The 71,732-nt window shown below is 47.1% G+C and overlaps 3 protein-coding genes across 5 annotated transcripts in view; all 3 read right to left on the bottom strand.

The window, feature by feature from the left end:
- Window positions 1-32,412: 32,412 nt before the first annotated feature.
- LOC123103444 (chlorophyll a-b binding protein 7, chloroplastic) lies at window positions 32,413-35,806 on the bottom strand. Its single transcript, XM_044525035.1, has 5 exons — window positions 35,453-35,806; window positions 35,170-35,316; window positions 33,651-33,783; window positions 33,119-33,211; window positions 32,413-32,767 (listed from the first exon to the last, which is right to left on the bottom strand). Exons 1-5 carry the CDS (start codon window positions 35,713-35,715, stop codon window positions 32,471-32,473), a joined length of 933 nt encoding a protein of 310 aa, XP_044380970.1. The 5' UTR covers window positions 35,716-35,806; the 3' UTR covers window positions 32,413-32,470.
- A 1,603-nt stretch (window positions 35,807-37,409) lies between these two features.
- LOC123103443 (uncharacterized) lies at window positions 37,410-39,320 on the bottom strand. The gene has a single exon (XM_044525034.1). The coding sequence runs from the start codon at window positions 39,166-39,168 to the stop codon at window positions 37,690-37,692; it is 1,479 nt and encodes a 492-aa protein (XP_044380969.1). The 5' UTR covers window positions 39,169-39,320; the 3' UTR covers window positions 37,410-37,689.
- A 28,151-nt stretch (window positions 39,321-67,471) lies between these two features.
- LOC123103442 (uncharacterized) overlaps window positions 67,472-71,732 on the bottom strand; it is a 6,151-nt gene continuing 1,890 nt past the window's right edge. Inside the window, exons 6-13 of one of the 3 annotated variants that reach the window (XR_006449841.1) lie at window positions 71,268-71,325; window positions 70,849-71,061; window positions 70,571-70,636; window positions 70,196-70,275; window positions 70,004-70,122; window positions 69,801-69,926; window positions 68,682-68,835; window positions 67,472-67,930 (exon numbers count right to left, since the gene is read on the bottom strand). Coding sequence is in view for 1 of the 3 variants with exons in the window: in XM_044525033.1 (XP_044380968.1) it covers window positions 70,008-70,122; window positions 70,196-70,275; window positions 70,571-70,636; window positions 70,849-71,061; window positions 71,268-71,325 (532 nt within the window). In the remaining 2 variants the exon portion in view is untranslated. The remainder of the gene's footprint in view (window positions 67,931-68,681; window positions 68,836-69,800; window positions 69,927-70,003; window positions 70,123-70,195; window positions 70,276-70,570; window positions 70,637-70,848; window positions 71,062-71,267; window positions 71,326-71,732) is intronic. The other 2 variants (XR_006449840.1, XM_044525033.1) reach the window with 2 other exon arrangements.

Below are 71,732 nucleotides of genomic sequence, written 5' to 3'. Positions count from 1 at the left end.
GATGGACGGCCCAGTCCTCCCGGTTTTCCCCACACCGACGGAGGTGCGGGTGGAGGCGACCCGTCGCGTCCCCATGAGGAATATCTCCCCGAGCCTCTCACGTCGCTGCAGAGAGAAGAACTTCATCGCCGGAACATGGATGCACTGCACACTCCTATCGTCGGAGAAACCCCCGAGGCTCGTGCCTTGGAGGACGCGCGCCTAGCAAACTTGGCCGAGCGCACTCGACTGGAGAACCTCCAGCGAGCACTCGACGAGCGTGCGCGACAACGGGTTCCCGAATCCAGTCGATGTCAGCTCTTTCCGCCCCCGCAGGTATATCGAACTCCGATTCAGAATTTAGCAGCTGCAGCCCGTATAGCAGAGTCGATTCAGCCTTCCCAGTCGGAGGCTGGCAGAGGCTTGCTGCAGATCAGAGCGTTACTCCGGGCAGCAGGAGACCAGAATTCCGCTGTTTCTCAGTCGCGGAACAGGATTCACAGCAGATCCGTTGCTGCAGACACAGTCCAGTCGGCTCATAGCCCAAGATCGCCCCCGAGGCGTGAGGGACGTGGGGACCGGCGTAATCAGTACGGGAACCGTGAGCAATATGATCACCGATTCGATCGTGATGATCGACGTCGAGTGCCCACCCCTCCCCCGAGGAGCGGGTCGTATGCGCCTCGACAGCAGGATGACAGGCGCCCTCGTAGTGTTGGGCGAAGGATTCCAGTCGACTCCAGGGAGCCAGGCTTTGATGCGAGATCCATTCTCGTTCAAGGTTTGGTCGACAGGAACAGAGCTCACCGAGAAGGTCACGACAGAGATGCACCTACCAGCAGCAGAGCACATGTTTCGGGGCCAGAGTGCTTTAGTAGAGCCATCAGGGCCGCTGTGATTCCTCCCAACTTCAGGTTGGCGACTGGAGTCAGCAAGTTCACTGGTGAGTCCAAGCCCGATACTTGGCTTGAAGACTACCGAGTGGCCGTCCAGATTGGCGGCGGCAATGATGAAGTGGCCATGAAGCACCTGCCTCTCATGTTGGAGGGCTCGGCCAGAGCGTGGCTGAACCAGTTAGCACCCAGCAGCATTTACACTTGGGAAGATCTCGCCCGAGTGTTTGTCACCACATTTGAAGGAACATGCAAGCGACCGGCAGGGCTGACGGAACTGCGGTCTTGCGTGCAGAAGCCGAATGAAACTTTGAGGGATTACATCCAGAGATGGATCACGTTACATCACACGGTAGAGAATGTGCCTGACCACCAAGCAGTCTGTGCCTTCAAAGAAGGCGTCAAGTACAGAGAACTGAATCTGAAATTCGGTCGGACCGGAGATATGTCTCTGAATCGGATGATGGAGATTGCCACCAAGTACGCTAATGGTGAAGATGAGGATCGACTCAGGAGTGGCAAGCTCAAGTCAGTCGCTCAAGAAACCGGAGGAAATTCCAATCGGAAACAGAAGCGGAAAGCCGAGCCAGCTGCTCCTGGGGAAGCCTTGGCTGTAACCCAAGGAAAGTTTAAAGGGAAACCCAAAGGACCTTGGAACCCCAAGAAAGTTAAAGACCAGGACGGAAATGATGTGTTGGATTTGCCATGTCTCGTCCACACCAAGAAAGATGAAGAGGGTAATTTCATTTACCCGAAACATACCACTCGACAGTGTCGACTCTTGATCCAGCAGTTCCAGGGCAAGCAGCCCAAAGATAAGGAAAAGGAGTCGGACAAAGTTGAGGACAAGGAAGATAGTGACGATGGATACCCCCAGGTCAATTCCACCCTGATGATTTTTGCTGATGTTGAAAGCAAAAGTCGACTGAAAGTTATCAACCGAGAGGTGAATATGGTTGCTCCGGCGACACCCAGTTATCTGAAGTGGTCTCAGACTGCCATAACATTCGACCGGTCCGATCACCCAACGCACATCGCCACCCCTGGGAGGCAAGCTTTGGTGGTCGACCCAGTTGTTGAAGGCACTCGACTGACCAAAGTCTTGATGGATGGTGGCAGTGGTTTGAACATATTATATGCTGAGACGTTGAAAGGGATGGGCATTCCGATGTCCAGACTCAGTACCAGCAACATGAGTTTCCATGGAGTCATTCCTGGGAAGAAGGCTGAATCACTCGGCCAGATTGCTCTTGATGTGGTTTTCGGTGATTCCAAGAATTACCGCAAAGAAAAGTTGACGTTTGAAGTTGTAGACTTCCAGAGTGCCTATCACGCTATTTTGGGCAGGCCGGCTTATGCACGCTTCATGGCCCGACCATGTTATGTGTATCTCAAATTGAAGATGCCTGGCCCCAAAGGTGTGATCACTATTACGGGCAATCGGAAGAAAGCGGAAGAATGTTTTCAGAAAGGTTCAAAGATCGCTGATGCTCAGATGGCAGTGGTGGAGCTGCAGGAATACCAGAAGACTGCAGACCCGAGTGATTTGTTGCGAGCCAAGAAGCCCGCTACAGAATCAGCTTTTCAGTCGTCTGGCGAAACGAAGACAGCTCACATCCACCCGACCGATCCCAGCGCTGCTCCAACTCATATCTCAACAACACTCGACTCCAAATAGGAAGAAGCGCTCATCCAGTTCCTCCGTGAGAACTGGGACATTTTCGCATGGAAGCCTTCTGACATGCCGGGTGTTCCCAGGGAGCTGGCTGAGCACCGCCTAAGAGTCGACTCAAAAGTAAAACCTGTCAAGGAACATCTCCGACGGTCCGCCGTCCAGAAGAGAAAGGCTATTGGCGAGGAGGTGGCTCGGCTCTTAGCAGCGGAGTTCATCCGAGAAATCTACCACTCCGAGTGGCTCGCCAACGTTGTCATGGTCCCCAAGAAGGACAAGTCACTTCGCATGTGCATTGACTTTAAACATATCAATCGGGCCTGCCCGAAAGATCATTTTCCTCTCCCCCGCATCGATCAGATAGTCGACTCGACTGCGGGATGTGAGCGACTGTCTTTTTTAGACGCCTATTCCGGGTACCATCAGATCCGTCTGTATGGACCTGACGAGATCAAAACAGCTTTCATCACTCCATTCGGGTGCTTCTGTTATGTTACCATGCCGTTCGGCCTCAAGAATGCCGGAGCCACATTCATGAGGATGATTCAGAAGTGTTTGCTCACTCAAATCAGTCGGAATGTGGAAGCATACATGGATGACATTGTGGTCAAGTCACGGAAGGGTTCCGACCTGCTGGCTGACCTTGCTGAAACCTTTGCCAACCTCAGGAGGTATGATATCAAGCTTAATCCATCAAAGTGCACATTCGGAGTTCCTGGCGGAAAATTACTCGGTTTTCTCGTTTCCGAACGGGGAATCGACGCCAATCCAGAAAAAGTCGGTACTATACTCCGAATGAAAAGTCCTGTGCGAGTGCACGACGTCCAGAAGCTTACTGGTTGCTTGGCCGCTTTAAGTCGATTCATATCTCGTCTCGGTGAAAAGGCATTGCCTCTTTACCGATTGATGAAGAAGTCCGACAAGTTCGAGTGGACTCCCGAAGCTGATGCAGCGTTTGCAGAGCTCAAAGCTCTGCTCTCCACCCAGCCGGTGCTTGCTGCCCCAATCAGCAAGGAGCCTTTGCTGCTTTACATCGCAGCCACGGGACAAGTCGTCAGTACGGTACTTACGGTCGAGCGGGAAGAAGAAGGAAAAGCCTTCAAAGTTCAGCGCCCAGTATATTATATTTCTGAAGTTTTGACCCCGTCGAAGCAAAGATATCCTCATTATCAGAAGCTTGTATATGGGATTTATATGACCACAAAGAAAGTTGCTCACTACTTCTCTGATCATTCCATTACAGTCGTCAGCGACGCTCCATTGTCAGAGATCCTGCATAACAGAGATGCAACTGGTCGAGTGGCAAAATGGGCGATTGAACTCCTTCCTCTAGATATCAAGTTCGAGGCAAAGAAAGCTATCAAGTCCCAGGCAATAGCAGATTTCGTCGCCGAGTGGATTGAACAGCAACTGCCGACTCAGGTTCACTCGGAGCATTGGACCATGTTCTTCGACGGTTCCAAAATGCTGAATGGTTCCGGTGCCGGGGTGGTGTTGGTCTCCCCCCGAGGAGATAAGCTCAGATATGTTCTTCAAATCCACTTTGATTCCTCCAATAACGAGGCGGAATATGAAGCACTTTTATATGGGTTGCGCATGGCCATTTCACTCGGCGTCCGTCGCCTCATGGTCTATGGCGACTCAGATTTGGTGGTTAATCAGGTGATGAAGGAATGGGACGTCAGAAGTCCAGCCATGACTGGTTATTGCAATGCAGTGAGAAAGCTGGAGAAGAAATTCGAGGGGTTAGAGCTTCATCACATACCCCGACTGAAAAATCAAGCAGCTGATGATTTGGCAAAAATAGGTTCCAAAAGAGAAGCCATTCCCAGCAATGTGTTTTTGGAACACATCCACACACCATCAGTTCAGGAGGATCCCTTCACTGAAGAGGCCCCGCAGCCAAAAAGTGCCACGGATCCGACTGAAGTTGAAGTTCCAGCTGTGGTCGACCTGATCATGGAAGTCTTGGTCATCACTCCCGACTGGACAGTACCGTACATCGCGTACATCCTAAGGAAAGAACTCCCAGAGGACGAAGAAGAGGCTCGACAGATCGTCCGTCGATCCAAGGCCTTTACAGTCATAAAGGGACAGTTGTATAGAGAAAGCGCGACTGGAGTCAGTCAGAAGTGTATAACACCAGAAGAAGGTCAGATGATCCTTGACGATATCCACTCGGGGACCTGTGGTCATCATGCGTCCTCTCGGACCATTGTGGCTAAAGCATACCGAGCGGGATTTTACTGGCCAAGGGCCAATGAAATGGCAAAAGAGATAGTCGACAAATGTGAAGGATGTCAGTATTACTCCAATATGTCGCACAAGCCCGCGTCAGCTCTGAAAACCATTCCACTCGTCTGGCCCTTCGCTGTTTGGGGGCTGGACATGGTTGGACCACTGAAAACGGGCAGGAGCGGCTTCACTCATGTGCTAGTAGCAGTCGACAAGTTCACCAAATGGATTGAAGCTAAGCCTATCAAGAATCTTGATGCTTGCACTGCTATCAGTTTCATCAGAGAGTTGATATTCAGATATGGAGTTCCGCACAGCATCATCACTGACAATGGGTCAAACTTCGATTCCGACAAATTCAGGGCCTTTTGCGCCTCTCAGGGCACACGAGTCGACTATGCTTCGGTCGCTCACCCTCAGTCGAATGGACAGGCGGAAAGAGCAAACGGCCTAATTCTCAAAGGACTGAAACCTCGATTGATGCGCGATCTCAAGCACGCAGCAGGTGCATGGGTCGACGAGCTTCCATCAGTTCTTTGGGGATTGAGGACGACCCCGAACCGATCGACCGGAAGAACCCCATTCTTTCTGGTCTACGGAGCCGAAGCAGTCTTGCCGAGTGACATGCTTCACAACGCCCCTCGAGTCGAGCTCTACTCTGAAGAAGAAGCAGAACAAGCCCGGCAGGACGCAGTCGACCTCCTGGAAGAAGAAAGAGAAATGGCCATGATCCGATCGACCATCTATCAGCAAGACTTGCGTCGATTCCATGCCAGAAATGTGAAGAGTCGAGCCTTCCAAGAAGGAGACTTACTCCTCCGAGTGGATCAGCAGAAACCACACAAACTCGCTCCTACTTGGGAAGGCCCCTTCATAGTCACCAGAGTCCTCCACAATGGAGCGTATCACCTCTATAATGTCGATCGCCAGATTGATGAGCCACGAGCCTGGAATGCAGAGCTTCTCCGCCCCTTTTATACTTGAATTCTCACTCGGATGAGATGTAATAAGAAAAACTCCTGTAGTTTATTTATCAAAGACAAGAGCGTTATAATTTTCTCAGCGATTGTTATTGTTTTTGTTTGCGTAAGAAATACCCCAGTGGGTGGCTTAGCTGCGAATCCGCTTTGCCTAAGTTTGTAAAAATAATTTCCTACCGAGTGGTGAGCCAGCCTCCCACTCGGGGGCTTAGCTGCGAACCCGTTTCGCCTAAGTATTTAAAAATCCTACCGAGTGGAGAGCAATCCTCCCACTCGGAGGCTTAGCTGCAGTCCAGTACTCGCCTAAGTCTTCTCACTCGGAGACTTAGCTGCAGTCCGGCACTCGCCTAAGTTTGAAAAAATCCTACCGAGTGGAGAGCAATCCTCCCACTCGGGGGCTTAGCTGCAGTCCAGTACTCGCCTAAGTTTTCTCACTCGGAGACTTAGCTGCAGTCCGGCACTCGCCTAAGTTTGAAAAAAATCCTACCGAGTGGAGAGCAATCCTCCCACTCGGGGGCTTAGCTGCAGTCCAGTACTCGCCTAAGTTTTCTCACTCGGAGACTTAGCTGCAGTCCGGCACTCGCCTAAGTTTGAAAAAATCCTGTCGAGTGGAGAGCAATCCTCCCACTCGGGGGCTTAGCTGCAGTCCAGTACTCGCCTAAGTTTTCTCACTCGGAGACTTAGCTGCAGTCCGGCACTCGCCTAAGTTTGAAAAAATCCTACCGAGTGGAGAGCAATCCTCCCACTCGGGGGCTTAGCTGCAGTCCAGTACTCGCCTAAGTTTTCTCACTCGGAGACTTAGCTGCAGTCCGGCACTCGCCTAAGTTTGAAAAAAATCCTACCGAGTGGAGAGCAACCCTCCCACTCGGGGGCTTAGCTGCAGTCCAGTACTCGCCTAAGTTTTCTCACTCGGAGACTTAGCTGCAGTCCGGCGCTCGCCTAAGTTTGAAAAAATCCTGTCGAGTGGAGAGCAATCCTCCCACTCGGGGGCTTAGCTGCAGTCCAGTACTCGCCTAAGTTTTCTCACTCGGAGACTTAGCTGCAGTCCGGCGCTCGCCTAAGTTTGAAAAAATCCTGTCGAGTGGAGAGCAATCCTCCCACTCGGGGGCTTAGCTGCAGTCCAGTACTCGCCTAAGTCTTCTCACTCGGAGACTTAGCTGCAGTCCGGCACTCGCCTAAGTTTGAAAAATCCTACCGAGTGGAGAGCAAATCCTCCCACTCGGGGGCTTAGCTGCAGTCCAGTACTCGCCTAAGTATGAAATACATCTCAACCCTCAAGGACGACGAGGTGCAGGTCGACTGCCACCTTCTCCTGGAGAGCTTCGCCACAAATACAATGTGCGCTCCATCCCGCTCTGCAGTAACGAGGTGCGGGTCGACTGCCACCTTCTCCTGGAGAGCTTTGCCACAAATACAATATGCGCTCCGTCCCGCTCTGCAGTAACGAGGTGCGGGTCGACTGCCACCTTCTCTTGAGGAGCTTCGCCACAAATACAATGCGCACTCCATCGCCGACCCGCAAGGGCAACAAGGCGCGGGTCGACTGCTTCCTTCTCCTTCGGAGCTGCGCTACAAATACAAAAGTTGTCTCGTATAAAGAACGGGTTCACTCGGCAGGGGATTCATGAAGATATTCAACAATAAACCAAGTTCAGATAAATCCTAAAGGTTCCGGACCACGGATCGAAGTGCTCAGGCATTCAGCCCGAAAGAGTTTAACGGTTACAAAAACCACTCGGCATTCCGAGGCAAATTTAAGGTGAGGCATAAAAGTTTGTTCACTCCGCGGGAGGAGGACTAGCAGGCTCGACGAACTCGTCTAAGTCGACGCCGTCGGCGATCCGAGTGGCTGCAGCGATGAAAGTCTCCATAAAAGATCGGAAGTCATGCTTCTGGGTGTTGGCGACCTTGATTGCTGCCAGCTTATCTTGTCGCACCTCCTTGCAATGGACGCGAACCAAAGACAGAGCCACATCAGCGCCACACCGGGCAGAAGACTTCTTCCACTCCTGCACTCGGTCAGGGATTTCGTTAAGTCGAGTCATCAGGGACTCAAGATCATTTTGGAGTGTGGCCTCTAGCCAAAGTGCCGGGTCGATCCGTGACATGGCGACCTTCAGTCGAGCCAAGTAGTCCACGACACCGTCGATGCGGGATTCCAGTCGGAGCAGATTCATGGCAGTTTCATCTTTCACGGGAGAATTGATTGGATCCAAACCTGGTTCGATCCGCCCAGTCTCCTCCTCGAAGTTCTGGCAAAACTCTGCATTCACGATCCAAGAATAAGTCAATTTTCATACGCTGAGTCGACACAAAAAAAATCAGTCGGAACAAAATGTGCACCTTCAAGCTTGATGAACAACTTCTTGGCAAGGCTCCTCAGATAGCTCTCCAGATCGTCCCTCCTGCGAGCGATGCCTTCCATCTTCTCGCCCAGGTTGAGGTTCTCCTTCTTCCAGCGCGAGCACTCCTTGTTGGCTTCGTTCAGAGCAGATTTCAGCTTGGTATTCTCTTCTTCCAACTGGCCGACCGAAGCCAGTTTCTGTTCAGCCAGAGCGGTCCTGTCGTCAGCCTCCTTTCGAGCAGCAGCCAAATCCTGATCCTTCTTCGCCAGAGCTTCTCTCAGTTTTTCTGCAAAGAAATGATGATTGATTCAGAAATAGCAGAAGGGTACTCAAGCCTAAGACAGACCAGTCGACAAACTCGTCTTACCAGTGGCGCCGTCCTTGACCTTTTGCAGCTCTGTCTTGGCCAGCTCCAAGTCAAGGTTCAGTTGAATCTGCTGTTTCTCCAAGTCAGCAAAGCGAGCTCCAAGATCACAAGATTTCTGAAATCAAAGGGGAGAAGTTATTTTACAGCGAAAAACGACAAAGACAATAAGTACTAAGACTACGGTCGACTGCCCGCAGTCCACCATAGTCTCGGGGACTACACCCAGTGGGTGCACTTTGCGTGCCCCCACCGGTTCTGATCCCACTCGACCGGCCCGCCGGAGTCGAGTGCAGGGAGTAAAAAAAGGGGAGAGAAAGTAGAACTCAGACCACAGTCGACTGCCAGCAGTCGACCGCGGTCTCGGGGACTACACCCAGTGGGTGCACTTGGCGTGCCCCCACCGGTTCTGATCCCACTCGACCAGATCGAGTGGAAGAGACAAACTACCAGTTCGGTTTACACTCGACAAAATGCAAAGACTACAGTCGACTGCCAGCAGTCCACCGTAGTCTCGGGGACTACACCCAGTGGGTGCACTCAGCGTGCCCCCACTAGTTCAAAAATTCAATCGACGCACCCAGTGGGTGTACAGATGCAAAGATTTTCGGAAAGAGTCTTCAGATAGCATATCCTAACAGAACAAGCGGCGACCAACTAACCTGAACGTTGCTCTGGAGAGCCGAGCTGGCATCGTAGGCGGCTTGGCTGGCGTCCCGCACCGTCTTCATCTTCTCCATCATAATGCCCGCCTGGCGTATGGCTTCCCTGGCAGCATTCACCTCGTCCTCTGGGACATGATGGGTCGCAAAAACTGAAGGCGGGTCGACAGGGGCCTGAGCAGTCGACGAGGAAGGCAAGGCACTCGACAATGGCACGGCGAAGGTAACAGAACCCCGATTGGCATCGCCAGCGTCCTGAACGACTGGCTCCGCCCTCGGCGTCGATTGTGGCACCTCGCTCGCAGGAGCTTGCCTATTTTTCCTCGTCAAAGGCCTCTCGGGCTCTTCATCATCATCATCAGGGAGGTCAATAATGTTAGGGGCTGTTCAAAGTTCAATCGACAAAATCACATCACCCAATGGTACACATTGCAGTTGAATCGACCAAAATAAAGACAGTATGGCAGAAATCATACCCAGATTAGAAGTGACCGCATCCTCCATCACCTCATCATCGTCCCTGTAAGCTGAGGTCCCGGAAGTAGCAGCGCTGACAGTTCCAAAGTTCGTCCGGTTAAAACAAGAAAAACAAACAGCACAGAGCGTCGAGTAAATATGAAGGGGACACTCACGCGGAAGCGATGGGGATGTCAATCTTAATCTTCGGTAACGCCTTCCGAAGCTTCGGTTCTGCGACTTTGGGATGCTTTGACGCTTTTTCAGTCGGAGTTGGCGAAGAGGTCCGAGGACGCTTTGAAGACTGGCCAGCTTGAGCAATCACCTTTTCACGGGCGCTCGATCATTCCTGGTCAAGTTTGGACCGCCTCTCCCTGCGAGGAGGCGACTCGGCTTCTTCTTCGTCACTTGGATCGTCGCTTTCTTCGTCTCCTATACCGTCAGACTCCCATTCGCCACTGTCGTCGCCGCTCGCTTCTCCTTCTGGGTCCTGCTCTTGCTCTCCGTTGGGCATTGAATACATTTCAATAATGGCCTGAAAGAAGGCAGGAAGGACAAAGTCAGTCGACTCAGTGTAGGCAGCTGCGCGAGTGAATTCAGATTACAAACAAAACTCAGAATTGGACCTTCTTTGGTACATGAGACTAGTCGAGTGGAGGAACTCTCTTGGCTCCCCTGGGGTTGTCCTTGTTTCCGGTCATGCCCGACAGCCACTTCTCCAGTGTGTCATCATCAACCTCCTCCGGATGAATCCGAGTGGAGTCTTCAAGACCCGAATACATCCACATCGGGTGGTCTCGGGCTTGAAGAGGCTGGATGCGCCGCTGAAGGAAGACCTCCAAGAGATCCATACCAGTGACCCCATCACGGATAAGCTGGACCACTCGCTCTACCAGCACCCTCACCTGCGCCTTCTCCTCCGGGAGCACCTTCAAAGGGGAGGGTTTCCTCACTCGGTCCATGGTGAAAGGAGGGAGGCCAGTCGACTGCCCTGGCGTCGACTGGTCTTTGCAGTAAAACCAGGTCGACTGCCATCCGCGAACTGAGTCGGGAAGAATCATGGCCGGAAAGGAGCTTTTCCCTCTCATCTGGACACCAAGACCCCCACACATCTGAATCACCGGAGTCCTCTCGTCACTCGGATTAGCTTTTTTCACTGTCTGAGAGCGACAAGTGAAAATGTGCTTGAAAAGGCCCCAGTGAGGCCGACAACCCAAGAAATTCTCACACAAAGAAACAAAAGCGGCGAGATAAACGATTGTGTTGGGAGTGAAGTGGTGGAGTTGTGCCCCAAAGAAGTTCAAAAATCCCCGAAAGAAAGGGTGAGGAGGCAAGGAAAATCCATGGTCGACGTGGGTGACAAGGAGAACGCGCTCACCCTCCCGAGGTTGCGGCTCGGATTCCTTCCCCGGGTGCCGCGCCGATTCATAGGGGATCAGCCCTCCTTCGGCTAGGTCGTCGAGGTCTTCTTGGGTGATCGTTGAGCGGATCCAGTCGCCCTGGATCCAGCCCTTCGGCAGGCCGGTTCGCTAGGAGGATCCGCCCCGACTGGTCGCCTTCCCCTTCGACTTGGCCGTCGCCTTCTTCGCCCGCTCTAGAGTCGTCGTCTTCTCCTTCCCCATCGTCGCCGGCGAAACGCGTACGGAACGGTGGCGCTGGGGCGAGAGCGAGCGTGGCGAGGGAGCGTGAAGAGGAGAAGAGATAATGGGGACGCACTATTCGAAGAGACCCCGGTCCTATGCCTTATATGAGGCTGCTCCCGAGTGACTGAGTGGTAGGCCCGGGCAGCCCTGTCAAATCCCATAACGACCGCGCGCGTGATACGTGGCGAAAAAGGTGGCGCGGGGATCGAGGCGGCTCCGCTCTATCCCATCCGATTACTGCGGCTTCCCCCGTCCCGCGCGCTTCCCAAAATTCGGATCCCACGAAATCTGCAGGCAGCAGAACAACTTGTTAGACCGAAGATCTCCTCCGCACTGTCACTCGGAGCCTTTTAAGTAAAGAAACTCACTCGACAAAAAGCTAAGAATGGATCAAGGTGACTGAAAAGGAAGTTGCTGTCATCACTCAGGATTCATTGATCCGAAACCAGATATGCTCATGGCATGAAAAATGAGTCGGGAAAATTCTCAACTCCTTCCCCACTCAAACCTCGATCCATTCGGGGGATAATGACGAAGCTATGTACCTAGGGTAGGGTCATGGATCTGTCCAAACTGCCCTACCCAAGGACATCTCTAGAATAAATCACCTTTCAATCGACTTGGAGGTGTTCCACTCGATAGACTCGAAGACACTCGACCAAGAAGCGATCACTCGACCAAGACCAAACCACTCAACGGCCAGGAGACCTAAAGGCACTCCGCATGCTAACGGTCGGTTATTAAGTAGCCTTTATGGTCATCATAGCACTTTATTAGGGGCGTTACCAGTAACGCCCGACCTTAATGTATTTAAAACCCTGCATAACTGAGGGCCGGAGGGGTCCGGCGAACTCTATATAAGCCACCCCCCTCCTCAGTGTAAAGGGTTCACACCCCTGTAAACCATACACGCATAATCCAGTCGACCACCTCCGGGCTCCAAGACGTAGTGCTATTACTTCCTCCGAGAAGGGCCTGAACTCGTAAACCTCGTGTGCTTACAACTTCTCCATAGCTAAGATCTTGCCTCTCCATATTTACCCCCCTACATTACTATCAGACTTAGAACCACGACAGTCAGGCATTGAGTCTTACCCAATTTCACACCTTGTAACACAGGCAAGAACCCTTTCTTTGCTTGATCCATTTTGAACTTCTTCAAAACTTTGTCAAGGTATGTGCTTTGGGAAAGTCCAATTAAGCGTCTTGATCTATCTCTATAGATCTTGATGCCCAATATGTAAGCAGCTTCACCGAGGTCTTTCATTGGAAAACTCTTATTCAAGTATTCCTTTATGCTATCCAGAAATTCTATATCATTTCCAATCAACAATATGTCATCCACATATAATATTAGAAATGCTACAGAGCTCCCACTCACTTTCTTGTAAATACAGGCTTCTCCAAAAGTCTGTATAAAACCAAATGCTTTGATCACACTATCAAAGCATTTATTCCAACTCCGAGAGGCTTGCACCAGTCCATAAATGCATCGCTGGAGCTTGCACACTTTGTTAGCTCCCTTTGGATCGACAAAACTTTCTGGTTGCATCATATACAACTCTTCTTCCAGAAATCCATTCAGGAATGCAATTTTGACATCCATTTGCCAAATTTCATAATCATAAAATGTGGCAATTGCTAACATGATTCGGACAGACTTAAGCATCGCTACGGGTGAGAAGGTCTCATCGTAATCAATCCCTTGAACTTGTCGAAAACCTTCTGCAACAACTCGAGCTTTATAGACAGTAACATTACCGTCAACGTCAGTCTTCTTCTTGAAGATCCATTTATTCTCAATTGCTTGCCGATCAACGGGCAAGTCAACCAAAGTCCACACTTTGTTCTCATACATGGATCCCATCTCATATTTCATGGCTTCAAGCCATTTTGCGGAATCTGGGCTCACCATCGCTTCTTCATAGTTCGTAGGTTCGTCATGGTCTAGTAACATAACTTCCAGAACAGGATTACCATACCACTCTGGCGCGGATCTTACTCTGGTTGATCTACGAGGTTTAATAACAACTTGATCTAAAGTTTCATGATCATCATCATTAACTTCCTCACTAATTGGTGTAGGTGTTGCAGAAACCAGTTTCTGTGATGAACTACTTTCCAATAAGGGAGCAGGTACAATTACCTCATCAAGTTCTACTTTCCTCCCACTCACTTCTTTCGAGACAAACTCCTTCTCTAGAAAAACTCCGAATTTAGCAACAGAAGTCTTGCCTTCGGATCTGTGATAGAAGGTGTACCCAACAGTCTCCTTTGGGTATCCTATGAAGACACATTTCTCCGATTTGGGTTCGAGCTTATCAGGTTGAAGCTTTTTCACATAAGCATCGCAGCCCCAAACTTTTAAAAACGACAAATTTGGTTTCTTACCAAACCACAGTTCATAAGGCGTCGTCTCAACGGATTTCGATGGTGCCCTATTTAAGGTGAATGCAGCCGTCTCTAAAGCATAACCCCAAAACGATAGCGGTAAATCAGTAAGAGACATCATAGATCGCACCATATCTAGTAAAGTACGATTACGACGTTCAGACACACCATTATGCTGTGGTGTTCCGGGTGGCGTGAGTTGCGAAACTATTCCGCATTGTTTAAAATGAAGACCAAACTCATAACTCAAATATTCTCCTCCACGATCAGATCATAGAAACTTTATTTTCTTGTTACGATGATTTTCAACTTCACTCTGAAATTATTTGAACTTTTCAAATGTTTCAGACTTATGTTTCATTAAGTAGATATACCCATATCTGCTTAAATCATCTATGAAGGTGAGAAAATAACGATATCCGCCACGAGCCTCAACATTCATCGGACCGCATACATCTGTATGTATGATCTCTAACAAATCTGTTGCTCTCTCCATAATTCTGAGAACGGCATTTTAGTCATCTTGCCCATGAGGCACGGTTCGCAAGTACCAAGTGATTCATAATCAAGTGGTTCCAAAAGTCCATCAGTATGGAGTTTCTTCATGCGCTTTACTCCGATATGACCTAAACGGCAGTGCCACAAATAAGTTGCACTATCATTATCAACTCTGCATCTTTTGGTTTCAATATTATGAATATGTGTATCACCACTATCGAGATTTAGCAAAAATAGACCACTCTTCAAGGGTGCATGACCATAAAAGATATTACACATATAAATAGAACAACCATTATTCTCTGATTTAAATGAATAACCGTCTCGCATCAAACAAGATCCAGATATAATGTTCATGCTCAATGCTGGCACCAAATAACAATTATTTAGGTCTAATACTAATCCCGAAGGTAGATGTAGAGGTAGCGTGCCGACCGTGATCACATCGACTTTGGAACCATTTCCCACGCGCATCGTCACCTCGTCCTTAGCCAATCTTCGCTTAATTCGTAGCCCCTGTTTCGAGTTGCAAATATTAGCAACAGAATCAGTATCAAATACCCAGGTGCTACTGCGAGCATTAGTAAGATACACATCAAGAACATGTATATCACATATACCTTTGTTCACCTTGCCATCCTTCTTATCCGCCAAATACTTGGGGCAGTTCCGCTTCCAGTGACCAGTCTGCTTATAGTAGAAGCACTCAGTCTCAGGCTTAGGTCCAGACTTGGGTTTCTTCTCTTAAGCAGCAACTTGCTTGCTGTTCTTCTTGAAGTTCCCCTTCTTCTTCCCTTTGCCCTTTTTTCTTGAAACTGGTGGTCTTATTGACCATCAACACTTGATGCTCCTTCTTGATTTCTACCTCCGCTGCCTTTAGCATTGCGAAGAGCTCGGGAATTGTCTTATCCATCCCTTGCATATTATAGTTCATCACGAAGCTCTGGTAGCTTGGTGGCAGTGATTGGAGAATTTTGTCAATGACGCTATCATCCGGAAGATTAACTCCCAGTTGAATCAAGTGATTGCAGTACCCAGACATCTTGAGTATATTCTCACTGACAGAACTATTCTCCTCCATCTTGCAGCTGTAGAACTTATTGGAGACTTCATATCTTTCAATCCGGGCATTCTTTTGAAATATTGAGCGTGAGGACATCTGGAAAATGAGAGTCCCACCTCTCCTCCCACCGGCGCCCTAGGTTCTCCGGCAATCTCCCTCTCCAGCTAGTAAATCTTGGTCCTTCTCCATGCATCATCTCCGGCGTCCTCTAATCTCTCTCCCTATACCCATTTTCCATGGGTCATCATGGGGGATCAACTCTGGATCTGGATTTTTCTAAAGGAATGGCTTTTGCGGAGGAAGTCTTTAGATCTTGTGGGAAATGCATTCATCCCGTGGATGACACAGGCCATTTTATTATGGTCGTGTCTTTTAGCAGGCACAATTTTCGTCTTAATGATGATTTAGTGGCGGCGGCTTTGGAATCTGCAATTGGAGGATCCGCAATTGATTTGTCGGTTCAGCTTATTAAAGACAAGGTATTCTCATTTATTGTCTCTTACAAACGTGTTGGCCTTCTTATTCTTCAATTGAGATCTTTTGCGTGCCCGCAATTCAAATGTTTCTTCCATCTTTGGGGCAATGGTGGCCCTAATTGGAAACGTGAGTTTCTTATTTGGAAGAAAGAATGTGATGCTGAGTGGATCTTAATCAGTCCCTCTAAGAGGCGTGCTTCTCGCGGTTTGATCGCGATGCACAAACCACCTTCTAAGTCTGCTTTGCGTTCGGGTTCTGGATCTTCAAAGAATATTTCGTTTGCAATGTTTCAACAATACAATGTGTGCAAGGGGTATAGTTATCCCGCCTCGCCTGGTATGGTTGATGATGTCGTTCATGCTGGATATTCTGTTCTTCCTCATGAACGAGTAATTTTGCCTCCGCCGCCGGCGACTGAACTCCGATGGACGGTGGCCGAGGCACTCATCACTTTTGGAACAGTTAACGTCCGAGAGATTTCTTCAGCAGGGTTTTCTGTGGCAGCACAAACCACTCTCGACGTCAATCTGCATGTGCATGGGGATGAGCTGGTTGGACCAGCTCCATTTCCGGCCCAAGATGCTTCCCCGGCCCAAGCCGTTTCAACAGACCTGGTGATTCCCATGGCCCAGGTTGTTTCCCCGGAGGTATCAAACCTGGATTTTTCTGATATATCTCCATCTGGTTTTGGCAACGAGGCGAATATTGATTTGCAACCAACAGACTTATTTGGAGATTCTGCTGATTTAAATGAATTTATTGATGACATGGTTTTTAATGTGTGGAAATGTCATAATTGCTTATCCATGGTTCATTTAACCAAAGCATGCACCAGCAGGGTTCGTCGTCGTAGATACTTTCGATTGGGGCACCAGGCAAAGGGCTGTTCGGATTCTACTCCTTCTCCAGCTTACAAGTGGGTCCCATGGATCAAATCTAGCGATTCCAGCCGGTCAGCGGGTTTTTCTATGGTGGACGCCTTGATTCCCTCCATAGCTAGTCCTGCTCGATCTCTGCCCAGTCCCGTCGAGCCTGCCACCCCAACTATTCCACCTCTGCCCGCAGAGCCACCGCCCATAATGCCACAACCTCCCTCCTCGCCGTCTGCATCGCCTCCTCCACCTCCCTCCTCGCCGTCTGTACCTTCTTCGCGCCTGCGGTGTCTCCAGATCGGCAGCATGAGGACTATGCCATCGCCATCATTGAGCCAGCTCCTCTGCCTGAAGAAGTCGCCATCTTTCGAAACATGGTCAGTAACTTTGTTGTCAACGATCTGGGAAGAGCTGTTCTGGATGCCCAACCTTGGATACAAGGAGTTGGGCTTTTTCGTTTTCGTAGTGCTCTGGCTCGTCAAGCTCTTGTGGATCATCCACCTTTCAACCTGGGCAATGATAGATTTGTTCGGTTTATCCTACATGATGAGGGCGTAAATTACAGAGCAATGCAGGGTTTTCGTCGTGGATGGGTTATGTTGCTGGGTGTTCCTCTGGATTATAGGCGCACACAGTACCTTGCGGATGTAATTAGCACGTTTGGTCGATTTCATCATTGGCATCAAGATGATCCCATGCTTGTCCGATCGTTGGCTTATGTGTCTTTTCCTGCGCCGACTTTGGTTCCTCGCTCTGTGAGTTACAGAAAATATGCAGACTTTGGTGGTGCTAGGGTCTCTTGGTCTGCACCCGTCTATATCCTGTCAGCAGATTTTGCAGACATCTTACCAGCAGATGAAGACCCCATGCCCTTCAATGGCAATCCGCACCCCCTCCCTGGCAATTTACAGTTTGACAACCACAATTGGGTTATGCCAGAATTTCTAGAGCTGGGTTGGAACGATGTGCCACACCCTGTCAATGAGCAGCAAATCAATGATGTGCACCCGGTTCATGAAGCTGTGCAGCATGAGGAAGTTCAGGAAATTCAGTCCGAGGAGTCCATTGTTCTGCAACCTTCGGATGATTCAGTTAACAATGTTGACAATGCGGCTGAGGTGGCTATCTTCCAGCCCCCAATGGGACCACAACAACCTCCTCTTATGATTGGGCAAGTTCTCACTTTCTATGAACCAGTTTTGCCACCTGTGATGCAGTGGCAGCGCTCATTTGAGAAGATGTGGTCGTTTATTTGGTCTTCAAACATTCCTCAGTTTGTTTTCAAGTCTGGCATAGGTACTATGCTCAACAAGCAGTCCTGTGAAGCCCTCTACAGTGGCCCAGCCTCTACTCTTAAGCTTCTGCATGCACCTGACTCCTCGATCAGCTCTGCTCTGGATGTGCCAACTGCTTCTGTTAAAAGGCCAGTTGCTCGAGCTCTCTACTTTGACGATCTGGATAACCTAGTTTTTGAAACCTTTGAATTCTCTATTGTGCCTGAGGTATCTCTGAAGTGAGCAAGGAAGCCTCAAGCCTCAAGAATTATTGTTGATACTGAGGTTCGGTGCAGTGCACGACTGAGCGCTATCCGTGATGGCTACCGCAAAGTAACTAGTGGAATTTCTACAAAGAATTCTCACACTTTGAAGAAGCGCAAGACCAGCAGCTCCTAGTCTAAGAATAATCCTACTGTGCCACCACCAAGTGCTATTGTAGATTTTCAACGTATTGGAGCCCGTCTTCGCATTGCACCTGAGAAGATCTCTACGGATAAGCTTGTGGCTGATCCTGCCAAGTCCAGCAGCAGCGGGGGTTCTGATGATTAGTTGCTTCTTGCAGGGTTCTGGTTTATGGCGTACCATAATCGCCATTTATCTTTCTTTCTTTGTTGAGAACTATGTGATGCTTATCTGCTTTGTGGGTCGGTGTAGGTCATTGCGTGGCCTATTTACTATGCTTTCACTTTTGGTTTGTAATGAATCAGACAAGATTTAAGGAGTGGAAAGTGCTATGTTGGAATGTGCGTGGCCTCAATTCTGAAGCGCGTCAGCTTGCAGTTAGGCAGAAGATCAATGAAAGTGGTTGTTCTGTTGTCTGCCTTCAGGAAACTAAGTGCATGCAAATGGATTAGCGTTTCATTAGGAAGTTCTGCCCATGGCATTTTGATAATTTTGTTTATGTACCTTCGGCTGGTGCGTCTGCTGGGATGGTGGTTGTTTGGAATTCATCTTTTTTATAGGTTCTTTAATTGAGTCCAAATCCTATGGGATAATTGTGGAGTTTAAATCCAAACATACCTCAGAAACATGGTCTCTAGTCTCTGTTTATGGCCCGTGTCAAGGCCTAGCCCGTGATGAATTTGTTTAGTGGTTATATAATCTTAATATTCAGTTTGGTGAGAATTGGCTGCTTTTGGGTGATTTCAACTTCATGCGATCACTTGAAAACCGCAATCTTCCGGGAGGTGATGTCAACGATATCTTCTTGTTTAATGAGATAATTGGTCATTTGGGTCTGGTTGAGCTGCCAATCAAGGGGTGCCAATATACTTGGTCGAATATGCAAACTTCACCGCTTCTAGAGCAGATTGATTGGTTTTTTATGTCGGTTGCTTGGACATCGGATCACCCCAACACGATGGTTTTTCCACTTGCACGCATTGCCTCCGACCATGTTCCGTGTGTGGTATCGATCGCCACTTCTATCCCCAAGGCTAAGGTTTTCCGCTTTGAGAATTATTGGGTTGATTTGCCCGGGTTTGCTCACTGTGTTGCTGAGGTTTGGAATAGGCTAGTGGTTAAAACATCGATTGCATTAACAATTTCGACTAAGTTTAAGTCCCTCCGATATGCTCTCAAGAAATGGCATTTAAACCTGTCCACAGTCAAAGCTTTAATTGCTGATTGTAATAAAGTGATTATTTTTCTGGATAATCTAGAGGAAATCAGGCCTTTGAGTTGGCCGGAGTTCAACTTTCGTAGAATTGTTAAATTGCATCTTGAGGACATCTTACACTGGCAATTTATCTATTGGAAGCAGCTTTGCACGATCAGAAACATCAAAGTTGGTGAAGAGAATTCAAAAAAAATTCATGCCATGGCTACGGAAAGATTCCGTAGGAATACTATCTCCTCGATCAAGTCTGTGGAGGCTGATGTGGTAACGGATCATCAACAGTTGGCGGGAATGTTGTGGGCTGATTTTAATCAGCGAATGGGCCAATCAAAAGGCATTCAAATGGGTTTTGATCTAGACACATTAATTACCCGAATTGATGGTCTAGAGGAGTTGTCTTTACCGTTCACTGATTCTGAGGTGGATGCGGTAATTAAGAATATGCCTACTGATCGCCCTCCGGGGCCAGACGGGTTTACAGGGCTTTTTTTTTAAGAAATGTTGGTCTGTTTTAAAGGAGGACTTTATGAAACTTGTGCAAGAATTCTATGAGGGAAAATGCAATTTGGAGTGTCTCAACACATCTCTTATCACCCTCATTCCGAAGAAGCTAAGCCCTGAATACGTTGGTGATTTCAGGCCCATATCTTTGACTAATACTTGCTTAAAGTTCTTAACCAAGCTCTTGGCAAATCGTCTTCAGGGTGTGATCTTGAAATGTATCCACCGCAACCAATATGGTTTTCTACGGTGTCGATCCATACAAGACTGTCTGGCGTGGTGTTTCGAGTACATCCACCAATGCAAAGCTTCCAAGAGGCCTATCATTCTTCTTAAACTTGATTTCACAAAGGCATTTGACACCATTGAACATGAACTGATTCTTAGGATTTTGAAATGTAAGGGATTTGATGATCGTTGGACAAGTTGGATTGACAGCATTCTGTCCACGGGCTCCTCTTCGGTTCTTTTGAATGGAGTGCCTGGTAATCATTTTGTCTGTCGTTCAGGTGTACGCCAAGGAGATCCGCTTTCTCCCTTACTCTTTGTGATCACGGTGGACTTACTCCAATCGATTGTAAATGAGATGTGCTCAAGGAATATTCTCACCTTGCCAATCCCAACCACCTCGATGGACTATCCGATCGTCCAGTATGCTGACGATACTCTCATCGTTCTTCCAGCTATTGATAGTCAGCTCATTGCTTTCAAAGAAATGCTTGAAGTCTTTGCCAAATCAACCGGATTAAGGGTGAATTTCAGTAAGTCCTCTTTGATACCCATCAATTTGAATGATGACGAGGGCAGGCGTGTTGCTTCCTTGCTTGGTTGTGATGTTGGTTCCATGCCATTCACTTACCTGGGCCTGCCCATGGGTACTTCTAGGCCAACAATTTATGATCTGTTGCCTTTGGTGGATCGTATTGAGAGACGATTATCTGCGTCCTCTTGCCTTTTGAATCAAGGAAGCTGACTCCAACTTTTGCAATCCGTCCTTAGTTCTATGTCAATATATTTCTTGTGCACCCTTTCGCTACCACAGGGTATCTTGAAGCAGATTGAGCGGATTATGCGGCAATGCTTGTGGAGAGGGAACACGGATACGCCCCGGCAATCATTGGCGGCTTGGGACTTGGTATGTCGTCCTAAATCATTTGGTGGTCTGGGAGTCATGGACTTGAGCATTCAAAATGATGCCTTGCTCATCAAGCATCTTTTTAAGTTCTTCAATAAGAGGGACGTACCATGGGTATCTCTTATTTGGGACACTTATTACGCGTCTGCGCCCCCTCAAGTCACTCAAAGTTGCGGTTATTTCTGGTGGAGAGACGTATTCAAGTTATATGATAAGTTTTGCAAGTTGGCAGTTCCACTAGTTCGAACGGGGGATATTGTGATCTTCTGGCTTGACCGTTGGCAACTTGGCAACAATACGGTTAGCTTGCAACGTCAGTTCCCGAGGCTCCACTCCTTTGTGATCGATGACACTCTCACAGTCAAGGATATTATGGAGCTATCAAACCTAACTGACAATCTCCATCTGCCACTATCTGCTGAGGCCTTTGAGGAGTTTAATCAACTACAGGTGTTGCTTCCTTTGGTTAATCTTCATGATGGGGAAAATGATGTCTGGAAATGGCCTTCCAAGTCTGGTGATTACCTGTCCAGGATTTATTACTTGTCATGCTTTTCGGACACAGTGGTTGATCCCATATTCACGTGCATCTAGAAATGTTCTTGTACTTGAAGTTTAAGGTTTTTGGGTGGCTCCTTTTGATGGATCGCCTCAACACTAGAGACATGATGCAGCGGCGGCATTGGATTATCCAGGATGACACTTGTGTTCTATGTAACTTGGCATCACATGAGGACAGAGCACATCTCTTCTTTGCTTGTAATTTTAGCCAGCGTATCTGGAATTACCTGGGTATTTCATGGAGTCCTCAACCCAACCAGACCACTTATGACATGGCTTCTGATGCTAGGAGGGATTTTGGTCATCCTTTTTTCTCTGACATAGTATTCACTGCCACTTGGAATATTTGGACACAAAGAAATGGGAAGATCTTCAGGAATGAATCACCTTCTTTCAGGGCATGGAGGAGAAATTTTTTGCATGACATTTCTCTTTTAGCTCATAGAATCAAATGTAAATATAGGAATAGATTAATCTCTTGGATAGCTGCCCTACCTTAATCCTTTCTTTTGTAAGTATTACTCTCCCCTCCTCTCTCTTAACTTCGTAACTTTGTATTTCTTTGGTTCTATGGTTTAATAAAAAACTGTGAGGCTGTTGCCTTGCAGTACATAGTCAAAAAAACTTCAACTCCTGGAACATCTCATATACTCCATGACGTTCAAAACGTCGTTGAAGTCCCGGTTCTAAGCCGTAAAGCATGGCACACTGAACTATCGAGTAGTCATCAACACATGTCTGCCAGGCATTTACAATGTCTGCAGTTGCTGGTGCAGGTGGTACACCTAGCGGTGCTTCCAGGACGTAATTCTTCTGAGCAGCAATGAGGATAATACTCAAGTTACGGACCCAGTCCGTGTAATTGCTACCATCATCTTTCAACTTTGCTTTCTCAAGGAACGCATTAAAATTCAATGGAACAACAACACGGGCCATCTATCTACAATCAACATAGACAAGCAAGATACTATCAGGTACTAAGTTCATGATAAATTTAAGTTCAATTAATCATATTATTTAAGAACTCCCACTTAGATAGACATCCCTCTAATCCTCTAAGTGATTACGTGATCCATATCAACTAAACCATGTCCGATCATCACGTGAGATGGAGTAGTATCAACGGTGAACATCACTATGTTGATCATATCTACTATATGATTCATGCTCGACCTTTCGGTCTCCGTGTTCCAAGGTCATATCTGTTATATGCTAGGCTCGTCAAGTTTAACCTGAGTATTCCGCGTGTGCAACTATTTTGCACCCGTTGTATTTGAACGTAGAGCCTATCACACCCGATCATCACGTGGTGTCTCAGCACGAAGAACTTTCGCAACGGTGCATACTCAGGGAGAACACTTATACTTTGATAATTTAGTGAGGGATCATCTTATAATGCTATCGTCAATCAAAGCAAGATAAGATGCATAAAAGATAAACATCACATGCAATCAATATAAGTGATATGATATGGCCATCATCATCTTGTGATTGTGATCTCCATCTCCGAAGCACCGTCATGATCACCATCGTCACCGGCGCGACACCTTGATCTCCATCGTAGCATCATTGTCGTCTCGCCAATCTTATGCTTCCACGACTATCGCTACCGCTTAGTGATGAAGTAAAGCATTACAGGGCGATTGCATTGCATACAATAAAGCGACAACCATATGGCTCCTGCCAGTTGCCGATAACTCGGTTACGAAACATGATCATCTCATACAATAAAATTTAGCATCATGTCTTGACCATATCACATCACATCATGCCCTGCAAAAACAAGTTAGACGTCCTCTACTTTGTTGTTGCAAATTTTACGTGGCTGCTACGGGCTTAGCAAGAACCGTTCTTACCTATGCATCAAAACCACAACGATAGTTTGTCAAGTTGGTGCTGTTTTAACCTTCGCAAGGACCGAGCGTAGCCACACTCGGTTCAACTAAAGTTGGAGAAACTGACAACCGCCAGCCACCTGTGTGCAAAGCACGTTGGTAGTAACAGTCTCGCGTAAGCGTACACGTAATGTCGGTCCGGGCCGCTTCATCCAACAATACCGCCGAACCAAAGTATGACATGCTAGTAAGCAGTATGACTTATATCGCCCACAACTCACTTGTGTTCTACTCGTGCATATGACATCTACGCATAAAACCTGGCTCGGATGCCACTGTTGGGGAACGTAGTAATTTCAAAAAAATTCCTACGCACACGCAAGATCATGGTGATGCATAGCAACGAGAGGGGAGAGTGTTGTCCACATACCCTCGTAGACCGAAAGCGGAAGCGTTAGCACAACGCGGTTGATGTAGTCGTACGTCTTCACGATCCGACCGATCAAGTACCGAACGTACGGCACCTCCGAGTTCAGCACACGTTCAGCCCGATGACGTCCCTCGAACTCCGATCCGGCCGAGTGTTGAGGGAGAGTTTTGTCAGCACGATGGCGTGGTGACGATGATGATGTTCTACCGACGCAGGGCTTCGCCTAAGCACCACTACAGTATTATCAAGGTGGACTATAGTGGAGGTGGGCACCGCACACGGCTAAAAGATCAAACGATCTATTGTTGTGTCTATGGGGTGCCCCCTGCCCCTGTATATAAAGGAGCAAGGGGGGTGCGGCCGGCCTAGAGAGGGGCACGCCAGGAGGAGTCCTACTCCTACCGGGAGTAGGACTCCCCCCTTTTTCCTTGTTGGACTAGGAGAGAGAGGGGAAAGAGGTGGAGGAGAAGAAGGAAAGGGGGGCGCCGACCCCCTCTCCTTGTCCTATTCGGACTAGGGGGAGGGGCGCGGCCCATGCCCTAGCCACCTCTCCTCTCTTTCCACCAAGGCCCACTAAGGCCCATTAAGTTCCCGGGGGGTTCCGGTAACCTCCCGGTACTCCGGTAAAATCCCGATTTCACCCGGAACACTTCCGATATCCAAAGATAGGCATCCAATATATCAATCTTCATGTCTCGACCATTTAGAGACTCCTCGTCATGTCCGTGATCACATCCGGGACTCCGAACAACCTTCGGTACATCAAAACATATAAACTCATAATATAACTGTCATCGAAACGTTAAGCGTGCGGACCCTACGGGTTCGAGAACTATGTAGACATGACCGAGACATGTCTCCGGTCAATAACCAATAGTGGAACCTGGATGTTCATATTGGCTCCCACATATTCTATGAAGATCTCCGCATAACAACATACGTTGTTCCCTTTGTCATCGGTATGTTACTTGCCCGAGATTCGATCGTCGATATCTCAATACCTAGTTCAATCTCGTTACCGGCAAGTCTCTTTACTCGTTCCGTAATACATCATCCCTCAACTAACTCATTAGTTGCAATGCTTGAAAGGCTTAAGTGATGTGCATTACCGAGAGGGCCTAGAGATACCTCTTCGACAATCGGAGTGACAAATCCTAATCTCGAAATACGCCAACCCAACAAGTACCTTCGGAGACACCTATAGAGCACCTTTATAATCACCCAGTTACGTTGTGACGTTTGGTAGCACACAAAGTGTTCCTTCAGTAAACAGGAGTTGCATAATCTCGTATTCATAGGAACATGTATAAGTCATGAAGAAAGCAATAGCAACATACTAAACGATCGGGTGCTAAGCTAATGGAATGGGTCAAGTCAATCACATCATTCTCCTAATGGTGTGATCCCGTTAATCAAATGACAACCCATGTCAATGGTTAGGAAACTTAACCATCTTTGATAAACGAGCTAGTCAAGTAGAGGCATACTAGTGACACTCTGTTTGTCTATGTATTCACACATGTATTACGTTTCCGGTTAATACAATTCTAGCATGAATAATAAACATTTATCATGATATAAGGAAATAAATAATAACTTTATTATTGCCTCTAGGGAATATTTCCTTCAATGACCTCATCAATGAAGCAATGAGGGTGTGCGGCGCCTCTATATCGGGTCGTATCGCAACGTAGCTCTGATGGAGTCCGTCTGCGGTTTTCAGCCCGCGCATGACTAAGTTTATCACGTCCGAATAGGTGGCCATCATCGTGCGTCGAGGCACGTCCTCACGATCCGTAGATTGATCTGGTATGTCCTGTTTTATTGTTCAGGTTTTGCCGGAGGTCATATGTATGGCCGTGGGCTAATTTACCTCTGCATGTGCGATGAGGCGGGGCGGGCTGATGTTCGGCATGAGTTACCATTTTGTCCCGACCACGTGGTGGTCGGTCAGTCGCATTGTACGATGGTGGTATGTATTCCGGCGCCTCCTCGTCGAACTAAGGTAGCAATTTGCGCTTTGGGTAGCTTTTGGTTGGGCGCTTTAGGCCGTATTCTTCGGCTGCCAGGACATCAGGTCATTTATCATTGAGCGGATCCTGGTTAGCTTGAAGCTACTGGTGCTTCTTTTTCAGGCTCATTGCAGTGGCTATTAGGAGGCGCTTGAAGCGCTCCTGCTCAAGAGGTTCCTCAGGCATGATGAAATCGTCGGTGCCGAGGCTCACCTCATCCTCGGAGAGTGGAAGATAGCTTCCGTCCTCTAAGTCTTCGTGTGTCGCCTGTTTGCCAGGGCTGACATGCTCATGTTCCCGTTCATCTTGTTCATTAGCTGTATCAACGGGGTCTTGGTTGTCTTTGGTACCTTCTGGAGTGTTATCTTCTCCTATGTCGGTGTTGCTGTTTTTACTGCGGCGTGACTTAGAGCGGCGCCGCTGACGCCGGCGCTTGGACTGTATTTCGGAAGGTTTATCCTTAGCTGGATCTTCCTTGTCATAACCGCTGTTCTCCTTTGGTGCATCCACCATGTATACATCATATGAGGAAATGGCCGTCCAGCTTCCGGTGAACGGCGGGTTCTGGGCCTCTTCTTCTTCGGCATCGTCGTCCATACCGCCGATGTCCTCGGATTTGTAATCAAGTGTGTCGGTTAAATCCTCGACCGTGGCTATGAAGTGGGTGGCGGGTGGGGAGCGAAATTCTCCATCGTCAACCCCTAGTTCGAACCGTATATAGTTCGGCTGTGAGTCCTACGCCAAGGACAAGTTCTTTAATGAGCTTAGCATATCGCCCCAAGGTGAGTGCTGGAAGATGTCTGTGGCGCTGAATTTGAAGACCGATAAATGATCAAGTTTGGCATCCGCGGGCTCACATGGTTCGGAACTTACGGCCGGAGACGAGTCCGGAGTTCCGATGACAAAGACGTCGTGAGAGGTTAAGTCTGTGTGTGGCTCCTGCACCGTGGAATCTGTGGCCTCCGTGGTGGGGTTGATCCTCCCGTCCTTGGATGGCGCAGTATGCTCCGGCTCTAAGGCCAGAGCGGTTACAGGAGCGATCTCCTGGATGCGGTCTGATGACAGATTTAGGTCATGATCATCGGGGTGACTGGGAGTGGTAGCCGCGGTCTCGAATCTGACGAAGATCAAATCTCCACGGATGTTCGCAACGTAGTTCAAGCTCCCAAATCTGACCTGATGACCAGGGGCGTAGTTTTCGACCTGCTCCAGATGGCCAAGCGAGTTGGCCCGCAGAGCGAAACTGCCGAACACGAAGATATGTTCGGGGAGGAAGACTCCCCCTTGGGTAGCATCGTTGTAGATGGTTGAAGGAGCCATCAAACCTCTTGATGACGGCACAGTGGAACTCTCAATGAAAGCACCAATGTCGGTGTCAAAACCGGTGGATCTCGGGTAGGGGGGCCCGAACTGTGCGTCTAAGGTCGATGGTAACAGGAGACAGGGGACACAATGTTTTACCCAGGTTTGGGCCCTCTCTATGGAGGTAATACCCTACGTCCTACTTGATTGATCTTGATGAATATGAGTGTTACAAGAGTTGATCTACCACGAGATTGTAATGGCTAAACCCTAGAGGCCTAGTTTGTATGGTTGTGATGATGAGTCTCCCTCTCCGTACTAAGTCCTCCGGTTTATATAGACACTGAGAGGATCTAGGGTTACACACGGTCGGTTACAAAGAAAGGAATCTACATATTCGGTCGCCAAGCTTGCCTTCCACGCCAAGTAGAGTCTTGTCCAGACACGGGTGCAATCTTCGGTCTTCGTATCTTCACAGCCCATCAGTCTGGCCCATGGCCAACAGGCTGGACGCCCGAGGACCCCTTAGTCCAGGACTCCCTCACCGACCACAAACCAGATTATCTCATAATCCTTGTCGCATGGCCATGCTTATCCTGGTCGGATCACACTAGGGGCCCAAAGTATATCTCTCCTGATCAGAGGGACAAATCCCATCTTGCTCGACCATGTCTCGCAGCATGGGTCTGGAAAAGCCCGAAACCTACCTTTGTAACTACCCAGTCATGGAGTAGCGTTTGGTTGGCCCAAAGCAAGTCTGTCACCATCCCGAGTACATGGGCCAGCTCAGGTCTTAGGACATAGAACGTATGTTGTACTAGAGACTCACATATGACATATCGCTGCGTCTCATAGTTGGGTCTATCCGACTCAGACCTTATCTTGATTCGGATCCGACTACGTCGAATCCGACCAGATCCTTCCAAGTCCATATTATCCGGTTAGCATCCAATGCCCCATGGCTAGTGAGACCAAGCCATCGACCGTGTCATATGCTAGTCTAGTCGGCTGCGCATCCACACAACCCTTTCGACCAGGGACCTTTTAGGACAGTCATTAGTAATCTTTCTTCTCTTTAATCGCCTTCTGGACATCATCATTCCACCACCAGGTATCCTTATCTTCGCTTCTCCTTCCCCTGGACACTCCAAACTCCTCCAAGGCCACCTTACAAATGCAATTCGCCATCTTCATCCACACATTGCCCGCATCCCCTCTTTCCTCCCAAGGGCCCTCCTTAATGACCCTCTCCTTGAACACATGAGCTACCTCCCCCTTGAGATTCCACCACTTCGTTCTAAAGCGGAAGTCAGCAACCACCAGCTTATGCTGGGTCACAACACTCTCTCCAGGTATCACCTTACAGTCGAGGCACGCACGCCTATCTTCTCCTCTCGAGAGGATGAAATCAATCTGGCTAGAGTGTTGGCCACTACTAAAAGTCACTAGATGTGATTCTCTCTTTCTAAAGAGGGTGTTAGCTACAATCATGTTGTAGGCTAGAGAAAAGCTTAAGACATCTTCTCCTTCTTGATTCCTAATGCCATAGCCAAAGCCCCCATGTCCCCCTTCAAAACCTGTGTTAGATGTACCCACGTGGCCATTGAGGTATCCTCCTATGAAGAGCTTCTCACCAATCGGTACATTCCTAACCATGTCTTCCAGGCCTTCCCAGAACTCCCTCTTCGTGTTCTCATTGTGGCCTACTTGCGGGGCATACACGCTGATAACATTGAGAACCAAGTAACTACTAGCTTGGCCAGGATAATACGGTCCCCACGTCTCTTGACGTCTACCACTCCATACTTGAGGCTCTTGTTGATCAAGATGCCTACGTCATTTCTATTTGCAGCCGTCCGCGTGTACCACAGCTTGAAGCCGGTATTCTCCACCTCCTTCGCCTTCTGTCCTCTCCATTTGGTTTCTTGGACGCAAAGGATATCAACACCTCTCCTCACCGCTGCATCAACTAGCTCCCGAAGCTTCCCTATCAGAGACCCTATGTTCCAGCTACCTAAGCGAATCCTCCTAGGCTCGGCTAGCTTCTTTATCCTTTGCACTCGTCGAGTCAAATGCGAAGACCCTTGCTCATTTTCCACTACATCCGGGTGCCGATGTAGCGTGCCACTAAGGATGCGACGACCCGATCCTCGCTCACTTGCCACCGTATCCGGATCAAGATATGACGCGCCACTTGGGGGGTGACGGCCCGGCCCTTGCCCATTTTCCACCACACCCGGGTTCCAATGTGGCGCGTGCTGAGAGGGTTACGCCCCAACGAAAATCTTTTGGGTTTCATCTCCATAAAAGTGGCTGAGTTTTTATGTTGGCTCGCCAAGCCTATCACAACCCTCCTCCTTTACCCGGGCTTGGGACCGGCTATGTTGAGACAACATAGGCAGAGTTGATTGGAAATTTCTCTCGCAAAACTAAGAGGTGCGATGGCGGCGGCAGTTATGATGAGTAATGGAACCCGACTCCTAGTTGGGAGGCGTATGAAAAAAAAGTAATTAACTGGTTTTTATAAGAAGAAACACAGTTAAGTGCTGACACATGTACAATGGGATATCTTCTAGGGCGTGTTTGGTTGCCCGCACCGAGCCCAACCAAGCCCACGCGGGAAGGGAGAGGCCTGTTTGGTTGCCTGGTTTTCCTATTGGGCCTACATCGCATGCTTCTCAAAGCAGCCCAGAGCCTGGCTCGCTGGAAACCCTCAGATCGGTAGTTTCTCGTGAGCCAGGCTGAGTGCGGCGCGAGGTCGCTGGGCGGGAGCGAGGCGCGGGCGAGGGGGATGGAGGGAGATGGAAATCTGGCGCGACGTCCTGGCGCCAAATTAGCCTCACCTCCCTTTCACTATCTCACCCATAGCCACTGTCCCCCTTTCTTCTCCACTGCCTCACCACCGACGGCGGCTGCGATTTCAGATCTGCGCTATAGGCGGCGTCGGCGAAAGAGGCGGCGGCGTTTGCGACTGATCTGGTGCTCCCCTTGCTATTGGCCACCGTCTGGTCGACCTACTCTGTGCCATGGCTCCCCCTACGCCGTCCTCGTCTCCGATGCCGGTAAGCAGCACCCCCTCCCCCTTTGTTAGCTCAGTGGTTAGGCCTTTAAGCTAGGTGTAGGATCGATTTCCCACTAAACGGACCGTCGATGTCGACTAGGTTATGGACGCACGGATGAGGCTGATAATCCAGACAACAGCACTGATTAGTGTGATTCAGGCATGGGTCATGTTCATGCACCAGAGAGTTGTCCGTCGTGCTGGGAGACCGTTGATCCGCTATGGTCCATTGTTTCCCCGGGAACAGGAGAGGATCCAAAATATGAACTACATCTACAACTGTAATGACGTCGAGGCTCTGTGGATGCTTAGAATGAAAAGAGCACCATTTTCCAGGCTTGTTGAGACCTTCAGGAGCAGGGGCCTGTTACAAGATAGCATCAACACCAGTGTCGAAGAGCAAGTGGCCACGTTCCTCCATGTTGTTGGCCATAACCAGAGGTTCAGGGTCATTCACAACACGTTCAGGAGGTCAATGGAGACCATCTCTAGGTAATTCAAGCAGGTGCTTTTTGTTGTTGGGGAGCTTAGAGGAGAGATGATCAGGAGACCATCTGGCCAGACTCCACCAAAGATTCGCGGAAGCCCAAGATGGTATCCATACTTCAAGGTGAGCATTGACAATATACACTTTTCATGGCTTGATATGCTTGTATTGTGCAAGTTCAGCACTAACACAGGCTAGTGATGCCATTTTCAGGACTGCATTGGGGCAATAGATGGTACTCATGTCATTGCCAGAGTTCCTAGGTCACAGTCTGCAGCATACAGGGGGAGGAAGCACTACACAAGCCAGAATGTGCTTGCTGCTGTTGACTTTGATCTGAGGTTCACATATGTGCTGGCTGGCTGGGAGGGGTCAGCGCATGATGCAAACATTCTCACTGACAGCATGAGTTGACCTGATGGGATCAACATCCCCGACGGCAAGTTCTACCTTGGAGATGCTGGCTATGCATGTCGGCCAGGTATTCTTCCACCCTTCAGGAAAACAAGGTACCATCTCAACGAGTTCTCTGGTAGGAACTTTCCTAGGACTGCACAGCGGCTGCTTAATTTCAGACACTCCAGCCTTAGAGTAACTGTTGAGAGGGCATTTGGAGCTCTGAAGAATAGGTTTAAGATCCTGGATCAGAAGCCATTCCATCCATACTCCACTCAAGTTAAGCTAGTTCTTGCTTGTTGCATTCTGCATAACTGGATCCTCCAGTGGGGCTTTGATGAACACGTGCCTGAGGAGGAAGAGGTCAAGCCTGACGATGTTGTTAGCTCTGGCCATGGTGTGGAGGCGTTTGACAATGACGGTTGTAAGAACAAAAGGTTGGAGTGGGAGAGGCAATGTGGCTTAACAGAAGTCAGTGCAGGATTTGAAGAAGAGGAAGAAGAAACAGCAGCAGCAGAAGCATAGAAGAAGAGGAAGAAGAAGCAGCGGCAGCAACAACAGAAGCAGAAGAGGAAGATGAAGCAGCAACACCGATGAACTATCCCCTATTTAGCCAATGACTCTTAATAATTTGATCTGTCATTTGATTGTAGTTAGGATAAACTATCATTTGTTTAACTAGCTGGCACTATATTCAGATTGTGTGTGGTAAGGTCACCACTAGATAGAAGTGGTGACAACACTTTATGCAGGTTGCAACCAAACACCATGTCATATGTGCACCTAATGCAATGCGGGCAACCAAACGCTAGGTCAAAAATGTTTGTCTCGTGCAACTAGGAGCATGCAGGCAACCAAACTATGTGCATCTAAGTTTTTTTGGCCTGCATCCCCTCAAACCGGCTCAATAGAGCCAGGATCGCCGGGCCAGGCTAAATCGGCAATGTAACCAAACACGCCCCTACTGCATCTGCATCCAAACACGCCCCTACTGCATCTGCATGTCAAAACTTTCCGTCAAAGTATCTGCTCTTCACCTGCTTTTAGTTACCACAAGGCCCACAACTCCCATTTTCAGTAATTTTGGGGCACCCACAATTTCTGCTGAACAAGACCATAACTCCACAACTGTACAACGATGTTATAGCCATGTGTACGCAGTAACCTACTCCCTCCGTCCTATAATATAAGAGCGTTTTTTATACTAGTGTAGTATAAAAGACGCTCTTATATTATGGGACGGAGGAGTATTTGCTAACTATATTAATTTCCTAGTAACTACAAACTGATCAATATAAACGCCATACATAAGCAGTTAAAATGACTCAAAGGAAGGGGGATAAAATGTTGTTGCGGAGTGGATCCGACAAGTGCTCGACGAGGTTCTGCACAGGGCCCTTGCCGGTTACAGCCGCCTGGGCGTAGAATCCGATCCATGCAACCATTGCCAGACGACCATTCTTGATCTCCTTCACCTTGAGTTCTTCAAACGCAACAGGGTCTTTGGACAGCCCCAAGGGGTCGAACAGTGCTCCACCTGGGTAGTTTATGTCCCCAGGAAGATATATTCCCAAGGGTTCTAGCGCCTCGATCCCACAATATCTCGCATATTCTGGCCCAACCTGGCAAATATGACATGGAGATATTTGTCTAATGTGGTATGCAACCATTAAAAGTAAGAAATGACAAGGGAATGATGTACCAATGAATAATCTTGTGGGTTTAAAGAATTACTCCCTCCGTAAAGAAATATGAGAGCGTTTAGATCACTAAAGTAGTATATGTGGAGAGTGATCTAAACGCTCTTATATTTCTTTACAGAGGGAGTATATGTGGAGAGTTGTCTACAATTCTGAAGTGTTTGCACAAAACTTACAAAGAAAACACACAAAGACATGAATGTTTAGACTGCTCTACATCAATTACTCGAAAAGTATAGGACCGAAACATGATATACATAGCATTTTTATTACCATCAAAAGGGCTTGACAGATAGCAATGACGATGATGCCTTGACCACCAGCAATTCGGAACCCAGGAATCCCAAGGTAATCAAGAGTATCACCCTGTGAAACCAACTCGTTAGCTAAAGCCATAAATTTACATAATTTGTAATACAATTTGCCCATTTCACAGCGTCTATGTACGTAGCAGATAGGTGGCAGGTACATCTCATGTCTATTCTATCTCAGGCAAAGAAAAAGGCTGAGCTAAACCATGTGGAGGCTCCTAACTTTGTGTGGCACCGGCATTGACAACAGGCCTTGCTACGACACCTTCCGGCTGCGGGACTTGTACAAAAATGAAGATACTCTATGCCTCCATTAGAGTTAGCTAAGAACTACGTTTTCAGATGCTGAACAACAAGATACACCGTGGTTGTAGCATGACAGGAACTATGATCTTGAGAGCTCTTCAGATAGACATATCTTCTTCAGGTCTGTAGCAGGAACAGTCATATTGTGTGCTAAATGAACTCAAACATGGTTGATATTGATATTTCACCTGAAGTTTTGCATAACCAACTTTCCACCACACAGGCTCCACAAAATGCACTATCCCAAATAGATCTAACAGCTCAGGAACAACAACACCAAGAGCAGCAAGCATGGCCCATCGACAATGTAAAATCTCAAAGCTGCAATGAAGATTGTTGGTGAGATAAGATACTGGTAGTTCAGCTTCACAAAAAGAAACATGTTACCATTGAAATATACACAACAGTTTAACCGGAAAGAGGAGACTTGAATGTCACTCAAGCAAACCTATTATCATTCATCGCAGATAAGCCATGCAGAGGCCGGGGGTAATCCTCCTTTTCTAAAAATAAAATAAAATCGCAGATAAGCCTACTATGCAGCTTCTGTGGTGAGGACCTCCATTTTAGTCTACAAGGAATATGAGCAAGCTGGAGCACAAAGCTACATTTTTAGTATTCCATCTGAAATGACAGAGTTACTCCCGCAGGAAAAACTTTCAATGATCTCCTCATGCATTTTCTGTAGTGTAGAATACATCAGAAATATACAACATAAATATTTTTTAGTTACTCCAAAGAGGCTTCTAAGCTTAGGGCATAATGTTTGCTGCGAGAAGCGCGGAAGATATTGCCAGGTAACCCGTATGTAAGGAGGCGCAAGATTGTCTGACATAATTTTGTTTCTTTCCTTTGCATCTCTGTCGCTTCTATTTTTTCTGCCACTGCCCTTGGTCAGTGTTTGATACTTCTTTATGTTTTTATTAAGGTAAAGAACAGGGCATGATCAAAGCAAGTACTACCTCCATTCCTAAATATAAGACGTCGCGGCAGTTTAAATATAAGACGGCGGGGCAGTTTAATACTTTAATTTAAACTGCCGCGCTGTCTTATATTTAGGAATGGAGGTAGTATATGATTTCTTTTTTCAGTTTAAGCCATTGTTTCCACTCGCTGGCCAGGCCTAAACATCAAGATTAGAACTGGCATTTTGCCCATCTTACATGTTTTACTTTCATCTGATCACCGTTACGCCAAATTCTGTAGGGCCAAAGCATATCGTCGCCATTCGATTCAACACGGAGCAATCTCCCACGAAGCTAGGAAAATGAAAGGCTTGCAGCAAGATAATTATCTGAATACACAAAACTAGTGATAGGCCTAAAGAAAGCTGAAATACAGGTTACCTGGCATATCATCAAGACGGTAAAGTAAAACGGGGCATATTACCATAAACAAAGTAAAAACATATTATCAACTGCCAAAGTAAAATGGGGCACATGATCAAATCCCCAGTTTATGAGCAGTAGTGTTCGGAGATTTGATCATACGCCCCCTAAGTGCCTAACAACTATCGGAAGAGCAGGCACAATTAGTTGATCTGCAAAATATAATCAGGCACTAAGCAGTAACTATTCATCAAACACTAGTGCTCATAAACTATAAAGTGATTCAGCTGTAACTTGCAAGGCGTATAAAAATGCAACGTAGTTGTACCGTGATTGAAAAGTATTAAGAAGAACAACCAGTGGGCAGTGGGTGACATACTTGAAGTAGTTGGCGAAAGCAACGGGGTCCCGGCCCAGACCTGCTATATCGAACCCGTAATCGCCGGGGAACTCTCCGGCCAGGTGCTCCGGGTAGTCGTACCGGAGAGGACCGAGCCACCGCGGTCGAGCTCCCCCGTACCAAAAGCTTCAAACATAAGTTCCCCAAGCAAACCGGGAGGTCAGTGCAGTTCATTCGCACAAACTAACGGAGAATTGACGAGAACATACATAAGCATACAATATCCACGGCTTGGCTTTTGTAAGGAGGCGATAGTGCCTACCTGGAGCTGCGAGCCTCGCGGGCGGCGGCGCGGAGGGCGTCTGCCTCGGCGGCGGCGAAGGCCTTCCTGGACTCGAGGCGGCGCCGGAGGCTGGCGCCGAGGGGGCTGTTGGCGATGGCCTTGACGGCGGTGAAGGGGACGGCGGAGAACACCAGCACGCCCGCCAGCTCCTGCCACGACGCACGCACACGTATGCTTTTCCGCCGCCGGCAGAGGACACCGGAGGACGGCGGCGCTGGGGAGCGGAGAAGGAGGGGAGGCATCGTGCGGGCGGCCCTGCCTGTCGGCGTCGACCAGGCAGTGGAATGAAATGCTCGAGGAAGGAACCGTGGACGTGGCACGCTGCAGGTCACGAGCTACTGAGATTTTCGAAGGCAGGGGAGGGACAACACCAGCCACCTCCCTGGCCATTGGATCCGGCCTGAGGGCACCATTCAGAACCGTCTGATCGTTGCAGCAGGAAATCCTTTAAAAACAGCATACGTTTGCAGCATGATCACATCTTCTTTTTCTCACGTTATTGTGCCACACATGTTGCAGTATTTCAAACACAACAGTGCAACAAATCACCGACTGGAACGCCGCAAAAAACATGACACTGCAGCATATCGTCCGTCGTAATCGCATCAGAACACACGCGAGCATGTAAGGTCAAACTCAAATGACCATGCTGACCATGAGCTGGAGATCCTCTGCTTCGCTTCAATCTTTTAGGGTAATAAGGTCAAACTCAAATGAATTTCCGCTTCCAGACACCGGACATTTATCGAAGGTTTTATCGAAGGTGGATGTAATGAAAAAACAAAGGATGGGATGAAATCTAGCATCACACCAACAAATCAACCAATGCATAAAGCGGTTGATTTGTTTATGCACCAAGCAAATTATACAGTCTGATTCATGGAAACTAGGATTTTGTCAGAGAAAATACATTGACTGAGGTATTTCACATATTGTAATAAAATAGTTATAGTGCCTGCATCCTAGCAAGGAAAAACATAATATAAAACCATTAAGACAATACTCCCTCTGGAAATCAAAAAAGTCTTAAATTAAGTTACAGAGGTAGTATGAAATTAACTGGAAGAATGTGTTTTTCTGTGCGTTTGCTCAGCTGAACTGTATAGCCGAAAGGAACGGTGCAGTGCACATCTGTGAATCCTCATAAAAAGGTGTAGCAATTCTAACATCGTGTGACACAGGGAACAAACTTCGTTGCTTTGTTTTACATGATATAAAAAGCATCCGCAGGTGACTATTCCTTTTTGTATCACAGTAACTCAATTACAGTTGCGGGCAGTTCAGACTTGGCAACCCAAACAGTCAGCCATGTCTTATTTTTTATGTTTTACTTCAAACAGCAAGGCTATAACTGAACTTGATACAAGGATTGAATTTAAACTTTGCAAGAACTGTGTTGTGCTGGAAAAGTAAATTAGTATCTACAACCTAACTCTAAGCTCAAGTTTCAACAACACAATTTTTCACGCAAAAGCTACAATAAAAGGCATGCTGCAACATACAGTAGAAAGAAAGAAACAAGGCACTACCTGCCATGCAAGGTTGATCAAGTGCCATACTGACACCTCTTCTACTGCTTCTTTGACTGATGCAACAACGAAAGATAACTTAACTGGCTGGATTAAACCACTCCTTGTGCATCTGCTTCTTCCATGAATTCCTAGTCTGTTGATAATTTCTGATGAATCATTGTCACTGCTCCATTTTTTGAAAGGGGTATCGGAATCTTCCGTTTGTTGGCCCAGGTAAGATGGCTGAACTTTAACTGGCTAGATTTTCATTTTTGATATAACTGAGTGCTCCTTGTGGATATGAAAAGTGATGAACAGAATTTAAATGTACCATGGTCTATTTTGTAGAGACCAATTTAAGCAAACTTCAATGTATTAACAAAAATGGAAGGTGCAAATACCATGCAAGGGCATGGGCTGAATGGTCACATTCAATAGTTTGTTCTTTTAACAGGAAATGTCAAGTTATTAAAAAACTAACAGTATGAAGCAATAAGTCCATAACATGCTAGGGAACCATTCAAATCATGATGGCATAAAGGCACATGAACAACAGCCACCAATTACCCCCACCATTGCAGAAACTACTAGAAATAACTCCTACAAAGCAGCAAATGACTAACGAGCTTACCATACCTACATCATATGTGTGGTGTATGATATCTACTTTCCTCGGAAATTTGTAATCAGATTTCGGCTATCCATCTACTGAGTACTGACAACCACCTGTTGTATCTGATCAGCAACAATCCTTGCCACAACCTCTGGCGAAAACCTCTCGACCATGTCTTCCCTTGCCTTCCTCCCTTTTCTCCTTGCCTCCTCTTGATCACCAAAGACGCGCCTCATCAAAGCTCTCAGATGATCAACTGATGGCTCAGCGCAGAAATGGCCCTTGAATGGCCCTTCTGTGACCTCAGTCAGCCTGTCCACGTCCAGTGGGTATCCATTCTCTTGAGTCAGGTACTCCGTTGGGCCTGACCAATTCGTCACAATCACTGGCAGTTCCATGGCCATGGCTTCGACCACCGGCCTGCCCCACCCCTCGCCACGGGAAGGTAGCACAAACGCATCTGCAGCCTTGTACAACCTTGGAAGGTCGGACTGTGGGACATGCTCATCAACCACCCGGACTTCTGCCCATCCTAGCACTGGCTCCTCAATGCTGGAGTTGTTCACAAATCTGTGGATTTTTCCTCCAAAATCTGTGTCAGAGTGGTAGGCATTGGTCAGTAGGTAGAGTACAACATCATCAGCTCCAGAGAACTCCTGCAGAAAGGCTGTCAGAAGCACATCCCAGCCCTTCCTCTGCTCCCATTTGAACACGCTAAGAAACACAAAACCTTTGCCTTTGGAGCTATCAGTATTCCGTGTAGAATCATCAGGCGCCATGACAGAGAAACTAATCGGAAGAGGAAAGGCGACGTGCTTGGCCGGATCAAAGAATGTGACATCGACGGCCTGCACTACCTTGACGACCTTGGAGGGATCGACCCCGCTCTTCACGAATGTGGAGACGTGGAAATCTGTCGGTACCCAGACAGCATCCATCTGGTTACAGCGTCTGACATGCTCCGGCGTGACACGGTCAGTCTCGAACATAGTCCGGCCAATGACGAACGCCGGCTCGTCGTACCCGGTAGGTGGGCAAGGCAGAGACTCGTACATCGGCGGGTACCACGCGCCAGGCTCGCTGTGGCACACAACGACGGCCCGAGAGAGCTCACACCGCGCAGTGGCGAGCCTGTACGCCAAGTTCTTGGACTGCTCGGGCAAGCCCTCCCAGAACTCCGGCGACTCGAGGTCGCCGTGATGCGCGATTGAGAGCGTGAAGTTCGCACCGACGCCGGCAGCGGCATTCTCGTCAAGCGAGGCGACGTAGGACCAGGCCTCGGAGCAGTAGCCGCCGCCGGAGGCGAAAGGGGCCATCCATAGAACACATGGTGGGCGTCCCGCGTCAGCCGAGGTATCGGCCGCGGAGACTGGCTCCGGTGGGCTGAGAAGGGAAGACCTCGATCTGAGGAGCAGGTGGATGAGGCGTGGCAGTGGGTTGCTTGAGTTGGCGAAGAGCACGGCGAGGACGAGGGCGAGGAGGGACGGCGCCGTGAGGAGGAGAAGGAGGTGGCGCTTGGCTCTGGGTTTGGGTGCTGGAGGGAGAGCCTGCGCCGGAGGTGAGCCTGGCATGGTAGCCGAGACGGCGGTAGGGCACGAGGCCGGCTCCGTCGTGGCTGACCGACGGAGAGCTCAGTCGTCGGCGAGGCAGATCGGCAGGCAGGGAGTACGGATGTGGGTAGCTCAGTGAGAGCATCTCTAACCCTTCCCTCGAATTTTTATTTAACTCGAATTATTTCCTTAAAAAGTTATTTGAGGGGAATTTCCGGATTTTTTTAGGGATTAAGGGCATCTCCACCTGTTGGCCTCCCGGGAGGGGCAAAAAATCGTCCCCGGGACGCACCGGCGCTAAACCGCGCACTGGGGGCGTGATGCCCCCCAGTCGCGGCCCCCCGCGGGTTTTTTAAATGTTCAAATTCGGCGCAAACACAACGCAAACACGGGCGAGTTCGTTCAAATTTAAACATATTTTACAAAAAAAGAAAAAAACTACCGCGGGCTACCCCCGCCGTCTCCCTCGCCGCCCGCCTCGCCGCCCGTCCACGCGGTTCTACATGACGAGAAGGCTGTAGAACCGCGTGTAGTCACCGTCGTCGTCGTCGTCGTCGCCCCCGCCTACGCCTCCGCCGTCCCTGCTGCATCCTTCCCCCGGTTGGCGCGGCGGGTTGGACGGTCCGCGGGCGTCGTCGTCGTCGCTATCGAGGACGATGACACCGTCCCCGTCCTCGCGCCCACGTTTGCGGGCGGCGATCTCCTCCAGGGCCCGGCGCTGCCGGACCATCTCCTCGCGCACGTAGTCGTCGCGCGACCACCGCATGGTGTCCTCGTCGGAGAAGCTGCGCCGGGCTATCTCCTCGTACTCCGGGGGGAGGCTGGACTCCATCTTGGGCTCGACGAGGGCGCCGGAGCTGCGGGTACGCGCGCTGACAGGCGTGTCCTCGGGCTCCGGCTTGACGGGGCGGAGGTGGAGGCAGGGAGAGCCGCCGGAGCTGCGGGTACGCGCGCTGACAGGTGTGTCCTGGGGCTCCGGCTTGACGGGGCGGAGGCAGGGAGAGCCGCCGGACGAGGAGGAGGACGCCCCGGTCTCCATGCGCCTCGGCGTCCAGGAGCTTCCCCGGCGGCGTGAGAAGGACGGGGGAGCGGGATACTCGAGGCGTGGCGTGTTGCCGCCCTCGATGTACTCGAGGACGGCCTCCAACGTGCGGCCGGGCACGCCCCACCACCGGCGCCGGCCATCGGAGTTGAGCCTGCCGGAGGGCACGATGCCGTTGATGGCCTCGAGCTGCTCGGCGTGACGGCGGCGGAAGTAGGGCTCCTAGAGCGGGTTGTCAGGGACGTACCGTGGCCCCTCCCTCGCCGCCCGCGGCAGGGACGCGCGGATGCGTGCGATCTCCGCACGCCGCGTCGCCCCGGTGGGTGGTGGTGGCACCGGCACGCCACCGGCGCTGATCCTCCAAGCCCCGGGCACCCGCATGTCCGGCGGGACCGGGTACTCGACCTCGAGAAGGAGATGAGCCTCGTCCTCGTGCAGATGACGGCGCCCGAATCCGTTCGCCGCCGCGCCGTCGCCTGGGAAACGCTCGGCCATGCTTTCTCAATTGGTGACGGCGAGAGGAGGAAGGGGGGAGAAATGAGCGCGTTGTCGGTGGATGATCGGGGTGAGCCTCTCCGGCGCGCTTGCAGTCGGCTTTTATAGGCGGAGGCGCCGCGTGGTAGGCTTGGCCGGCGCGTTACGCGTGGCGTGATTGCGTGGCGGCCGAGGGACGCGCCGCCCAGCCTTCACTGCGCCCGCCCGTGAGGCATCAATGGAGGCTGACCGGCGCGGCAGCGCGCGGCAGCTTTGGCATTGATTCGCCGCAGGAAACGAGGCGATGAGGACGATGAAGGGGCAAGAAGAGGGTAGAGTCGCTGACGCGGCGGGCCCGCGGCTCTTTGCACCAAAAACGATTCGCCCGGCGCCCCCGAGCGACCCCCAGCGTGCCGGGTTCGGGTTGGGTCCGCCGGCGCCAATTTTGGCCCGAGCCGGCGAAAACTGGACTCTTGAGGGCGCGATTGGGCCGATTTTTTGGCGCCGGCGAACGAAAAGACGCCTGGGGGCCTTCTTGGGGGCGCGGCTGGAGATGCCCTAAGCATCATCTACTAGCAGATCTCTTATAATCTTATAAAGTTTATTACTTCCATAAATATATTTTTCCCCTAAAACCTTTCTTTAGACGCGGTCATTCTCATAAAAAATAAGGTTAAGTTGCGCTGCTTCCAGCCCGCCCTTAGCTTTTTAACCAAACCCCGCCGGCCGTCCACTGACCAATGATCGTTGGAATGGAAAACCCTACCCCGCCACACCCCTGGCCACCCTCGCCAGCACCGCAGATCCATCGCCGGCCATGAAATTGACGACGCAAAGACCGAAATGGTGGTGCTATCAAGACTCTCTATCGCCAGAAGTGGGTCCCATAGTGTGTAGGAGTCATGTAAGGTGGGCACCTCAAGAAGGCGCCTACACCCTATGGAGCCCACGGGTGTGAAGTCTTGGCGGTCCATTTCCGTCATGAAACTTCTAGACATATTTTTGTTTGATTTTTCTTTTGACATTTTTTGTGGTGATTTCCTGAAATACAAAAACAGGAACTCGCACTAAGTATAAATTAATATGTTCGTTCAATAAAAATTTATGTTTATAGTGTATGTAACTGATAATAATGTACCATGAACCAGAATTATATATATATTCGAGACATATCATGACTCACGACACAATATAGTTCAAATCTAAGATTTACCCTTTTGAAGATGGAGAGATACACTCTGTGCCCACCCGGTATTATGGTGTCCAATATAGTCTCACTAGACATAGTGACTAAGGTGTTACTTAACGGGGTATCGGAATACGAAAAATGAGAAAAGAGTACAAATCAGTAACGAAAATAACTAGGCATAATGATCAAGGTATTGATCACGGGAATACCGTAAAAATCTCCCCTAGAGTTGTTGTTGGGGAACGTAGTAATTTCAAAAAAATTCCTACGCACACGCAAGACCATGGTGATGCATAGCAACGAGAGGGGAGAGTGTTGTCTACGTACCCTCGTAGACCGTTCGTGGAAGCGTTATATCAACGCGGTTGATGTAGTCGTACGTCTTCACGTCCGACTGATCCAAGTACCGAAAGCACGGCACCTCCGAGTTCTGCACACGTTCGGCTCGGTGACGTCCTCGCCTTCTCGATCCAGCAAGAGGGGCGAAGTAGTAGATGAGTTCCGGCAGCACGACGGCGTGGTGACGGTGTTGGTGAAGAACAATCTCCGCAGGGCTTCACCTAAGCACTACGAAAACTATGACGGAGGATAAACTAGAGGGGACGGGGTTGCCGGCACACGGCTTGGTGTTTCTTGATGTGTCTTTGGTGCTAGCCCTACCCCTCTATTTATATGTTGAGCCCTGGGGTCGAAACTTGGAGTAAAAGCCTCCTCAAAGTCGGTTTCACCCGAAAGGCAAGAGTCCTTCTCGGACTCCAGGGCTAGACGCTGGTTTTGCTAGCCTCTGGTCTCCGCAAAACTTTCTTTTGCACTTTCCAAAAGCCTCGTGAGCTTTCCCCTTTGGCCCAGATAAAGTGTTCTCGTGCCCAAATATTTTGGGAAACATCCGGAACCCCTTCCGGTGACTTCCGGAACCCTTCCGGAGATCAAACACTACTATCCCATATATCAAACTTTATCTCCGGACCATTCCGGAGTTCCTCGTCATGTCCGTGATCTCATCCCGGACTCCGAACAACATTCGGTCATCAACATACATAACTCATATAGTATTATATCGTCAACGAACGTTAAGCGTGCGGACCCTACGGGTTCGAGAACTATGTAGACATGACCGAGACACCTCTCTGGTCAATAACCAATAGCGGGACCTGGATGCCCATATTGGCTCCTACATATTCTACGAAGATCTTTATCGGTTAGACCGCATAACAACATACGTTGTTCCCTTTGTCATCGGTATGTTGCTTGCCCGAGATTCGATCATCGGTATCTCAATACCTAGTTCAATCTCATTACCGGCAAGTCTCTTTACTCGTTCCGTAATACATCATCCCGCAACTAACTCATTAGTTGCAATGCTTGCAAGGCTTATAGTGATGTGCATTACCGAGTGGGCCCAGAGATACCTCTCCGACAATTGGAGTGACAAATCCTAATCTCGAAATACGCCAACCCAACAAGTACCTTTGGAGACACCTGTAGAGCACCTTTATAATCACCCAGTTACGTTGTGACGTTTGATGGCACACAAAGTGTTCCTCCGGTAAACGGGAGTTGCATAATCTCATAGTCATAGGAACATGTATAAGTCATGAAGAAAGCAATAGCAACAAACTAAACGATCAAGTGCTAAGCTAACGGAATGGGTCAAGTAAATCACATCATTCTCCTAATGATGTGATCCCATTAATCAAATGACAACTCATGTCTATGGTTAGGAAACTTAACCATCTTTGATCAACGAGCTAGTCAAGTAGAGGCATACTAGTGACACTATGTTTGTCTATGTATTCACACATGTATTATGTTTCCGGTTAATACAATTCTAGCATGAATAATAAACATTTATCATGAAATAAGGAAATAAATAATAACTTTATTATTGCCTCTAGGGCATATTTCCTTCAGTTGTAACATATTACGAGGCAAAGGGAATTGTATACAATAACATAAGGTTCGCTCGGTAATGATCTTCGTTGATATGTGAAAATTATTATGGGTGTCCAGATCCTACTAATGATTATTGATTAGAGTACTAGACATTGTTCCAAACATGTCTACATATTCTCAAACTTGCAAGGTCACATGCTTAACGACTAGCAGTACGAAAAAGTGCTATGAGATTAAGGAATGAGACAAAGGGCTTCTAAAGTGTTACATATCATCCCGGAAGTGTTCACGGAAGTCCCCAAGAATGTAACGGTAATATCCGGGAGCGTCCTAAAAGATCCCGATATGTTCAGAAAGGTGACGAAAGCTTTCTAAACAATACAGAAGGTTCCTGGGGGGGCTCCCCGTTGCCATGGGGGCAAGGCGGCCCATAGGGCCCCAAGGCGGCAGCTACCTTATATTTGGGAGCAAGGCAAGTCGGAAGGGAGTCCTAGTTGGACTAGGATTGTCCGGCGCAAGGAGGACGGACTACAAGCGTTAGTCGACCTAAGCCTCCCAGCCACCTATATATAGGTGGACAGGGGCGCACCAGGATACACATCAAAGCCTCCCACGGCTACCCCCTTTCTTATGTGCCCCTCCTTCTCTAGTTTAGAACTATTCTAGATCGGATCGCTGTTGGGCTAATTCTCCTTCTATTTCGTTCACCGGTTATTCGTGTTGGTTCCACAAAGTGTTACGATATTACTAGTTCGGTACGCGTGGATACCACAGAAGTGTCATCTCCTTCAACACAAGATCAGTTGGATCATTCCGGAGAAAATTCTCGCGGCTGAGAGTATAACCTAGCTGTGGGAATCGGCGAGCATCACCAACTATTTTTTGTCTTCTGTTGTGATGATTGTTGATGAGAACATCGTTACCTGCAAAACTCCATAGTGATCATGGGCATGTTCATACGCTAAGATTTTGCGGCGTAGCACGTTCCCCTTCATAAACGTACATGGACAACGTTGGCCTACCCCCGCCCGAGGAACCACACACCTCATATTCAAACCTCACTTTTATGCAAACACATAGACGTAGATCACATAGCACACAACTAACCTAGTAATTCAACAATTCATCATTTCAACACAAACTAAAAGAAAGCATAATTCAACACAAGTCAGTATAAGATCCAACAATTCATACATAGGCCAATTCCACCTGGACAGTATCATTCTTCGGTTTCTCATCAACCTCCTTCCCAGCCTTCCCGCAGGCATGTTGTCGGCGTGCCTCTCCCTCCAAACGATGGTCTCTGTCTTGTTCATGATGGTAGGGTCTCCGATGCACTCCGCGGACCCATCCTCTATAGCTCGGGCGGACCGCAAAGCAGACGTCGATGAATAGGACAAAGGAGACCGATGATGCAGACGCAAAAGCAAAGGCGGAGGAGGGCAACAGCGTTGACACGGGAAAAGGAGGGCGATCAATTTGGCTGATCTGGTCAATTTAGAGGGATTTGGGGTGGGTCCGGTCATCAAATCCGACCGGGCAGATGTATCAGGGCGGTCTCAAATTCGTCACAAATATGGGTTGAGTTTGAGGAATACCAGAATAGCGCAAACATATGAACTGATTTTGTAGGTGTCTAGTTGGATGGTTGTTTTTAGGCCCGATCATATAGGTGGTAAGTGAGAGGTCCTGTTGAAGATGCTCTAAGACCTAACTCGGCAAGCTAAGCAAGCTTTCATACAGTTAAAAAAACTATCTTTCATAGATCAAAAGATGCTCTGAGAAAGAAAATGGAACCCTGTTGAAAGAACATGCGGTGCCCCCATGTTTGGTTTTGGTAATTGATCACAATCTCTATGGACTAATGGTTGCCTTGAGTTATATTTGAAGGTTTTGTCCATAGGCTTTTCTTGGAGTACATGTGTTGGTTGCAAGGAGAGTTTGTGTTGACCAAGGTGCTATTAAGGAATTATCCAAAGCTTGGTCATGTGAGAGTTGAGCTTATTGCAAGCATGTCTTGAAGAAGAAGATTGTGTGATCATTCATGTTTACCTTCAAGACATCATCCAAATGAAGAGAGTTGGAAAGATTCAAGGTTGATCAAGACTAAGTCAAGAGTGAATCAAGTTGATCAACTCACAAAGCGTAGAAGATGTACCGAGAGGGATCAAGTGATCCCATGGTTTGGTAAGCATTGTCCATTGTGCTTTGTGTACTAACCCATGGTGTATGTGAGAGTTCTGCGTGGGGTTAGGTACGTGTTCATGGGCTTGCGTCAAGAGGAAGATATCACTCAACCCATGGAGAGGATGACATCAAGTGGTGATCGTCATCAAGATTGTCGTGTGCAAGTTCAAGTGGATCATCGCAAAGAGATCAAGTGCTTGAAGCTTGCCGTCCATTGTGGTGACAATGGACTTGTGAAGATGTGCCGAAGAGTGGCTCACCCATAGTGGACTATGGGGGAGCAATCATCTAGTCTTCATCGAGCCAACGCAATCAAGAAAGGTGGTCCAACTTGAGGGAGTCAAGATCGTCATCATCTAGCTCAAGTGGACCATGTGCAAGGCAAAGGTTTGCCCTTGATAGGTTTTCTTTTTTACCGGTCTCATGGTCGTAGTTTGGAGACTGGGTTATAGGATCGTTTGCCGTACTATCAAGGGGGGCTCTCAAGTTGGTAGCTTGATCGTATTGTTAGTAGAGAGCTCAAACCATTGCATCCTTGCATCATCTTTCTTGGTTCTTGTTTGGTTATCTTCATGAGTCTTAGAGCTTATGGTCATCTTGATGACAAGCTTGAGTTCATCGAAAACGGAGTTCGCATGCATCTTCTATGATGTTTTCGGTGTTGGAGGTTTTACCGGTCTTTTCTGAGGAAGGGTTCTCACCATTTTCTTATGGGCTTTTTCTCATTTTATTCTTATTGATATTTCTTTGAATATTGTGTTAGCCCTTGTCGCTAGCTTTCCAACAAACTTGGTTTCATCGAATTCGGAGTCCGTTTGCAAAAGTTATGGCAGTTTTGGTGTTCTGAAAAGGCTGCAGCGGTACTACCACGAATTGGAGAGGATGTAATTTTTTACTACCGCTCCAGAGCGGTACTACCGCGGCTCCTACAGCGGTAGTACTGCTCCGGACCAAAAACTCGTCCCAAGTCTTGCGGTGGTAGGCCCGGATGTATTTTTTTAGTACCGCTCGCAAGCAGTAGTACCGCTACCATCTGCGGCAGTACCGTGAGGACGAGCAGTAGTACCGCTCCGGCGGTTCTACTGGCCTTTTGCCTCCTCGTTGTTGTTTTTCAAAGGGGTATTACCGCCCTAGCGGTAGTACCGCTCCTTGGAGCGGTAGTACCGCTCTGTGCGGGCTGTGAGCATAACGGTTGGATTTTTCCCCACCTATAAAAGCAGGCCTTCTTCCCCAATGAACCTTATCCTTTGAGCTCGTGTTCTTCCCCCATTTTTGACCTTCTTCGAGCTTGCTAACTCTCAATCCCTCCATGGATTCTTGCTAGTTTTTGAGGGAAAAGAGAGAGGAGATCTAGATCCACATTTCCACCAATCACTTTCTCCTCTATGTGAGGGGAACCCCTTGGATCTAGATCTTGGAGTTCTTGGTGTTCTCCTTCTTGTTCTTCCTCTCATTTTCCTCCCTAGCATTAGTTGCTTCAGTGGGATTTGAGAGAGAAGGAATTGGGCACTCTGTGTGCCCTTGCCATTGCATTTGGTGCATCGGTTTGAGTTCTCCACGGTGATACATGGAAGTGAAGTTTGAGAAGCTTATTACTCTTGGGTGTTTGGGCACCCTAGAGCTTGTTCCTCTTGGGTGCCTTGGCACCCTAGACGGTTGGTGTTGTTCGGAGTTCAATCATTGTGGTGTAAAGCTCCGGGCAAGCGTCGGGGTCTCCAATTAGGTTGTGGAGATCGCCCAGAGCAATTTGACGGGTACCGGTGACCGCCCCCAAGGGTTGCCAAAGTGTACGGGTTCGGTGACCGCCCCAAGGGTTGCCATTTGTATGGGTTCGGTGACCGCCCTCAAGGGTCCCTTAGTGGAATCACAGCATCTTGCATTGTGCGAGGGAGTGAGGAGATTACGGTGGCCCTAGTGGCTTCTTGGGGAGCATTGTGCCTCCACACCGCTCCAAACGGAGATTAGCATCCGCAAGGGTGTGAACTTCGGGATACATCGTCGTCTCCGCGTGCCTCGGTTATCTCTTACCCGAGCCCTTTACTTATGCACTTTACTTTGTGATAGCCGTATTGTTTCTTGTCATACATCTTGCTATCACATAGTTGTTTATCTTGCTTAGTATAAGTTGTTGGTGCACATAGGTGAGCCTAGTTGTTGTAGGTTTTGTGTTTGAGAAATTAGCCGCTTGGTTTATTCCGCATTTGTTCAAGCCTAAACCATAATTATTTTAAAGCGCCTATTCACCCCCCCTCTAGGCGACATCCACGATCTTTCACTTGGTATCAGAGCCTCGTCTCTCTTTGTTAGGCTTAACCGCCTAGAGAGTAAAGATGTCGACTAGAGGATTAGGATTCTCTGACACTCTTAGTTTTGATGGCACAAATTTTGATGTTTGGGTAATTCGCATGCTTAATCTCTTTAGGGTCATGGACCCAAATTTAGAGCGAATTGTAGATATGGGTTTTTCTCCTCCAAAGGATCCCCAAAGATTATCTTTAGAGGATGAGAGAAACTCTTATCTCAATGCTCAAGCTTCTAATGTGCTTTTCGATGCTTTGAGCAATGTAGTTATATTTCAACTCATGCCGTTCCGGGATGCTCATGAGTTGTGGACAAAGCTTCAAGATAAATATGGTGTGTCCGAGTTTTGTGGGGATGATTGTTCTCCCTCCACATCCGGCCGTATAGTCTTCTCAACTTCTTCTACTTCACCTACATGTGGTTTGACACAAGGTAATGATATGGTGAGTAGTGTTGGTCATTGCAATGATGATAGTATGCTTATTGTGGATGATCCTCCATCACTATCTTATTGCAATGCTTCTTCTTTGGACTTTAACACTTCGAGCACCATACATGTTTCACATGCTTGTGTTGATAGTCCGTGCATATATTGTAGAAATTGTTTGACTAAATCTCATGATGATATGCTTGCTATATCTTGTTGCCATGATAAAAATGCTTGTATTTCCTCGAGTTGTGGTGTGACGCCCGGATAATCAAGCTACAGTAACCTCTGCTAATAACGCCACGTCACCTCCGTTATTGTCGCTAATCTTGCGTTAGTTCGAAACCGATTCAAATTCAAATTCAAAATAGAGGCAAACAATAAAAGTTTTCAAATATTAAAACTAAAATGTTTGGAGTAATCCAAATATTGCATAGGTAATTGTGGCAGAGAAACCAAACTTTGATAAAGTGCTTAAAGGCTCTAAAATAAATAAAACAGTAGCTTAAACATTTAAATAAATGGCTTTCATAATTTATAGAGTATTAAACTATTTTAATTAGGTGTGGACTTTTTGTGGCAGTGGTAAAACTAGTCCCACTGATTTAGGTGCTTTTGTATATATTTTGTAAAACAAAATTAAATGAGCATAATGATAAAACAATAAAGTAAAATTACTAAAATAAAAGGAAAACAACCCCCCCTCTCGACTGGGCCTTGGCCCAGTTAGCCGTGCGGCCCAGCTAGCCAACCGGCCCAACCGCACCCCCTCTCTGGCCTACAAGGCCACCTCTCCCACACCCGTAACCCTAACCCCCGATCCCCCCACTAGCAGCCGCTCACCCCCACCTCGTCCTCCCCCTCCCCCAATCCAGAATTGGATCGGGGCGCTCGACGCCGCCGCCGCTCGGAGGCGCCCGAACCCCACGCCCCGCCGCGCCTCCGTCCTTCCCCCCGCGACCATCGCGCCGGAGCCCTTTTCCCCCCTCGTCGGCGCCTCATCATCCCGGCCGTGTCCGGTGCTACTCCCCGTAGCCCCGACAAGCGTGCCCGTGCGCGAGGACCACCGCCTCCGCCCTGCAGCTTCTTCGTCTTCCTCGCGCAACGCCTGCAACACCACTGGCCGCCGCCGTCATTGCCACGCCCCGCCGAAGCTCACCACCGCCTCGCGAGCCATGGCTTCCTCCTCCTCGCCCCATGCTGAGGACGTCATCCCCGCGCTGCGTCCCCCAAGCCTTCTACTCGGCCTCGCACCTGCCGGCCCATCCGGCCGCCGGACCTCGCCGGCAGGGTTCCTCCAGCCTCCCCGAGCCCTCCTCTGCAACGATGTGAGCCTTCGGCTCCCCCTGGCCTCTCCCCTCTCTTCGCCGTGCCTCGTAGACGCCCTGTCGATGAGGCCGTGCCTCTGCCACCACTCGACGCCGACGTGGTGGTCGATTCCGACCGTCCCAGCTCCTGCTAGAAGCTCCAGTGTGTGTGTGGCGAGGCCCTCGTCCGATCCATGACGACCACCGCTAGAATGTTCGCCGGAGGCGAGCGCACGGTCGTCGCCGGTGCGCTCTGCCTCAACGTCGTTACCCTGCTGACGTGGAACTGCGATTAGCGCTTAATTACCATGCTAATCAACCCACTATGTCATTGACCAGTGGGTCATCCCTGCTAATTCCCACTATTTAATAAACCTGTTAACTAAGTAGACAATAACATGTGGACCCCCAGCACCCAAATAACCCTTCACTTAAAACATGCCCCTGACAGTAGGCCCCACTACTTAATTAGATTAACTAAAACCGTTTAAAAACTTTGATTAACAAAAGGGTCCACTAACATATGGGTCCCACTACTAAATAAATCTAGTTAGTAAAATAGTTTAACTAGCAGTCTATGACATGTGGCCCCCACATGTCAGTTGGACCAGTCAAACCAGTCAACAAGTTGACTGTTGACTGTTGGCTAGGCAGTCAGCAGGGCCCACCTGTTAGTCAAATAGTCATATCCCTGTGTACACTTCTGAGTACCCGTAGCATATAGTATTTAATATAATTTCGGATTAAATTAACTATAGAATTTCAGAAAAACAATTTAGACTTTAAAAAAATCATAGAAAATAATCCGTAGCTCGGATGAAAAAACTTTGTACATGAAAGTTGCTCAGAACGACGAGACGAACCCGGATACGCAGCCTGTTCATCCGCCACGCATCCCTAGCATAGCGAACACGTAACTTTCCCCCTCCGGCCCCTTTGCCCGAAAACGCGAAACACCGGAGATATTTTCTCGGATGTTTTCCCCCTTTCGCCGGTACCACCTACTGCCGCGTTAGGGCACACCTAGCACCACGTATTGCCTTGTTACGCTTTGTGATGCTTTGATTTCTCTGTTATTTATTGTGTTCCCCCTCCGTTACTTCTTTCCGGTAGACCCCGAGACTACCGGCGACCCCCAGTTCGACTACGGTGTTGACGACCCCTCTCTCTTGCCAGAGCAATCAGGCAAGCCCCCCCTTGATCACCAGATATCGCCTACTCTTCTCTATACTGCTTGCATTAGAGTAGTGTAGCATGTTACTGCTTTCCATTATTCCTATCCTGATGCATAGCCTGTCCTTGCTACTACTGTTGTTACCATTACCTGCTATCCTACTGCTTAGTATAGGATGCTAGTGTTCCATCAGTGGCCCTACACTCTTGTCCATCTGCCATGCTATACTACTGGGCCGTGATCACTTCGGGAGGTGATCACGGGCATATACTATATACTTTACACAGTTACATTACTTATGATACTATTCGGAGATGGGGGCTGAAGGGGCAGGTGGCTCCATCCCGGTAGAGGTGGGCCTGGGTTCCCGATGGCCCCCGACAGTTACTTTGAGGCGGAGCGACAGGGCAGGTTGAGACCACCTAGGAGAGAGGTGGGCCTGGCCCTGGTCGGTGTTCGCAGATACTTAACACGTTTAACGAGATCTTGGTATTTGATCTGAGTCTGGCTACTGGCCTATACGCACTAACCATCTACGCGGGGACAGTTATGGGCACTCGACGTCATGGTATCAGCCGGAGCCTTCGTGACGTCAGCGACTGAGTGGCGCGTGTCGGATTGGACCGTAAGCCTGCTCTTGTATTAAGGGGGCTAGTTCTGCTTCCGGCCGCGTTCGCAACGTGCAAGTGTGCAAAGGGCGATGGGCCCAGACCCCTACGCCATAGGATTTAGACCGGCGTGTTGACCTCTCTATTGTGCCTAGGTAGGGCTGCGACGTGTTGATCTTACGAGGCCGGGCATGACCCAGGAAAGTGTGTCCGGCCAAATGGGATCGAGCGTGTTGGGTTATGTGATGCACCCCTGCAGGGAAGTTAATCTATTCGAATAGCCGTGATCTTCGGTAACAGGACGACTTGGAGTTGTACCTTGACCTTATGACAACTAGAACTGGATACTTAATAAAACACACCCTTCCAAGTGCCAGATACAACCGGTGATTGCTCTCTCACAGGGCGACGAAGGGAGGATCATCGGATAGGATTATGCTATATGATGCTACTTGGAGGACTTCAGTCTACTCTCTTCTACATGCTGCAAGACGGAGGCTGCAAGAAGGGTAGTCTTCGAAAGGACTAGCCATCCCCTCTTATTCCGGCATTCTGCAGTTCAGTCCACATATGATAGCCTTATTCCAGTTGATACCAATGCATACATATGTAGTGTAGCTCCTTGCTTGCGAGTACTTTGGATGAGTACTCACGGTTGCTTTCTCCCTCTTTTCCCCCTATCCCTTCTACCTGGTTGTCGCAACCAGATGCTGGAGCCCAGGAGCCAGACGCCACCGTCGATGACGACTCCTACTACACCGGAGGTGCCTACTACTACATGCTGCCTGCTGACGACGACCAGGAGTAGTTAGGAGGATCCCAGGCAGGAGGCATGCGCCTCTTTTGATCTGTATCCCAGTTTGTGCTAGCCTTCTTAAGGCAATCTTGTTGAACTTATGTCTGTACTCAGATATTGTTGCTTCCGCTGACTCGTCTATGATCGAGCTCTTGTATTCGAGCCTTCGAGGCCCCTGGCTTGTAATATGATGCTTGTATGACTTATTTTATTTGTAGAGTTGTGTTGTGATATCTTCCTGTGAGTCCCTGATCTTGATCGTACACGTTTGCGTGTATGTTTAGTGTACGGTCAAACCGGGGGCGTCACAAGTTGGTATCAGAGCCGACTGCCTGTAGGAATCCTCCTTCCACACTCCTTGGCCGAAATCAAGTCTAGACATTACAAAACTTTTACTAACATGGATGTGTGCCTTACGGGCCCACGTCGCCATTTGGGTGGTATTCGGATCTTTTACTCCTTGTCTATACTTTGGGACACTGATCACTCTTCTATTCGGGTTAAATGATTTTGCTAAAATCTAACTCTATCTTTACCACTTCCTGCCGGAGAACCCTTTCATTACGGATGATCGACTGCTTCGACAGAAGATTTTGACAATACTCTTCGATATTTTCTTAAGACCTTGTGCCTGTTGCTTTTGCAATTCCCTACCACCGAAAAATCCCTATGGATAAATACTTACACCTGTCGTTCTTACTTTTATTCCCAGTTGGTCTTGTTATTACAAGATACCCCGAAATACTCGTCGTTGTTTCGATAATCCTTTGAGCTTAGTGCCTTGTTGTTCTTGTCACCCGAATACCCCTACGGATAATTCTCGCACTTATCGAGTATCCGCTCATCCCCTGGTTGTTCATGTGTTTCACAATGGTCTTCGAAATACTATTCGATCCTCCAAAAATCCTTAGTAGCTTATTGCTCTGCAATACTTGTCTGCTTGCATTATGGATGCTTTCCATATGTCTGGCAATATTCGTTAGTATCCTTAGGCATCATCTTTTTGATCCTATTGATTCAACATGAGTGCGAATGCACGCAATCATCAGTTGATCCTTTTAAATTATCTTTCCGGCTCAGTCGTTATTTTAAAACATGAGCTGGATCTCGACCAATCAAATTGCTGTCGATTGTACCCCTAAGGCTATTCAACTTATCCATCCCTAATCAGAGCATTGCTTCTGATCCCTTGTCTTGGAATTGATAATTCCTTTGCATTTGAACTTTGAGTTAGTCACTTGTTTCCATAAACTGATCTCCTTGTATTCCTTCTTCCTCGGGTTGAGTACCGATGCTCACATCAGACCCCTTGTGGACCACCAGATCCTTTGTTGGATTTTATCCGACAGATTCCTTCATATTCTATAAGCTTGTGAGCCTTTCCTCGGATACATAATGCCTTTGGTAAATTGTATCATCTGCTTTCTCCAGCATGCTCTACTCTCGAGCTTGTGTTATTTATTCCTGAAATTGTGGTATATGGTCCTAAGATGCCTCGATGGGTTGAACCTATGCCTTCCATATTATGTGTGAACTCGAAAGTTTTCACGAGTCATAGTCGTCTGGTATTTTGCCAGATAATTCAACCCTACAACTTCTTCGAAAAAGAGAAGTGAATGAAAGGTTATACACTGAAGAAGTGGGAGTCGACCTTGAACTTGTGTTCATGCCCATGGACATGATGTATATCCTATCATGGAAGCTTCTTGTAATAATAACTATCCCCTTGATATAATATCATTTGGTATCTGTGAATTGATCCTTGCAATCGTGGTTCCGACCATATGTTCTTCTTTGATCCCATTTCTCGGGCAAGTTTAAGCGCTTGTCTTCTGTAGAGCAATACCCCAGTCCAACCTCTACTTTGATCCGTCGTCGAGTATTACCCCCTCTGGTATCTTGAGATTATCACGGAACTGCATAACTTCTTATGAGTTCTTCTTCAAGTATTATTTCTCACTGATTCCAAAATTTTCCCCGGATTCTGAGTTGTTAGACACTCAAGGACACCGATAGTGAATTGAGTCTGTACTCCGATTCAATAACTATAAGTAATTTTCATTGCTTACGAGTTTAATAATCCTTCAAGTCATTCCTAGCCCGGTTGGCTATATCATTATCGTGCTAAATTTTAACCGTGCTACCTAGTCCAGATTCCTGGGTGCACCCTTCTATCATTGTTCAGTTGTCTATGTTTCCCTCGAGCATACATCATTATATCATTTGATCCGACAAATGATATTTCCTTGTTCACCTAATTGTGGAAATCCATCCTTTGGAAATCTCGATGATTTGTTGCTAAGCCTATCAGCCACCTCCTCATCCTCTCCTTGGTTTACTGATGAACTCTTGTTTCAGAGCTCACTTCCATAGATCATTTCTGAGAATCTCACAATGTCATCTCGTCAAATTGTATTGCACCTTTTCTTCTCAGGCATCCTGAGTCTGAGGTATCCTGACACCAATCAAATCTGAATCTCGGTCAGATATGATGGTTGGAACATATTTCCAAGAGTTATAACGTTGGTCTTTATATGACCCGATAAGGTGGTGTCATACCTAGCCCACCTGGCCGGAGGCCCTATAGTTATAGTTCTTCCTTTTAGCAATATTGGCCATTCTTCCATGAGGAAATTGTAAGACTTATTCTATAAGTTGTTCCTGATGGATCCTTTTTGTTTCCAAAGTCTGATCTTCACCTGTTGACCATGTCAATGCTATCTCGAAGCATGTCTATGGTGCTCCAATTTTCAACAGGAACTTTTGAAGCCCAGTGCTAAATGTTTCCCGCTCAATTATCCAAACATCACTGTATGGGTAATGTCATGAAAATTCTCTTCCCTACCTACAGAGTTTTCTACATTATATCCTGACATGGATATCATGCTCTGCTTGTCCTTGGGGAGGATATACCCTTGAAATATGTGTTTAAACACATTTTCCTTTCCATTGTTCTGTTAATCTGATGCTCACATTTCCTTTACATTGGTTTGTTTAGCCTTTCCGATGATCTATATGATCTAAGCAACAATATTCTACTGCTTATGTAAACACATAGGTGCCCAACCGTGTCGGTAAGACCCTATTACTATTGTTGATGACTTCCCGGTAGCCACCGATGGACGAGAACTTTGCCTGTTGGTCCGCCTCGTTTCAACGAGCAGGAAAATGGTTCTCTTCGTCCCTCGCCCTTGGTACCAACATTGTTGCCGACATAGTCGACAGGTTACCCTCTGACATGCCTTGCTATCATGACCATGCAAGATGTCACCACTCCTCCTACTTTTAACCCACATGGTGGGCCAATAACCCATAGTTCCATAGGATCGAAACCTGACTCTCTTGTACACCCTGTTTCAAGGTTATCCCTTGCACTTGGTTTCGTGTGTAATTCGTGAGCCACCTTCCGAGTGATCTATTCTGGCATCACACACAAGACTTGGTCCCATTGCTCTGAAACCTTTCACACTCTATTTCACGCAATGAACGATTGCCTATCCGCCCGAAACTTTTCATGATACCTTCTTACTTTGCTCTCGATATTTTCTAAGGTTTCAATTCGAGAGTTACTTTCCGCCACCTTCGCTGATGTTATCTACCAGATAAGCAACACTATAGTGGCCCGTTCTTCCGGAATACCCCCTTACCTATTCGTAAGTTCGATGTAGTTCCCGAAGAAAGGACGACAACTTCATCATGATGCACTGGAATAATGACTTGAAGACATCAACGAAAGGGATTAACTTCTTCGAGAAGATCCGTTAGGATTTCGTAACTAGACCTTCCCCCCTTCTCTACCTCTTAAATCTCGGGACGAGATTTCTTGTAGTGGAGGAGAATTGTGACGCCCGGATAATCAAGCTATAGTAACCTCTGCTAATAACGCCACGTCACCTCCGTTATTGTCGTTAATCTCGCGTTAGTTCGAAACCAATTCAAATTCAAATTCAAAATAGAGGCAAACAATAAAAGTTTTCAAATATTAAAACTAAAATGTTTGGAGTAATCCAAATATTGCATAGGTAATTGTGGCAGAGAAACCAAACTTTGATAAAGTGCTTAAATGCTCTAAAATAAATAAAACAGTAGCTTAAACATTTAAATAAATGGCTTTCATAATTTATAGAGTATTAAACTATTTTAATTAGGTGTGGACTTTTTGTGGCAGTGGTAAAACTAGTCCCACTGATTTAGGTGCTTTTGTATATATTTTGTAAAACAAAATTAAATGAGCATAATGATAAAACAATAAAGTAAAATTACTAAAATAAAAGGAAAACAACCCCCCCTCCCGACTGGGCCTTGGCCCAGTTAGCCGTGCGGCCCAGCTAGCCAACCGGCCCAACCGCACCCCCTCTCTGGCCTACAAGGCCACCTCTCCCACACCCGTAACCCTAACCCCCGATCCCCCCACTAGCAGCCGCTCACCCCCACCTCGTCCTCCCCCTCCCCCGATCCAGAATTGGATCGGGGCGCTTGACGCCTCCGCCGCTCGGAGGCGCCCGAACCCCGCGGCCCGCCGCGCCTCCGTCCTCCCCCCCGCGACCATCGCGCCGGAGCCCTTTTCCCCCCTCGTCGGCGCCTCATCATCCCGGCCGCGTCCGGTGCTACTCCCCGTAGCCCCGACAAGTGCGCCCGTGCGCGAGGACCGCCGCCTCCGCCCTGCAGCTTCTTCGTCTTCCTCGCGCAACGCCTGCAACACCACTGGCCGCCGCCATCATCGCCACGCCCCGCCGAAGCTCACCAACGCCTCACGAGCCATGGCTTCCTCCTCCTCGCCCCATGCTGAGGACGTCATCCCCGCGTTGTGTCCCCCAAGCCTTCTACTCGGCCTCACACCTGCCGGCCCATCCGGCCGCCGGACCTCGCCGGCAGGGTTCCTCCAGCCTCCCCGAGCCCTCCTCTGCAACGATGTGAGCCTTCGGCTCCCCCTGGCATCTCCCCTCTCTTCGTCGTGCCTCGTAGACGCCCTGTCGATGAGGCCGTGCCTCTGCCACCACTCGACGTCATGGTATCAGCCGAAGCCTTTGTGACGTCAGCGACTGAGTGGCGCGCGCCGGATTGGACCGTAAGCCTGCTCTTGTATTAAGGGGGCTAGTTCTGCTTCCGGCCGCGTTCGCAACGTGCAGGTGTGCAAAGGGCGATGGGCCCAGACCCCTACGCCATAGGATTTAGACCGGCGTGCTGACCTCTCTGTTGTGCCTAGGTAGGGCTGCGACGTGTTGATCTTACGAGGCCGGGCATGACCCAGGAAAGTGTGTCCGGCCAAATGGGATCGAGCGTGTTGGGTTATGTGGTGCACCCTTGCAGGGAAGTTAATCTATTCGAATAGTCGTGATCTTCGGTAACAGGACGACTTGGAGTTGTACCTTGACCTTATGACAACTAGAACTGGATACTTAATAAAACACACCCTTCCAAGTGCCAGATACAACCGGCGATCGCTCTCTCACAGGGCGACGAAGGGAGGATCATCGGATTGGATTATGCTATACGATGCTACTTAGAGGACTTCAGTCTACTCTCTTCTACATGCTGCAAGACGGAGGCTGCAAGAAGCGTAGTCTTCGAAAGGACTAGCCATCCCCCTCTTATTCCGGCATTCTGCAGTTCAGTCCACATATGATAGCCTTATTCCAGTTGATACCAATGCATACATATGTAGTGTAGCTCCTTGCTTGCGAGTACTTTGGATGAGTACTCACGGTTGCTTTCTCCCTCTTTTCCCCCTATCCCTTCTACCTGGTTGTCGCAACCAGATGCTGGAGCCCAGGAGCCAGACGCCACCGTCGACGACGACTCCTACTACACCGGAGGTGCCTACTACTACGTGCTGCCCGCTGACGACGACCAGGAGTAGTTAGGAGGATCCCAGGTAGGAGGCCTGCGCCTCTTTTGATCTGTATCCCAGTTTGTGCTAGCCTTCTTAAGGCAATCTTGTTTAACTTATGTCTGTACTCAGATATTGTTGCTTCCGCTGACTCGTCTATGATCAAGCTCTTGTATTCGAGCCTTCGAGGCCCCTGGCTTGTAATATGATGCTTGTATGACTTCTTTTATTTGTAGAGTTGTGTTGTGATATCTTCCCGTGAGTCCCTGATCTTGATCGTACACGTTTGCGTGTATGTTTAGTGTACGGTCAAACCGGGGGCGTCACATGTGGTGCTAACAATGTAGAGGAAACCCAACACTCCATGGAACAAAATGTGGTTTTAAATGGTGCTTCAAGGGATCCTACATCATCATCTATTGCTTTTTGCCTTATGGCTAAGGCTTCAAAGGTATCTCCTACTTTGAAACCCAATATGTCTCTTGATGATGATGTTGATGCTAATGATGATAAGGATAATGATGAAGAGAATGATAATGTTGCCTCCTTAAAAATTAAGGGGGAAATGGTTTTTAAAGCTTTAATAAAAATAAAATTGCTCGTTCCAACTTCATGGAAATCATGTCCATTGCCATTGAGGGCAAGAAATATATTGATGAGTTGGAATCTCGTCTTAAGGAGCATGAGGTCACCATTGATAAAATGGAAGGTCATGAGCGTGATTACGCTAATGAGATCGCGGACCTCTCCCAAGCTCTCGAACTTGAACAAACCACCAAGGAATCTCTTGAGGAAACTTTTGCTCTAGAATTATCTAGAGTGAGGGAATCTCATGATAGAGCTCTTGAGGTGGCCAATGATTTTGAAATTAAAAATGAGGAGCTTGAAGTTGCACATGCTAAACTCCTTGAGGACTTTGAGCACCTCGAAAATGGCTCAAGGGTCATTAAGAGTGAGCTCATCAAACTCACCGAGTCTCATGCTCAACTTAAAGCTTCGTATTCAAAAGAGCTTTCCAAGGTGTCCTCTCCTCTTGTTGTTAATGATGATGCTTGTGCTACTAACTCTATATATTATGAAGCATCCATTTTGAAGGAGAATGTTGAGCTAAGGGCTCAACTTGAGTTGCTATCTAGCAATTATGGGATGTTGGAAGAAAATCATGTAAAGCTCACAAGCTCTCATGATGATCTTCTAGTGTCCCATAATGTGCTAAAGTTAGCTCATGAGGCCATTCTTGCTAAGGTAACATCTAGTGAGCCTCATGTGGATACTAGCACTACTTTTATTCAAAATGCTATATTGCCTTGTGCTAGTCCTCGCGATTCATCCATGCATAACATTGGTACATCTTGTGATGAATTGCTTTCCTTGCCTTGTTGCTCTAACGATGAATCTTATACTTCCTCTAGTACTTGTGTTGAGACTAACCATGTAGAGGAAATCAAAGAGCTCAAGGCCCAAGTCACTTCTTTGAAGAAAGACTTGGAAAAGAGTCATGAAGGGAAATCCACACTCAACAATATCTTGAGTGTGCAAAAATCCCCTAATGACAAAGGTGGACTTGGATTCAACTCCAATAAGAAGAAGTCCAAGATGATCAAGAAGAAGGGCCAAGAACAAGTCAAGAATTCGGCCAAGATTATTTGCTTCAAGTGCAAAATTGAAGGGCATCATGTTAGATCTTGCCCATTGAAGAAGAAACCCATTAGTGACAAGCAACAAGGGAAGCGGCCACAAGTTCATTCTCATGCTCAACCTCAAGTTGAAGAAAAGCCTCTTCCCAAGAAGACTCAAGCTTATGCTTCTCAAGTTGAGAAATCAAGTGAGAAGAAAGTGAAGAGTAGACGTTGCTACCTATGTCGCGAGAAAGGTCACCTCGCCTCTTCATGCACTAGTGGTAACTTATCCAACCCAATTATTATTGATGATATCTATTCTCTTGGGAAGGATAATGTTGGCAATGTGTTTGCCAAATTTGTTGGTGCTCAAAGTGGTGTCAAGAAAAGAACCATTTGGGTAGCCAAGCCTATTGTGACTAACCTCTTAGGACCCAACTTGGTTGGGGACCAACAAGCTCAAACTTGATCAATAGGTGATATTGGAGGTCATTGGAGACTTGGCTACATTATGAAGAATTAAGGGGACTTCATCATTCTTATTGTCTCAAGCCAAGTCATTCGGATTATCAAGTTTCTATCTTATATCCAATGTTCCTCCTTGCGGTAACTCATGCTTAAAGTGTCTACATTCATAGTTACTTGCCCCTTTGCATGTTTGGTTTCGTTCTTGCATGTGTTTGTATATGTTGTGCTTCCAACTTGATTATCTTGAGCAATCAAGTATGTGCGTGTTGGTTTGCACATCATGTACATGTGTGTCGTTCGTTGAGCCTTTGTGCATCTTGGTCATATATTAGTTGGCTCTTGTGAGAGATTAATGGAATATCCCATTGTGGGGGAGTGATGTGCTTTGTGCACCTCACAATCCTATAAATGTGTGTACATGAGGAATACCATCTAGTATTGATATTACAAGATTATCTAGTCGCTATGTGGTATGTCTTCTCATGTGAAATTCAAATTCTAAGTAGTCCATTAATTATCTCTTGTTGGATCCTTTAATTGCCTCTTGTCTATCTTTAATTGGTATCACATTATGGGGGAGTAATATGCTATGTGTATATTACTAGCCTAGAAAATGTGTACATTTGAGATATTGTCATCTAGAGCTGATATTGTAAATTATCTTGTTTCTAGGTGGCATGTTAGCTCTACAAGTTGCAATTTCCTTTTTGGTTGGTGTGAAGATGATGTCGGATATCCTTGCTATCTACCACCGGGAATTATTTCCATTTACTTCTTGTCTTTTGACAATTGGTACTCACTTTTGTGGTAGAATTTATTGATCATATTTACATTGGCTTTTACTTTTTATTTGCCTTTTCTCTTGCCAAGGATTGTATCAACTCCCTTTGTCTTCCATACCACTTGTGGATCTTGTTTATTTCTTGATCTTGTCTAGTGTTTTCTAGATATAGTGAAAGTGGCGATCCCACATCATGCATTTTGTATTCAAATGCAATTTCTCTATAATGCACTAGTGTTGGGGGAGCTATCCTATTTTCTATAAAACACTCATCTTGTGATCCTTTTCAAGTGTGTGTCGGTGGAAGGCAAGTCGTTTCTTTTGGGTACTTTGTGCTATCATGAAACTTTGTAGAGAGCTTGGTTTGTTTGGAACCATCCTCTCTTTTGGGGGTTTGATATCTTTTATTTAGTGTGTATCATCGGATATCTCATTCCTCGATGTATCTATTATGGATATCCTCCAAGTGATGAGTTATTCATTTGGTATCTTTTCTTCACTTGTTTTTTTTTCTTTGTCATTTGGTATCAGTTCTTGAAAGTCTTGAGCATGCATATTAACTTCATGTAGTTTCTTTGGCATGCTTTCTTTCTTTGACCCAATATATAGGGAACTCCACCAAGTCTCAAATTGGATGAGATGTGCATGAAGCTCATTTTCATACCTATATGCACATATTTATGTGGAGTTTGTCCTATGTATTGTTGGTTCTCTAACTCTTTGGTCCCAATGAGTTTGGGTACCATTTTGTTTGTGTTGTTGTTCTAGGAACAATTCGAGATGCATTGGATGCTCGGCTCACTCACAAGGAAGGTGGTGTCACCATGTGCTTATTGGACTCAAGCTAGGATGATCAATGAACTATCTACTACCTTCAATTGGTTTCTTCTACATCCTTCCAATGATATCTCGGTAACAAGTATCTATTCATGCATTCCTTTCTTGCATTCAACCTTGTGTAGGTTGCATCTTGGCATGATATTCATTCCATCTTGTGATACCTTGTTTCCTTTCTCAAAGCATCTCAACAATGATCTCATGTTGCTAGTTGTGATGTCTTTGATGGGTGTGTGGTAGGAATTCATTTATATACTATAAGACCATATCTAGCCATGTGCTATGCTTCCAAGCAAATATCTTACTGGTATATGTATGACTTCCTCTTGGATATCTTGTTCCTTCGTGTTGTAACTATTTCGGGTGTACATCCTTCTTTGTAGATATATATCATCATGATCTCGTCTACCTAGAACCATATACACTTGAGAGAAATTACATCTCTAGATGATATCCTTTCTTTCACGTCCACCTTGTCTTTCTTATGTTATTTCTTTGGTGACTCCGTGAAAGCTTTTGCCTTGAGTGTGTATCGTATCTCGTTGCATCTTGATGCACTCTTGTGTGGTGAAGATTATTTTCCTCATGCTTATCTCTACAATGCTTTTTCATCTTAATTGGTATCCCTCGTCTTGATGAGGCTTTCATCTTCTATCTTCACCACGGGTTATCACAAGCATAGGTTCTTTATATGCTTATTAGTTAGCTTGTGAACCCATTTGCTAGTTGTATGTGGAAATGATAGGCCTTGCACCGTGTGCCTCATTCTTTCAATACTTTATTGATGCTTAATGCTACATTAGTCTTCTCAAGTGCATTGCCTTGACTCACACACATCATTTTGGTTGAGCCCATTCTTAAGTTGCCTCTTTTACTTGTTGCTCAACCATATGTTTGTTGTAAGTACTAGGCTTTGTTTCCTATATGCTCACTTGCACTTGTTGTAAGTTTCTGTTGATTTTGGGGAAGCTATGATCCTATTTTGTGCACTTTGTATCCAAATACAAAAATTCTTATGCGTGCACAAATCACGGGGAGCTACTCTAGTTTCCTTAGAACACTTCTTTGCTCTTATCATAATATCCTTTATTCATGTGGCTCATAGGATCATTGGCCTAGTTGGTTCAATTGGTATCTTTTGATAGCTTGCTTCAATAGATATCTTTTGATTGTTTGATTGCTTGTTTCTCTCTTTGTTATGTCTTTGTGGCATATCTTCCTTTTGCAATCTTTGGGCCTCAATATAGTTTGTCTTCCTCCAAGTATTTACCGTTGGATGTGTGTATTGCATTCCACTCTCTTGTTGAGAAATACACAATTTATGGAGGACCACAATCTATATTGGCCCTCTAAGCTTTTCGCCCATTTTGGCAATCGATGCCAATGGGGGAGAAGTTTCAGAGAGTTTTGTGGAGAAGCTTTGGTTTATGTTTCCTTAGCTTTTGCATCTCATTCGCATGCATTATTGGTTGTTGCAGTGCATGGTGATGCATAATTCCTTGTATAAACTCTCTTTCAAGTGATTGTCATCAATTACCAAAATGGGGGAGATTGAAAGAACATGCGGTGCCCCCATGTTTGGTTTTGGTAATTGATGACAATCTCTATGGACTAATGGTTGCCTTGAGTTATATTTGAAGGTTTTGTCCATAGGCTTTTCTTGGAGTACATGTGTTGGTTTCAAGGAGAGTTTGTGTTGACCAAGGTGCTATTAAGGAATTATCCAAAGCTTGGTCATGTGAGAGTTGAGCTTATTGTAAGCATGTCTTGAAGAAGAAGATTGTGTGATCATTCATGTTTACCTTCAAGACATCATCCAAATGAAGAGAGTTGGAAAGATTCAAGGTTGATCAAGACTAAGTCAAGAGTGAATAAGTTGATCAACTCACAAAGCGTAGAAGATGTACCGAGAGGGATCAAGTGATCCCATGGTTTGGTAAGCATTGTCCATTGTGCTTTGTGTACTAACCCATGGTCTATGTGAGAGTTCTACGTGGGGTTAGGTACGTGTTCATGGGCTTGCGTCAAGAGGAAGATATCACTCAACCCATGGAGAGGATGACATCAAGTGGTGATCGTCATCAAGATTGCCGTGTGCAAGTTCAAGTGGATCATCGCGAAGAGATCAAGTGCTTGAAGCTTGCCGTCCATTATGGTGACAATGGACTTGTGAAGATGTGCCGAAGAGTGGCTCACCCATAGTGGACTATGGGGGAGCAATCATCTAGTCTTCATCGAGCCAACGCAATCAAGAAAGGTGGTCCAACTTGAGGGAGTCAAGATCGTCATCATCTAGCTCAAGTGTACCATGTGCAAGGCAAAGGTTTGCCCTTGATAGGTTTTCTATTTTACCGGTCTCATGGTGGTAGTTTGGAGACCGGGTTATAGGATCGTTTGCCATACTATCAAGGGGGGCTCTCAAGTTGGTAGCTTGATCGTATTGTTAGTAGAGAGCTCAAACCATTGCATCCTTGCATCATCTTTCTTGGTTCTTGTTTGATTCTCTTCATGAGTCTTAGAGCTTATGGTCATCTTGATGACAAGCTTGAGTTCATCGAAAACGGAGTTCGCATGCATCTTCTATGATGTTTTCGGTGTTGGAGGTTTTACCGGTCTTTTCTGAGGAAGGGTTCTCACCATTTTCTTATGGGCTTTTTCTCATTTTCTTCTTATTGATATTTCTTTGAATATTGTGTTAGCCCTTGTCGCTAGCTTTCCAACAAACTTGGTTTCATCGAATTCGGAGTCCGTTTGCAAAAGTTATGGCAGTTTTGGTGTTCTGAAAAGGCTGCAGCGGTACTACCACGAATTGGAGAGGATGTAATTTTTTACTACCGCTCCAGAGCGGTACTACCGCAGCTCCTACAGCGGTAGTACTGCTCCGGACCAAAAACTCGTCCCAAGTCTTGCGGTGGTAGGCCCGGATGTATTTTTTTAGTACCGCTCGCAAGCAGTAGTACCGCTACCATCTGCGGCAGTACCGTGAGGACGAGCAGTAGTACCGCTCCGGCGGTTCTACTGGCCTTTTGCCTCCTCGTTGTTGTTTTTCAAAGGGGTATTACCGCCCTAGCGGTAGTACCGCTCCTTGGAGCGGTAGTACCGCTCTGTGCGGGCTGTGAGCATAACGGTTGGATTTTTCCCCACCTATAAAAGCAGGCCTTCTTCCCCAATGAACCTTATCCTTTGAGCTCGTGTTCTTCCCCCATTTTTGACCTTCTTCGAGCTTGCTAACTCTCAATCCCTCCATGGATTCTTGCTAGTTTTTGAGGGAAAAGAGAGAGGAGATCTAGATCCACATTTCCACCAATCACTTTCTCCTCTATGTGAGGGGAACCCCTTGGATCTAGATCTTGGAGTTCTTGGTGTTCTCCTTCTTGTTCTTCCTCTCATTTTCCTCCCTAGCATTAGTTGCTTCGGTGGGATTTGAGAGAGAAGGAATTGGGCACTCTGTGTGCCCTTGCCATTGCATTTGATGCATCGGTTTGAGTTCTCCACGGTGATACGTGGAAGTGATGTTTGAGAAGCTTATTACTCTTGGGTGTTTGGGCACCCTAGAGCTTGTTCCTCTTGGGTGCCTTGGCACCCTAGACGGTTGGTGTTGTTCGGAGTTCAATCATTGTGGTGTAAAGCTCCGGGCAAGCGTCGGGGTCTCCAATTAGGTTGTGGAGATCGCCCCGAGCAATTTGACGGGTACCGATGACCGCCCCCAAGGGTTGCCAAAGTGTACGGATTCGGTGACCGCCCCCAAGAGTTGCCATTTGTACGGGTTCGGTGACCGCCCTCAAGGGTCCCTTAGTAGAATCACAGCATCTTGCATTGTGCGAGGGCGTGAGGAGATTACGGTGGCCCTAGTGGCTTCTTGGGGAGCATTGTGCCTCCACACCGCTCCAAACGGAGATTAGCATCCGCAAGGGTGTGAACTTCGGGATACATCGTCGTCTCCGCGTGCCTCGGTTATCTCTTACCCAAGCCCTTTACTTATGCACTTTACTTTGTGATAGCCGTATTGTTTCTTGTCATACATCTTGCTATCACATAGTTGTTTATCTTGCTTAGTATAAGTTGTTGGTGCACATAGGTGAGCCTGGTTGTTGTAAGTTTTGTGTTTGACAAATTAACCGCTTGGTTTATTCCGCATGTGTTCAAGCCTAAACCATAATTATTTTAAAGCGCCTATTCAAACCCCCCCCCCCCTCTAGGGGACATCCATGATCTTTCACCTGTAAAAGTGATTAATTATCCCTATGAAGCTGTGTGTTTAAAATAATTGCCTCCAAAGTTGGGCACTGATTATTGAAAGACACGACCTAGCTAGCAAACATTTGCCCTCTTAAGAGCATCTTCAACATGTGCACAAAAACTGCTCCACGCACTAAAATTCGCATTTTTTGGGCGCTAGACTGCTCTAGCAAAAGCTGTAAAATAGTGCACGTGCAAAAAAAAAGTTTGGGCACGTGCTAAAAAATGCCATCAGAAGCTGTAAATTTGGGGCACCGGATTACGCGCGCTTCATAATTTGCACTGGTGTTTTTTTTTTGCGCACGTTTTTGGACATCTGGTAAACCAATGTTGACTCCGGCGCGCTAAAAGTGCTACAGTAGCGCGCTAAAACTATTTTAGCGTGCGAAACTTTTGTTTGTGCCCCTGTTGGAGATGCTCTAACACCAGTTTTTTTCCCAAGTAACAAGAAAACTTTTCGAAAAGCCAAGCACTAAATAGATGGTTCAACAAATCGGGAATGAATTGGTTCACACCCTCAGGCCTTGTTTGATACTCTCTTTATAAAGAAATATAAGAGCGTATATTTCTTTAGTAATGTAATTTTTTTTAGGGATTGGTAAGGATTACCCTGGTCAAACTTAAATCCCCTCCGCGAACCAACCTGTGGTTGATTGGTTAGAGGGACAGTTGGTATCCCCAGCCCTATCAGGGTTCAAGTCTTATAATACGTCGGCTCAGTGTCTTCAAGGTGCTCATAGAAATAGGATGTCCATGTCCACGTTTATAGAGGTGATTGTATGCGCGTATTTATGAGGGCTTGCGCCTCTACTGTGTTAAAAAAAACTCAAACCCCTCCTATCCATAAAAGCCCGTTTGGTTCTAGTGCAATTGGCTGATTTTATCCCCACTTTTCCCTAGAATTCCCCAAACTCTAATGTATTGGCCGATTTTATCCCCACTTTTCCCTAGAATTCCCCTAACTCTAATGTATTTTTCTGAATACTCAATACACTACCCCTCCCTAGTGGATTGGGGATAAATGAGGATTTGATGGGATTGGGTGGAGTAGGGGTTTCACCCAATCCCTGTGGGTATTATCCCTAATAATCCCCTCAAAAACTCTAGTGCCAACAAAGGGCCGCCCTCTCATTCCATCATTAGATTAATCTGTTGGGAATCAAGTCAAGGGCCGCCCTCTTATTCCGAAAGAATTACTGTAACAAACATACATTCAGCAGACCAGCCAGTTCCACATGACACGACACAGCGCACATGCTCATTCTACTCCACTACGCTATGAGTGAAAGTAGTATCATGCGCGTATGAGCAAGTCAGATCATGAACTGGCGCAGAATTCGATCATATATTTAGTTACAGAAACATGCCCCCCAAAAATTGTAATAGTGCTATCTTTTGCTATTGCCATCGTACGTCCAAGACAGAGCGGGTTTCGTGTCGACTTCCGGTCCCACTTGGGCGAGATTCCCAGTTCGTGACATGGAAAGCCGGCAATCTTCATCCAGAACGATGTATGAATATAAACCTAAAAGAACCACAGTGCCACTATGATTGATCTCCTAGTTAAAATAGATGTCCACCTCCGGCGACCTGCAAAATTCCTCAGCCGTCCTGAAAAACAAACGGCAGGAAAGGTTGAACAGCCTGAGCAACAAAGTATCGCTCTAATGATATGCAAATTTCCAGGACAAGAGCTGAAGTATGCAAACGAATGCACTTTTATTTCTCTTTTAAGAGCACACAATGGTTATTATGTTTTGTCTACAGACAATTTGGGTATGTTTAATTGTGGCCAACATATACCCTACCAATTTTTCAGTCATGCCCAAAAAATTGGTCTTTGTTTGGAACTTTGGATGGATGCCAAACTTTAAACATGCCAATGCTCCTTTTGCCTCTAGTGCATTTGTTCTTGCCAGCATAAGCCAACCCATGGGCAAACAAAATTTTGATATGTCAAACTTGGGCTCAAAGACTCAAACCAAACGCACCCTCCACCATTTCGTTTGTGGAATATGCAACTAGGTAATACTGAATGAAACATCAATCGTTAGAGAATAGTATGTGGCATGCAAATGAGGATATTAGAAGAAAAAAATGCTAGTGGGATGTTAATACTCGTTGATGAAGCTGAACCACTGTCTTCTTCCAAATATTCACATTCGAGAAAGAAAAGGCATTCCTAACTCTGCACCATACTACTGATCCATGAAGACATCAAAGCCCAATTTCCTACTTGAAATGTCTAATATCGTTGGATCCCCATCCAATGTATTCAAATGTTCCTTACTGTATCTGCCTATCAAGCTGAGTAGAAAGCGAACAGCATGAGAATGCTAAATCGGCACAAACTTATACTTACAGTTGGATGCTCTCCATTGGCTTAGCAGGACCACATTCTGATTGGAACACCACAAGCTTCCAAACTTAAGGATCTACGGAGCTAGTTGAAATGATGGGCCTAAAAATTGGCTTCATCGTCGACATCACACTTGGACGGCATTGGCAAATTAACGCTGCAAACTTATGATCCCTATGATCACGCATTTGGCAGCATATGCAATCTAATTAAAGTAGAACTCCCTATGATCCCAAATGTAAGTTTTTTGGATTCTGACATGTATCCAAGTCCAAGGTGACACTTAGACTATTAGTTTCTACAAAAATATGTTGCCTGGTATAGAAATAATTGTACATATATTAAACGATGGAAGGCTAAACCTAAAAATGATCCACTGGCACAGATTCTAAAACAATTTAATTTGGATCAGACAGAGTTTCCCGAGTATTGGAGAGAAACACACACGCACACACAACCTAGGTGCAAGAAGAAGAGAGGGAAATCAATCACGGCATGAAAATATTCAAGGCCACGACAGGCAGGCGATGGCCAAATGGAATGCACGGAGAAGAGAAGCTAGTGATTTCAGTTTTGGGGTTTGAACAAACACAAAAATGAGGAAGGTGAGGCCATGATGAGATGCTCAAGGGCAAGGGAATTAGAGAGAGGCTTATTGAAGATGAAGAAAAGGGCAGGGAAATTTTTGATATGCAGCACAATTTAGCAGCTTCTAGCAAATAAATAAAATTAAATAGGACATCAAGTGAGCACAAGGTAGGACACATTTGGATGCAAACATTATGGCCAAACAATCACCAGGTTACAGGAACACAAACTACAGGGACGGTCGTTCTCTTTGACAAGAGTTTGTGGTTTGAAAGTGAGGTCCTCTTCAAAAGAAACGACTGTTGTTTGCTAATTACACTTTGCTTCATTTAATGGAAAATGCTTGATGTGGCATACTATATACGGCTGTGAATTTTCACACCAGATGGTGTAATGCTACAGATTGAGGTAACCGATTAGAGGAAAGCTGAACATACGGAATTATTATTCAAATCTATAATGATCCATACATACTGGGTTACTAACTGGTTGAACAGAAAATAGCGAATGGTTATGACAGGTGAAAAAACTTACATGTGCATGTGAGTGATCGCAAAATCATATATGCTTCAAACGTTCTTATATGAATATTATATAAGTCCATCAAAATCACACGTCAGTTCCACATTATGAAATTAACCTGTTTTTTCTTGGCATAAACTGTATAACAAATGAAGTGTAAGATCCCCACTTCAAGTTCAAACGAATTAATGGATATTTGGGAACTTCTTATATACCTTGTTACTTGTAGCCGACTTCCTTCATCAAGTGTCGATAGCTTCGCCCACGAATTACACGTTGCCATGAGAATGATATTGATTCTTGAAGGGTCAACTCTAGTCTCTGCTGAACAAGCCTTCGCATAACCACAAAAAAGTTCCATAAGAAACAAAACATTTACAATACCACACATAAGTACAAGAACGCACCATCTAGCAAGACAACGCTGAATCCCACGTGTGATTGGTCGCACAAAGGATGGATCTCTCTGTTGATAAAGTAAGCCAACCTAGCAAACATCAAACATATAAGCATCCTACCATCAGGCCAATACTCCATCAGAGTTTGCAATGTAGGTAGTTTTAGACATTGACATGGCTTCCACGGTGGCATTTTGACCATCTAAAATTGTTGATTCAAATGTATGCATTATAAAAATATATTTGTATTTGATGCTAGATCTGGCAATATCAATTTAGCTTTGTAGATGTTGCTGATGTTTTCTATTCCGATGGCCAAACCTAAAAATGTTTAACTGTCACAGATTCTACTATTGAGTATCTGATGCAAAATGATCGAAATACCTCCATCATGGCGACTGCTGCAGGATCATCCAATATTTCCAGGCTATCATCTGCTAGGTAATTCAACTACAAAACACACAAATAAGAACTCTAAAACTCCGGAAATCCACAAAATACATGATGTAAAATGAGAACTTCGCCTAGAGCTTTTGAACTTTGAAGATATACTATCTTATCATTTCAATCTAACTTTGTCACTTCCCCTATTATGTGACATCCATATTTTTATTACTGTAGAAATGCAATTGCCTGGGTAGTAGAAGGAAAGTAATAGTTACCCCAAATTCTGTGTTTACATAAGACTGGACAAAATCCATCAGTTGAATCTTTGCCCACTTGTAGCACATGTCAGGATTGTCAGCCCGAGGTGGATGTCTCCAAGGCGCGCCAAAAGACAATCTGTTCTCTGGTACTTTACCCTCGCGTACATCAGAAGCAAACTTCTGCACCATACTTAATGCTGTTTGCATTGCGGGATTCACAACAGATACCTGGTGAGCAGAAATGGAACAGAGGTCATGCTCGTTTACCTCTTATATTGGCTGCTTTCTCCTAGTTTCGATATTGAATGCAAAAGTACACACTTTCAATAAAAGAGCAGATCCGCGAAGTAGAAATAACTAAAGCTTTCCAGGATGAGGAGAATGACATCTCATACAGTGTAGGTGCCTCAGCTGTGATTAAAACATTTACTTACTTGCAAGTGTGCCAGGTATGTGTCAATAATTTCCTCAATGTTTGAGTCATGCAAAACCCTGCAATCAAATGGATATTAAACAACAATAGCAGTAACATGAAGTATGAACGCATGGCAGTGCCAAACAGACTGAGGTTGATGCTCTTAACATACTATGTTTGGAATCCTTAAAATATGATGGAACTCTGCCACTCAATAGACTTAACTGCAAACTATTAACCTGCTGAAGATTACTACCAACATGAGGAAATAGATGATGTCTGCAATCACACTTTTTTAATTTTGACTGATGATATATAAAGAAAATATTCAGTTTTGACACGCAAAATTAGTACTATTAGATTCGTCATTTTATAATATTAGCGTTTATCAGTTTCTTACTAAGATATCTGTGTGGGATGAGAAGTAACAGTCAAAGTTGGATGTTAGAGATTGCCCATGTCTGAAATGACATGGATTTAAGAA

The sequence above is a fragment of the Triticum aestivum genome, chromosome 5A (genome assembly GCF_018294505.1).
Source record: "Triticum aestivum cultivar Chinese Spring chromosome 5A, IWGSC CS RefSeq v2.1, whole genome shotgun sequence".
Taxonomy (NCBI): Eukaryota; Viridiplantae; Streptophyta; class Magnoliopsida; order Poales; family Poaceae; genus Triticum; species Triticum aestivum.
The sequence above is the reverse complement of the archived record's forward strand: the minus strand, read 5'-3'. Positions and strand labels throughout refer to the sequence as shown.

What these genes read in the sequence shown, in the direction of transcription:
- LOC123103444 (XM_044525035.1), bottom strand. Translation starts at nt 35,715, where the DNA reads ATGCCTCCCCTCCTTCTCCGCTCCCCAGCGCCGCCGTCCTCCGGTGTC. An exon ending in GCTTTCGCCAACTACTTCAA is followed by an intron (nt 33,784 to 35,169) that starts GTATGTCACCCA and finishes TCTTCATTGCAG; the next exon opens with CTTTGAGATTTTACATTGTC. An exon ending in TCTGTCAAGCCCTTTTGATG is followed by an intron (nt 32,768 to 33,118) that starts GTAATAAAAATG and finishes CATATTTGCCAG; the next exon opens with GTTGGGCCAGAATATGCGAG.
- LOC123103443 (XM_044525034.1), bottom strand. Translation starts at nt 39,168, where the DNA reads ATGCCAGGCTCACCTCCGGCGCAGGCTCTCCCTCCAGCACCCAAACCC.